The sequence below is a fragment of the Azolla caroliniana genome, unplaced genomic scaffold (genome assembly GCF_043228905.1).
Source record: "Azolla caroliniana isolate FFs.n. ecotype wild unplaced genomic scaffold, voAzoCaro1.0.p SCAF_3, whole genome shotgun sequence".
Classification (NCBI taxonomy): domain Eukaryota; kingdom Viridiplantae; phylum Streptophyta; class Polypodiopsida; order Salviniales; family Salviniaceae; genus Azolla; species Azolla caroliniana.
Genome location: NW_028230438.1, coordinates 10625320 through 10697408, shown reverse-complemented (window position 1 = coordinate 10697408; position 72089 = coordinate 10625320). Strand labels below are relative to the sequence as shown.

The following is a 72089-nucleotide window of genomic DNA, read 5'->3' as shown; positions in this document are numbered from 1 at the left end:
TCATCACAGAGATGGTTTCTACCTTAGCCGGAGACGGTTTCCGGCCGTACGACCCGCATAGGTGTCCGACGACCATGATCTCTGATTGCCCGAAGGCCGATTTTCCCCCGAAGAAGGTGAGCCTCGCGCCCTCCAACCTCTGCAACACCTTCTCGCATTCATCGATGTGCGTCGCCACGAATTTCCGGCACCCGTCCGGTCCGATCGTCTCGTCCATTTCCTCCACCGCGCATCCCTTGATCAGGACGTCGTCCAGAAACGGCATGGTGATGTCCGGGATACAATCCCTCAGCACCTTGTTCATTGCGTTCACCATGTGAGCCACCGAGTTCGTCCCTCCTTGTGGTAGGGTACACATCCGTACTAGGCCGAGAGGAGTTCGCATTGTCGTGATGTCTCTGCTCTCTATGGCTAGCTGGAACTAATCGTACCCCGAGTAGAGATCACCGACTGAGTAAATCGACCTTCCGGCGAAGGCCTCCACGAACTCGTCTATTGTCGGTCCGATTCCTGCGTTTCGAATGGTCACCTTGTTGACCGGCTGCAGGTCTTGAATAAAGCGCAGCGTGCCATCCTTCTTCGGCATGGTAAACCACCAATTCGAGTATGGGGCACTCGACGGTTCGAGGATTCACATCTCGACCTTCTGCTTTAACAGCTCCATCAGCTTCGGGATGTGAGCTCTGGGTACTGGAATCGGTTTGAGACTCCACGGCACATGCGGTACCGTGAATATCACCATCGGTTCCACGACTATCGGGTCTACGCACCCGATCTCCTCCGGTGAGAATGCGAAAGCCTTCTCGTGCCTTTCGAGCATTCCCCGAAAACTGTCCTCTTCCGCCAGCAGTAGGAAGCCGCCCCCACCGATTTTGAGCTCGCACAACGTTATGTCGGTGAACATGTGTCCTATGCGGGCCGGATTTCGTAAACTCGGGTCCGACGCAACCCCCTTTATTCGCAACTCGCTGCCCTCTGGCAAGGGAGCTGCGACTGGCCTCACCTTCCGGTCCACAGTCTTGTACCTCGTGTCCACCCGGGCCGTCCGATCCGACTCGAGCCCTCTACTGAAGTCCGCGATGACTTCATACATCCTTTCCGAACATACCGGAATCGTCCGGTCCTCTTTAAGGACTCCTCTGACTACCTCTCGCAGCTCCCCCAAGGTATCGACGAAAGAGACTGCCTCCACGGCTCCGTTGATTTCCTCTCCAAGGCCGAGGATACCACATGCCCGAAGTTGCTCCTCCGCCCTTTTCTTCTTCCGACCAACAACGTCGACTATCATACACCCTCCGTTGTCGGAGAACCAAAATTTCCTACTTATAGTACAGGTCTTCTTTGCTATCGTACACTTGTGGGGTTTTCCCGGAGTGTTCGGACTATCGTAGCCCCACGCCTTGATAGCCCTCTCTAAAAATCCTCTCGGCTTTCGCCCCTGAGGGTCTCGCGGTTCCGCTCATGGTTCGGTCTCACCGTCAGGAACTGGACCGAGTGACGCCCATCCTGGCTCTTGACCTTTGCATTGGCCGAGCTGTTGTCCAGCACCTTGGTCTCCATCCGTGCTGCCGTGATGTACGGTTCTCCTTGTATAACCGGATGTGAGGACGTCTCCTTCACGAAGAAGTGTTGGTCAATCTCGACATCGCCGATCTTTACTCGTACGTTCGGGCAAGCTCCATGCAGTTCTTCGGTGGCACGCGTCGCTGCCCGTATTTTCCACCCATGCTTGGTGTTGATCGGCCATTTCCCTTTCTTATAGAAGTCCATGGACATCAAATTGATTTCTGAACCGTACTCCACCAACGCCACCACCGGTTCATGAACATCTCCGATCTTCACGGGGGTGTCCGTGGTCACTCTGACCCACTACGGCCGCGAATAGTGGCTCTCTGCCAACTCGTCTTCCAGCGCCATGTCCTCTATGTGCGTCGTCCGCACCTCCACCGGCTTCTCCGGTTCTGTCTCCGTCGACAGCCTCTTCCTCTTCACCAAGTCTACGATGGAGTCGTGGAACTCCTTCTTGGCGATCCCGAGCACTTCCCTCAGCGACAGTTCCACCTTGCTGTCGAGGATTCGTTCTTCCAGGACCTTTCGCAGGTCCGTGGATCTTTCAATTTCTGTGCCCAGCCGGTACCCGCCCCTCTTCGGATTATCCTGGGCGCCGGTTACACCGGCCTCATTTCGTCTTTGCCCGAATCGAGTTTCATATCGTTGTGAGGGCCCGGCCCCTCCGGTTTTCCCTACCCGCTTGTCCTCCACCAGAGCCTCGTAGTTTTGACAAGCAGCTTCGACGAAGCCCGTCTTTTCTTCCACCGGGTCACTCCACCCGGTCACCTCCCGGACCCGTTTTTCCGCACGGCCGGCCTCTTCTTTCCTTAGTCGTGCGCCGGCGAGGCCTTCTAGCATCGTCGGCCAGAACCCGGCTTTGTTCGTCTTCGGGGCCTCGCCACCTCCAACCCAAATACCAGCTGACGACGAGTAGTGGACGGTCTCCACGTGACGAGCCGCCGCCTCCTCCATCAGCCTTTTCATACCCCCTCGCCCGACGTTCAGGTCCAGGGGCCTTCGGGTTTCGCTGGCGTGCACCCGACCATTCCACAGGTACACCACGTTGCTTCTCATCGCCTCGGCAAAGTCCCCATAGTCCTTCCGGATGTGGCCAACCGCGTCACACCACATGCACCTGTTTCCAGCCAGAGGTCGTCGGTCACGGCCCTGTTCACTACCGTCCCTCCGTGCCTGGACGATCTGGAGATCCTTTACCATCCGCGTCAGTTCCTCCAGAGCTGCTCCCCCAGACGAGCCCTTGACCATGCCGATCGAAGCCGATCCGGTCTCGAGCCAATCTCGGGTCTCTTCCCTTCGCGTTGGTGGCGTTGGCTCGAGCTTCCTCGCAGTGACAGAGCCCGCCCCTGTCGATCCTTTGTCAACCCATTCCCGTCTTTTGTCGAAACGGCCACAGACCCTTTTCACCACGGCCCAATCGGCCGTCAGCCCGTCATCAGTCTCCAATAGGAGGCCTACCTGCTCCCGATCCCGCTGATCAAATGACTTAACAAACAATAGGACACGGCTTGTGTCCAGAACGGTCCGGTCAAGCACCGAGAGGCGCATGAAGCGTTCCTCAAACTCCCGGAGGAGCACCGACGCGTTCCTTCCTTTGTCGGGGGTCTCCACCCACTTCATGAAGTCCCGCTTCGAAAGTCGAAGCACATCTTCAAGCCCGTATTTTTCGAGGAGCCGACCTTCGAACTTCTCCCAGGTCCGGCTCTCGGCCCGTACCTCGAGCACCTCTGTATGGATACCCGGCATCGCCACTCGAGGGAATCCGGCTAGACGCCTCTCTTCCGGTATGTCGCGTTGGTACGCGCGTGCGTGGAGAACAAGGCGGGACCACTGGGGTCTTGGACCGAGGAATAGGTGAGAAGAGGGAGAGAGAGAGAGAGCGAGAGAGCGGGAGACACTCACACACGTATAGACAAAGAAGTGCACGGGGAAGCGGCCCAATAACACAGGAGATACGAGTTGAGAACACTAGCGTATGTATATAAATATGTGTATGTATTTGTATGTATGCAGACGACTCGAACGGTTACAGCCGATCAGGTCGGCGAGATGGATGTCGACGCCTGATCACCCACGCACACAGGAGAGCAAGATGGAGATTCTGCTGGAAGCACACGGGCGTTCCACGAAGCAGGATCAACCTCCTGAGAACCTGCGCAAAAGAAAGCTATGGAGAACGACAGAGAAGAAGAGCTCGGTCCCAGTCCGACAGCATTTCGTCCCCTCTAGCGCGCGATACCTTCTCTCCCCCGTCTCCCTCTCTTTTATAGCTCAAGGAGGGAGGCCGTTTCACCCGTTTACATCACATTAATTCTCTGTCCTTTCGGACAGAGATACTCCTCGATTTCCCCTATAGAATATTGCTACCTAGGATTTGACCTTTGTGCCTACCTATCCACTATACAACAAGGGGTGTGCCCACGTGTAAGGGCCGGTTCACACACACTTTACACGGTTTGCGCCTGGGGACGGTTTTCTTCACGACAACGTTCGTAACGAACGTGCTATCAAGAAGTTGTGGTTAAACGAATAGACACGAATGATCTATAAACTTATCGGTGATAATAGACACCGAGATCGTGACTTATGTAATATAGTTTAGATAGAAAGAACTAGATGGCAAGAAGCAATCCGTACACAGAGATTTCCTAACCAAACTTCATATCACTAAATACAACGATAGATTTTTACAATGCCTTCGGTTCATTTTATAGGTAACCCGACGGTCTTTTCTCATCAAGAAATCCTACTACCTATAATTAACAAGAATTACAAAACTTCGTAACTAACTATGTCCTATTCGGCTATCTGTTGAGTCATCGATCCGACTCTCACTCTGACTCCGAACATCTTTCCGATTCCGACGAATCCATACTTGTCCGGGTAACATGAACTTTGACGCCAGTCCCAAGAGACAGACCTGCACCATCTCGCCTTCCTCGACGTTCACATCGATAGAGGCTAGGGAGTCGAATATCTCTTTCATCTTTGAGGTGTAATCAGCCACTGACAAGTCGCGTTGTCGTAAGTTGCTCAACTCCTGTCGGAGTTGAAGCTTCCTAGTTGTGGTGCTTGCGGCGAAAATCTTCTTCAAATTTCCCCAAGCATCCTTTGGCATTTTCGCATCCCGAATATAGCTCAGAAGTTGTTCGCCCACACAAGATGCGAAGCAATACAATACTCTACTCGCTGATTGTTCCCACATCAGGAAATCTCTGTGTGTTGATTTGGGTGTTGTGTCATTTGCTTCGTCGACATAGCTCCAGTAATCGTGCCCGAGCAAGTACTGGTGCATCTTGTAGGACCAAGATGCGTAGTTGTTTCTGTCGAGCTTCTCGGTAGGAAGCGAGCTTGCCATGCCTCTATCCATTTTGTTTTTCTTGTTCTTCTTGGTTGGTTTTCTTTTCAAGCTATGTCAGCTACAGAGGTTCTCAACCCTCGCGCTCTGATACAGTATGCAGAGGTTCTCAACCATGTAAAAGAATTGTGTGCCGAAGCAAGTAGAAAACCGAACACAGAAACACAGGTTTAATGGAAAGCTTTACAGTATGCGGGAGAGACAGAGAAAGAGCAGAACAAGTTAGATCTATCACAAAACAATAGTAGTTCTCTGTACATAAAACGTGCTCAACAGCACTATTTATACAAGTCCTAAGAGGACTAACAGAAGTACTGTGTACTTCAATGCTCATACGAGCGTCTGACACTAACTATGAGACATTAACTACCTAGTAGTCTAGGCTACTACTAGGCTTTCGGTTACTGTTTGATCCAGCTAACCGGCTCCCCAGCTCACCGGCTCTCCGATCTGTCTCACTAATCCGGTTTCATCCTTCCGGATGCCGATCCGGCTCAGGCTTATTCAGCCCATCCGGATCCGGTTGAGCTTGCCGATCAACACGTTGAATGTAGCCATCTGCGTCGGTCCCCATACGTCGGAGTGGACTACGTCGAGTAGACCTTTGCTCACGTTCTACTCTTTCGGGAATGGGTGTCGGTGTTGCTTCCCGAATTGGCACGCTTCGCATACACCTTCAATCTCCTTCTCTTTGAACGTCGGGAGTCCGATGACGACTCCTTTCAATTTCATTGCTTTGAGTTTGTTGAGATTGATGTGGCCGATTCGCTTGTGCTATAGCTCTATGTTGGAGTTGGCTTTCGTGCTTTTTGCGAACATGGCGGATTTCATCGCGTGTGAATCGAGAATGAACATCCGGCCCTCTCTTCTTCCGCACGCGATCATTCGGCCCTCTTTTTTGATGAAGCACCCTTCTTGGTTGAATCGTACTTGCATCCCATGCTCAACCATTTGGCCGACCGAAACCAAATTCTTCATGATGGTGGGAACATGCAAGACATTTTTAATGTATGTTTGCTTACCTCTTTCGTCGAACGGAACATTGCCGATGTGCCGAATCGGGTGCGTAGTGTCATCTCTGGTTTCGACATAACCAGGTCGCTCCGGCTCTCGAAGTTCGAGAAACCATTCTTTATGAGATGTCATATGGTTTGAGGCTCCGGAGTCAACAAACCATACGTCCTCTGGATTGAGGGCACTAGTTGAGGTTGAGGCCGACATAGAGTTTGCTCTATGTTTCATCATGAACATTCCGCCACAGTCGGAGTTGTGTGCATACATTCCGCCACGATCTTCGTAGTCGGAGTTGTGCCCGTACATTCCGCTATAGTCTTCGTAATCGGAGTTGTGCCTGTACATTCCGCTATACTCTTCGTAGTCGGAATTGTGCGCGTAATTCGTGAGTTGTCGGCTTGTGGAAGCCGATTCGCACATCTTCTTTCGGCACTCTTCTTCGTGGTGGCCGAGCTTTCCGCAATATCCGCATTCGGTTGTGCAACAACTGTTTGTATGCATCTTTTAGGTTATATAATGGTAATTCTTTTTAGACCAGAAGGAAACAAACAAGTTTATAGCTGGTGACAGTAATCAATTATTCTATCTATTGGGAATAAGTGGGATAACTAGTATGATTCTATCACTGGTGAGTGTAAAAAAGAATGGAACTATTACAAAAAAGAAGTTATATGCGAATGCGCAAGTCTTACTGTTAGGTGGTCTAACATGGTACCTTATAGGCATGATAGATCTTCCATTAATAAAAGATCAAATAGATGTTATAGGTTTGTTTTAGAATGTTTTATGTCTTCAGCTAGAGAAGATTCTCGAGGTTGGTTCTGCGGTCAGCACGCAACCTTCTTCTTCCTCAGCAACCAACCGAAAATGGTGGGGCTAGTGTGCAGCCTAAGCATGTACCTGAAGAAGGCTCTAAAACTACGGCTGATAGTAGTTCAAGTGCTTGCTTGCTTGCTGCGAGAGAAGATTCTCGGCTGAGCGTGTAGTGGAGGACGACAAAGAGCTAAATTATTATTCTTCGGAATCAGTTAAAATATCAATAGGTTCTGCTAGAGGAGTAGAATCGCATGCAGGTCTCGCTCGGAAAATGTTGCTTGCGTAGGTCTTAGGAGAATTGGGTGACGCTACAAATAAAGAACCAATGTATAAAAATAAGTCTTTTTGGGGAGTGGTACTCACTACTATAAATATATGTGTAATAACCTATATCTTTGGCGGTAGTAGTGGTGGAGGTAGCAGTGACAGTAGCCCGTCTGCTAGTAGCATAATAGGTGAATCCAATCCCTTCTTATATCTATATAATTGGCTGAGACCTCCACATAACAGACTTAATTTACCGCTTTAAACGAAATAAACTCTGCCAACAGGTAGAATAATGGAAAGCGTGTCGTATGCATTAGATTATCTGCTTCATAACAGCAACGAATTCTACATGTCAATTCAGTATCCTTTACAGCAAGCAACCAGAAAGGTTTTCTTTATTGATTTTGTATAAGATTGGTACATGAGCGCATTCAGCGTGGTATGCCTTCAGAAAGCGAAATTAACACTATTGTGGGTGGAAAGATTATTATCTTTTAATAGTAGGGAATCGTCATTATTGGGTATTTTAGACACTCACTGAAATTTATTTACAAATTAATTCCTATCTTACTACATCTGATATACCTCCAATAACTACTATTAGAAACAACAAAATGCATATTGTTCTATATCCTGCCTGAAAGTTATTCAGTTTCAGTCATAAATCGTCCATCGCTATTAACCAATAGTAGTGAGAGTGACAATGATATTATACCTCCCAATAGGTTTACGTGGAAAATACAAATGTTCTTACCACTGACAGTGCTGATGAGGTTCTTGTACCTCCCGTTGATCAAAACAACAATGTTGAAACACAAACTGAAGAAAGGCCAACTGATGCCGAAACACAAATTGATACAGACCTATCTCGTAGGGGAAGTCGTCATTCTTCGACGACAGAAAGAAGCAGCGACAAATGAAAATCTAGCTTCAACTGCCTTCCCCGCCCGGTTACATAGTTATACTGCATATGATAATCCTCTTATGGATGATCCTTTTATAAATGATGAATAAGAATATCACCATCAACCACTTTCTTCGCCACCGAACACTACCACCACCTCAAAAAAAATTTGAGATTAGCTGCTTTCCTTTCGCGCAGGCAGGCAGTAATGGTGAAAGAGAGTCCTCCCTGCTACATCAGCATGCCGAATCTGCTACAACAATGAAGCCCACAGTGCAGAGTTTTTTTCATTTCTATGCTATTCTATAAATTAATATTGAAAGCCGCAGTCTAATCTTTTAGAGGATGGATGGGTAAACGTCTCAGGTTTAATCGTTGATTGCTGCCTAGGAAATGGCATTGGATGAAGAGTTCAATCCTACTTCACTCTGCTGCAGTTCTTCCCACGCACCCTGAACCTGTTCTTCACGTAGTGTCGATGCAGACATTTTTGACTACTGAGTAGCTGCATCATGCAATTTTGTTTTTGTTTTGGCGGGCGGTCTTCGCATTAGACTGATCTTTCGATGCAGCGAGATCCCGCCCACCAACTCTACTTGCTGGGAGAGTAGCACCTGTCTTAACGGTTACACGGCTAGAGGGTCCAATCCTTTTCAATATGTCGTCTACGCAAGCAGACAAGAACAATTATTCTATCAACCTCCCGCAACTAATAAAGTTGTTAAAGAAGAAACAATGCAGCAGCTCTATCTATTATCAAGCATTGCTTTAAAGAGTCTAATCTGTCGGCCGTTAGGATGTATGGGTAAATGCCCAATCGTTGAAAATAAGAAATTCTTGGATTTCCAACACGAATTCGATGCACTGCATTGGATTCCAATTGCAAATCCAAGATTTTTTTTAAATGTTTTGTGGAAAAAGTAAAAACAAATAAGAATTTGTTTTAAAAACTCAGTTTTCCACCAACATCTAATGCATTGCATTGGATTTCAATTGAAAATCCACTTTTTTCAATTTTTATTTATTTATTTATGAAAAAAAATTAAAATTTAAAAAAAATGGATTTTCAACTGAAATTTGATGCACTGCATCGGATTCTAACTCTATAGACTAAAATCCGATGTAGTACATCGGATTTTAGTTGAAAATCTATATTTTTCATTTTTATTTATTTTTTTATGGAAAAAAATTAAAAACATTTAAAAAATATTTTTAAATGGATTTTCAACTGAAATCCGATGCACTACATCAAATTCTAGCTGTATGGACTAAAATCCGATGCAGTGCATCATATTTCAGTTGAAAATCCATTTTTTTCATGGAATACAATGCATTACATCGGATTCTAGTTGTATAGAATAAAATTCGTTGCAATACATTGAATTTCAATTGATAATACATCTTTTCAATTTTTTTATTTTTTATTTTGTTATGGAAAAAATGAATAAATAAATAAATAATGAAAACAAATAAACAAATTGCGGATTTTCAACTGAAATTTGATGCAATGCATCAGATTCTGGATGTATACACTAAAATAAAATGCAATGCATTGGATTTGAGTTAAAAATCCAAGATTGTTTTTAAAAAAACATTTTTTATTTTTTATTTATTTTTTTTTCATTTTTTAATGTGAATTTTTAACTGAAATCCAATGCAATGTATCTTATTTTAGTCTATATAGCTAGAATTCGATGTAATGCATTGGGCCTCAGTTGAAAATCCAAGAGTTTTTTTCAAAAGGAAAATTTTTAAAAATCCAAGACTTACAACAAGAATTCGATGCACTACATCGAATTCTAGATGTATAGAGTAAAATTTGACATAGTGCATCAAATCAAGATGGAATGCATTGGATTTTTGTTTGATATCAAAGGCTTACTATGAGAATCTAAGAAAACAAAAAATCATCTTTACGACATTTTTTAGATTCTAATGCTTTTGGTAGAATAAATGGTAGCTTGCAGGTTTCTCTCACATAATCAAATATCATAAATAGAAAGTACATAATTAAATATCATAAACAAAAAGTGAAAAAGAAAGAATGCATCAAGCACATCTACTCTCAAATTGGATAATGTTTATATAGTGGTGTATGACTTATCTTTGACCAAAACAGGCTATCTACGACAGACGACAATGAAGATACTAAAAGAGGATCCCGAATGTGGCTCCAGACACAACACAAAGACAAACAAGATGCATGACTCATAACCATGATGAGGTTGAATTGCAATTGGATGAAGATAATGCATTAGTTGCCATTGATGATGAGGATTAGACCTCACAAACTCCTACTTGTTCATTTGATGGGTATGAAGATGATGGCATAAACTTGGAAAACGATTGTTCTTATATGTTAACTTTAATTATTGTATTGTACATCAAGATTTGGATTCATGAATTTCTATAAATATTGGTGATAGTCATTTTGGACATTTATTTGTAAGTTTGGCATGTCCATTATTTAAGCATTGTTTTGAACACCTAAATTTTCGTACATGTTAGAAATGAATAGTGGCACCCCTTTTTGTGAATCACCCTAATTTGTGTCATTTTTTTATGGGCAGTTCCCAAAATGCGATAGATTACCTGTTTCAAATGTCCCGGTCTTGTGCCCCTGGCACACCCGCAACACTTACACAATACACGCTTCCTATGTACAAAAACCGGAAAGGAAGAGAAACACATTCGACACCGACAAAGAAAAATATAGACAACCCTTTGTACATATTTATGTATAGAAACAACACAACACACCTCCGGGCTTCAGGCCAGAGAGAGTACACTAGAATACAACGACCTTCTGTTAGCAAGTTTCCATTCGAGGAGCTCTCGAGCTCGCCGCACCGAATGGAGTCATTGCGTAGAAGACAGTGCAGAACCAAAACCCTCAAAGCATGCTAGCTCTAGCTGAAATAACCCTAACAAAAATGGAACCCCGAACTCTATCAAACAACGGTAAGCTAAACAACAGAGAGATAATAAACTACCGAAACCTAAAACGGGGAACTAACAAAACCGAGGAACCCCTTTTACAAGAGACCTCTCTCTCCCTTTATAGCTCAAAAAGGGAGGTACGTTACAAGTCGATCAAATATCCCCCTTTTCAAGGAGATACTTGCCTCGATATCCAGAGTGGTGATGGGAGAAGTACATTTAATGCCCCTCACTTTCACATTCCCTACTACCCTATAATTGTGCATGTCGACCGTTGTACACATCACACTCATTCCTCTCATTAACTCTACCGGTGCCCTTTTGCACCCTTCCTTTTCTCCTTTTCATTTTTATTTGCATTTCGTAATGCATATGTGCACACGGTGCACATCACCGACTTCGCTCATTCCACCTAGTTTTCTCACTATCGCTAGAAATCTTCACGACATCCAACCCCACCAAACTGCACATCCGCCGGAATGTGCCAAGAAAGGGAAGAGAAGATTGGGTTTCCGGCAAAGGTGATCAACCAGTTCTGTTGCTGACCCGACACCCGAATTCTTCATCTATCGTTGTCGGTCCCGAAATGTTGACTCTCAGGCCAACCTAATTCTCAACCATTCTCTAGTTAGTAGGACCAGATATCCCGAATGTCGTTACCAACCTGATGCGTCTTCCTTCATTCTCAGTGCATGACCTTCGTCCGGACGCCCAACCACTTCGACCGTCTGTCAGAAACCGTTCCTTATGCACCTCAACCTTGCTCGTTGATCCGGCAACGTCGCATGCAAATCTTCTTCCTGCTTCCCACCAACGTCGATCTCCTCAATGCTCGTCTCTAGCCTTTACATGGCTGCATTGCACGTCTCTCGTTTCTTCCTTCTGTGTGTAATCTTTTGGCAAGGTACACTTCTACATTGACATCCATGTCCACTTCAGTGTCCTTCACAGTCTCTGATATTGACATCTCATCCTGTGCAACACCCGTTTGAACCGATTGGCCCATTGGGCCTCCATCTTCCTCCACAACGCCCCGTATGCTTCTTCTGGTGCCTTCGCTTGCTACGACCTCATACTCCTTGCCGCCACCCTCCGTCTTCTCGGTCTTACATTTATCCGCAACTACCGAGTCTCAAGATCAGGTGTGGAGGATCCCTCTTGGTCCTTCTTCGTATCCATTGGCTGCTCCGACCCCCGACCAGCTTAGTTCGACGTCAGTTCGGCTTGGCCATCCAGATCTCGGCACATTTGATCTTTGTCCAAACCCATCCTCAATCGATCATTCTTGCCTACCTCTTTGCTTTGGTTTGACTGATTAAATGCATGTCAGGCTGGTTCTGCTCGAGCAATCCATGTCCGGATTGCACTCCATTCAAATCGGAATGCTGACCAGATCGTCTCCGGGTCAGGCCGTCCTCCAACTCTTCTCTCTGCGGTGCCACCCCTTTCATCATAAGCTTGTTCTTCTATGTCTTCGTCCTTGGCCTCCTCATAGGACACCACTCTTCCGTGTACTCTAGCATCGTGTCAGGTCTCCTCGCCGCCACCTTCCATCTCTCTCGTCTCACGTTGGCTCTCGGGCCTGATCGCCGAAGTCTTCGGAACAAGTGTGGAGAGCTCTTCTTCTCCTCTATCCTCGCTACCATCATGCCAGGTCTCCTCACCACCACCTTCCATCTCTCTGATGTCAGCACACGGGCTAAACTGTCGAAGTCTCTGGAACAGGTGTGGAGGACACTTCTCGTCCTCAGACTTCCTCTAGGCTCACCGGCCCGCATTGCTTCAACCTCCGACAAGGCCAACTTGTCAACTCCTTGGATTGGTCTCGGTCGATCTCCCCTTTGCACACTTGGTCTTTGCTTAGGCTTGTTACGAAGGCGCTACGGCTCTTCTTAGGATCATTTAGGTTTCAAGAGAGAAAGGAAAGGGAGAAGGGAACTCACCTCTGTAGCAGCCCAAAACACTTCTCTTTCATTTCGCATAAAAAAAACATCTCTCTCTGTTTTGTTACTTCTCTCTACTACTTACTCTTACTTTTTTTACCTAAGTATATAAGTGACTTACATATTCGGCTAATTAGCTATGAGTAGCTAAATAGTTGTTTTATCGATATGTCTAATAGTAGCTAATTTCCCAATAGCTACTACGGAAGATCTCAGCTACTAATAAGGATCACATTGCTTTTCTTGAGCTTGTTTCTTAACACTCCCCCTCAAGCTCAACTTATCCACTCTTGAGATCATCTTCAGTCTTCTTTTCCATCATGCTTTCCAGCTATCATATCAATGCTTATAATTCCCATCATGTCCCTAAATTGTGTATGTTTTTCTATGCTCAGTCCCTTCGTAAGAACGTCAGCAACATGCTGATTTGTACTTACATACAACAGATCTACTTCTCCATTAATCACTTTTTCTCTAACAAAGTGATAATGCACTTCAATGTGCTTTGTTCTTGCATGCAAGACTGGGTTTTTTGCGAGCTAAATACTACTCATATTTGAAAAAGTTAATATGTGGAAGCTTATGACAAACCGGTTCAGCCGGATAGCAATAGAGAGAGTACAGGTTTAATGGAAACCTTACAAGACACAAATAGAGAGTCGGAGAAACAAAGAGAGCATAATAGCATAAACTATATTAAAAAATAATACTTTGTACATAGGATGTGCTCAATGAGCACTCTTTATACAAGTCCACAAGGAACTGACAGAAGTACTATGTACTTCAATGCTCATATGAGCGGCTGACACTAACTACGAGGACCATGACTACCTAGTAGGCTAGAAGCGTAGACCTCTAAATGTCCTACCGGTACACACGTGGGTCCGGCTCCCCAATCCCGATCCGGCTCCTAGTTTCGGATATAGTAAACATTCGGTTAAGTGCGCACTTTGATCTGAAGGAAAAGGTGCGCACTTAATCGAGCCACGCACTTAGGGCTTTTTACACACAAAAAAAAATTCCCCCAATTTTTGTTTTCTCTGCACATTTGAGTAAGCGTAGCCCCAACAGCCACCGATCAGACCCTCTTTGCACCTTAATCAATCCCATGTAGCTGGTCACAAGGTTGCTGCTTCACCACATTGTTGCTCAAGACACTATTGTGCACCTACAGTCTTCTTCGGGTATGTAGAGTTTCTGCGCATTTTCAGGTTTTTTAAGGCCAAATGTTTAGGGAATTAAAAAATAATTTCATTGTGGATGAGTATGTGGATGTATTTGTGCTCTTTTTACTGTTGAGTTCGAGTAAATTTGTTGATTAGGTTCATAAATTAGATTGCGGGTTTAGGGAATTAGAAAAAAAATTGATAGTGGATGGGTATATGAATGTATTTTGTTGTTTTTACTGCTGAATTTGAGTAAATTTGTTGAATAGGTTCATAAATTAGACTGCGGGTTTAGGTAATTAGAAAAAAAATTGATAGTGGATGAGTATGTGAATGTATTTTGTTGTTTTTACTGCTGAATTCGAATAAATTTGTTGATTAGGTTCATAAATTAGATTGTGGGTTTAGGGAATTAGAAAAAAAATTGATAATGGATGAGTATGTGAATGTATTTTGCTGTTTTTACTGCTGAATTCGAGTAAATTTGTTGAATAGGTTCATAAATTAGATTGCGAGTTTAGAGAACTAGAAAAAAAGTTGATAGTGGATGAGTATGTGAATGTATTTTGTTGTTTTTACTGCTGAATTCGAATAAATTTGTTGATTAGGTTCATAAATTAGATTGTGGGTTTAGGGAATTAGAAAAAAAATTGATAATGGATGAATATGTGAATGTATTTTGTTGTTTCTACGGCTGAATTCGAGTAAATTTGTTGAATAGGTTCATAAATTAGATTGCGAGTTTAGGGAATTAGAAAAAAAGTTGATAGTGGATGAGTATGTGAATGTATTTTGTTGTTTTTACTGCTGAATTCGAGTAAATTTGTTGATTAGGTTCATAAATTAGATTGTAGGTTTAGGGAATTAGAAAAAAAATTGATAATGGATGAATATGTGAATGTATTTTGTTGTTTCTACTACTGAATTCGAGTAAATTTGTTGAATAGGTTCATAAATTAGATTGCGAGTTTAGGGAATTAGAAAAAAAGTTGGTAGTGGATGGGTATATGAATGTATTTTGTTGTTTTTACTGCTGAATTCGAGTACATTTGTTGATTAGGTTCATAAATTAGATTGTGGGTTTAGGGAATTAGAAAAAAAATTGATAGTGGATGAGTATGTGAATGTATTTTGTTGTTTTTACTGCTGAATTCGAGTAAATTTGTTGATTAGGTTCATAAATTAAATTGCGAGTTTAGGGAATTAGAAAAAAAGTTGATAGTGGATGAGTATGTGAATGTATTTTGCTGTTTTTATTGCTAAATTCAAGTACATTTGTTGATTAGGTTCATAAATTAGATTGCGGGTTTAGGGAATTAGAAAATAATTTGATTGTGGATGAGTATGTGAATGTATTTGTGTTGTTTTTACTAATGAATTCAAGTACACTTGTTGATTAGATTCATAAATTAGATTGCGGGTTTAGGGAATTAGAAAATAATTTGATTGTGGATGAGTATGTGAATGTATTTTGCTATTTTTACTATTGAATTTGAGTACATTTGTTGATTGGGTTCATAAATTAGATTGACGGTTTAGGGAATTAGAAAATAATAGATATAAGTCAATGTGAAATTAGCTCATTAGCCTTATTACAGAGATGAATTCAACCCATAAGCGAGGTGCTGGACCTCGTTTGAATGATGAACAAAGGCTACAAATTTTGGAGATAGTGGAACAACCATTGGCTCCTTCTCTTCGCAACATAGGTAGAAATTTTGGTGTAAGTGAATCAGCGATTAGAAGTTTGATCGAGAAGAAGGATGAGATACGAATGTGTGTCCAATTAAAAGATCATAATACAAGGAAAACAACTTTTAGGGGATCCAAAGGGAAATATCCAGAATTATAGGAACGCTTGTATGCTTGGATTGATGCATCTCGTCAATTGTCAATTGCATTGCCTCCATCAGTTATTATGGAGAAGGCTCGGCGATTGCCTACACAAATGAATATTTGTGATGATGATTTCAAAGCAACTTGGGGTTGGTTTAGGAAATTTCATCATCGCCAATGTTTGAATACTATTAGTTTGTATGGCGAAGGAGGGGCAGTTAATCGAAATGAATTGTTGGCTTCTTTGGAAAGGCTCTATGCTATAATCAATGAGTATGATGCTAGTTGTGTTTACAATATGGATGAAACAGGCTTATTTTTTCGATTAGTTCCAAGATATACAGTGCTTTTGCCTAGTGAAGATCCTACAACAATTCGAGGTAGGAAAAAATTGCTAGATAGAGTTACCTTAGTTGTTTGTTGTAATGCGACTGGAACTGAAAAAGTTCCCATTACAATGATTGGAAAGGCTAAGGAACCAGCTTGTATTGTTGGAAATTCTTGGCCATTACCCTATTTAGCACAAAAAAATGCTTGGATTGATATCCCTACTTTTAATAAGTGGTTTGATCATGTGTTTGTACCTTTTGTTCGTTCTCGAACTAATCGCAAAGTGCTTCTAATCCTTGATAATGCTCCTGGTCATGCCGAAACATTTGAGCGTGATGCTATCAAAGTGATTTTTTTCCCAGCCAATGTCACATCATGGAAGCAACCAATGGATATGGGAGTTATTGCAGCGTTGAAAAAGAGGTACAAATATCGTTTGATAAGAGAAATTTTGACATATCATGATAGTCCAGAAAATGTTAAGATTCGTTTGGAGGATGTTGCTAAATGAATGAGAAGAGGTTCTATTGGTTTAACTTTTGGAAAGTCGACACATTTGCTAGATGCTGCCAATCTCATTGTTATTGCTTGGAATGAGATCAAGCAAGAAACATTTTTTAATTGCTATAGAAAGGTAGATATTATTCCATCATTCCGCATTAATGATGTTGAAGTTGTTGAAATGGAAGATCAATGCCTTGATGATCTTGTTGCTTTGTTATGTAACTGCAGTTTGCTTGAGAATGCACATAATGTAGAAGAAATTCGAGAGGAAATCATGGAATGTGTCAATGCAGATGCAAATGAATCAGAAAAACTAAATCAAAATCTCCTTGAAGAGATTGATGAAGTTATAGCGCAAGCATCCAACACCAATGAACCACTTGCATATGATGAAAATGATTCAGACTCTGAGTTTGTTGAGATGCAAGATATGCATGGATGCTTAAAGCAAGAAGATGTGATTATTCCTGAAGTATTGCAAAATATTGTTGATACCCTAAAGTATTGCAAAATATTGTTGATACCGAACTCATGCTCAACTCGATAATGACAACAACTTATTTGAGTTCCGAGAAAGCAAATCAAGTAAAATCAGCTTTATCGAGTGCTCGTAGAATTATTCAAGAAGCAAATTCTGTCATTGTTTCTAAGCGTATCGTTAAAAGTAGGCAAATGACCTTACATGATTTTGTTATGAAATAGCAAAAGACATAGAAATCCTATTTTTGTTCAATTTTTGCCATTTTTTGTAAGTTCTCGCTAAAAGTAGGCAAATGACCAAACATGATGTTGGTATGAAATTGTGAAAGAACTTAGAAATCTGATTTTTATTGATGATTTTGTTGTTTTTTGAATTTTTGGAACATAGTTTCCATTTGGTTCAATGTATTTTGTCATAAAACAATGTAATTTTTTTGAACAGGAATTTGACATCTATAAAAAAAAGTGCACTTAATAGAATGGCACACTTAATTGGACACGCACTTAACCGAATGGTTACTGTACTATCCGGAAACCGATCCGGATCCGGTTGAGCTTGCTCGCTCAACAATATTGTCACACCAAATTGTGGTTGCACCATCTATATACTCTCCCATATCACGAAGCAAACTTTTGATCCATACTTCCTCACATGTAGCGATTGTAGCTCCTCTATATTCAGCTTCAGTACTTGATAATGCAACTATAGCTTGTTTCTTGCTACTCCATGAAATAGCTGCACTTCCCAATGTAAACATATATCCACTATTGGATCTTCTATCAGTTTGACTTCCAACCCAATCAACATCTATATATCCTTCTACCTTTATGTCCAGATCAGCCTTGTAAAATAGCCCATAGTTTTGAGTAGCTTTTACATACCTCAAGATTCTTCTAATGCAGTCCAGATGTGGCATTGTGGGCTACTGCATAAACTGATGTGCTTTTATTTTCAACCAGTTCATCAATTTCTCCTTGCATTGCATTCACCCATTTTTTCTCGGTTTTTGCTTCATCAAAACTATTTGGATCAGATATTTGTACCACTTTAGACATATATGCATAATTCATAGCCATGTAGGTATCATAACCATATCTTTCAGTAGTTTTTTTTCTCTCTACCTAATCTTCTCAATTTCTGATTTGCATATTTCAGTGCTTTTTCAATACCAGGGATATTCAAGGCTTGTGTACCCAAGTCATCATCCAATGATACATATGAATCTACATCTTCCATGTTTCTAGACCTTAAGCATTTTATCCTATTTCCGGCTTGATTTTCTACCATGCATTTGAACTTACGAAAACATTCAAATACTTTTCTTTTATTTTTCATGAAGTAAACCCATGTTTTCTTTAAGCAATCATCAATTAATGTTACATAAAACCTACAGCCACCAATTGAGGCATTTTTGTAGGTCCCCACACATCTGTATGTACCAAATTCAACAGGTTTTTATTTATATGTCCTTCATGAGGGAAAAGCAACCCATTTTTCTTTCCATATTGACATGCTTCACATATTTTGCTCATCTCATAGTCTTTCAACTTTGGTAGCCCAGCCACTACATTTTTTTTCAACATATTTTGTAAAGTTTGCATACTTATTTGTCCCATTTGTTTATGCAACATTTCTAGATCTAAGATTACATTCAATCCTCCTGCAACATGGTTGTAGTCATTTTAGGCATATTCAGATCTAAAACAAACATTCTTCCTTGGCATTTTCCTTTTGCAATCAGCTTTTGTTGAGAATCGAACTCAACTTCTCATAGGGAAAGTGTTCACACTAGCCAGTGGACATCATACTAAGCTAGTTTTGTAATTAGTAGAAATGGCACTTGCCCTAGATCAATTGGTATTTAAACCAACCTTTTGTAACTTAGTTACTATTGGATGTAATATTGCTTTATGTGAATATAGCTTCTCTCTCTCTCTCTCTCTCTCTCTCTCTCTCTCTCTCTCTTACCTTACATATACTCACCCACTCACATAGTTCGCCTCCGTTGCATAGCACCACCTACGTCTCACCTTCTTTACATGGTATCAGCGCGCGTGGTATCTTGATCCAAGCCCATCGCCTTTACGTTGTCGTATTGTGCTTTGTACACTATGTAAAATATGTGTAGAATACCTGATTGACTAAGTATAAAGAAATAGGAGAAATTACTAAAATAATTATATTACATGCATAGGGCTAGATTTGAACCCTATACCTCCATGTTAACAATTCCAAGCCCTAACATTGTACTAACACATTATGAGCATTAAAGTTATAGATTTTAGTTATGTAAAACTTTATCTCACGTAAATATTCTAGATAAGCATGATAGAAAGGTCATTCATACATAAACTCGAGTTAAAAGAAAAGGCATGATAGAAAGTGCTTCATCTACATCGAGTGTGCAAGAACACTTGGGTTAAAAAAGAAAAAGTATGATAGAAAAAGCTAGGACATCTACTGTGCATGACCACTCGAGTTAGAGAAAAAGCATCATGCTTGCATGTAGTAGGATATACTTAGTCTCTCCCATCAATATATAAGGATGGAGGGAGTAAATTGTAATGGTTGTTGATTTGTATTTCTAAATATTGATCAAATTGACTATATTCAGGTGATTCCCAATTTTCGATCTATCTTTTCTAATCTAATCAAATTTATTAGAATTCTAAGGGTTGATTAACATAATAAAATACACTCTTGTGATTTGCGAGTTTTTGATAGCTCTTTCTTATAGTATACACATATTCTAATTAGTCTTAAAACTCTCCTCCTCCTAGTCCATAACCTCGTTGATTTCCTTCCGACTCACACAACGATCCGGCGTTGAAAGGCACCACACAATTGGGGAACCCGACATGAAAATGGGTGGTAAGGAGATGGAGAATCAACAAGAGGCTAACAACATGATGACAATGTTCGAGCGGATGCTACAAGAACAACACGCGATGTTGGAGATTGTGGCTGCAGGAGAGCAACTTGTGCAACGGAACGGGCAATTTAACAGGAAGGATGGGTAGGATACAACAACAAAATCCGACGTGGGAAGTGTTTGAAGAAACGTTGAAGACTACATTCTCTATCGAGAACTCTTCGAATGCAACGGGGAGGGGATTCGAAGATTGGGTGGAAACACCGGATAAGGGATTGAAGGTCCTCGATGTGTTTTCGGCGTTCGAAAGTCGATACAGGAGATTGTTCGCGAGATATCAAGCTATCCTCACACCGGACAAAGTGATCATGTTATTACGAGCCGTGGACATCCGGCACTAGAAAGATCTTGGAGTGCTTCTAGAGGATACGACTACCGAGAGTGGCGGCACCAATACATGGGAAAACGTGCAGGACATCGTTCCGTGATACACAAAGAGGGGGCAATGGCTTGGTAATGAAGAAAAGAGGGTCTCGGAACCAATTCCGAGACCAAGAGCCGGATTGGAAGACCATCAACCATGGGCTCAGGAGACTACGACCGATAAGGGAATTGATGCAACCACGGTGGAGCAATTGCTGAAGGAGATGGAGAATCTCAAAATTGTGATGGTGATGATGTCGGAAGACCGTCCCACAAGTTCCAAGTATATGGATCGTCGATGCATATGGTGTTATAGCACCAAACATGATCGGAAAGATTGCGATGAGCAGAAGGAGGCTCTACGACAGGATCTCATCTATTATGAGGGAAATCGGATCCATTCAATGGACCATCGAAAGCCACTTTGGCCAAATTTCTGAAAAGACGGCATGAGGTCCTAGAGGAGGAGATTTCGGCAAAAAGCAATTATGCGACAACCGTGGAAATACGTGCGGGTGAAACATCTAGAGCGAAGTCGTCTTTCTGGCCGAAAATGCTAGAAATCTCCAAGAAAACCGACTTTGATGAGATCTGAAACACTACGGAAGGCATCCAAGAAGCTACGAGATGGGAGTGCCCTATAGACAAGAATAGCATTTACACCATATGCCAATTACATGAGGTGTATATAGATGAGAAACGACGGCACACAGATGATGCGGTCGGACCATCGAAGACACTAGAGCGCTGGAATTCCAAAGGAAAAGGGAAAGGAGAAATGATTCCGGCATTCAAACTCGTGTCGGATATCGAACAACAGATGGATCTAAAGAAGGTGTTTGAAGAGAGAATCCTTGAAAGTCGGATGGAATTTTCTCTCAAGGAATTGCTCAGAATAGCAAAGAAAGAGTTCCACGATCTCCTCATGGATCTCGTGAAGAGAAAGAGGCAAGCTATGGAAGAATCGAATGCTCTGAGGTTGAATGCGAATACCGTTCTAATGAATGACATGGAAGTGGAGGATGAGATTCCTAACTCCCACTACACAAAGCCACACTAGGCACGGCCAACTACGGAGACTCCGGTTCGGATTGGAAACATTAAAGAGCCCGTAGTTGCATTGATTGATCATGGATCAGAGATCAACTTGATGTCCAAGGAGTTCTACCAGATGTCATGAACAAGTAGATGAGGCTCAATACTAAGAGAGTGAGAGAGAGATCATACACAAGATAATAAGAAAGAGAGAGAGAGAAAGTAGTCAAGAGAACAAGAACTGAATTATGATTCTGTAACTGGTGTTGTTCACCTTGACTAAGGCCAAGGTGAACCCGTGTATTTATACATGTTTATGGGCTCTAAATGTAGCTCCATGCAAAGACTCATTTTCATGCACAAGCTTCTAGAATGTTCTAGCTCCTAGAAGCTTCTAAAATCCTACATGTAGAATAGATAATCTACAATAATCTAGTAAGGTAATATGGTTATGTATTGGATGTATTGGTTAAAACATATCAATTAAATACAGTAGGTCAAGAGTTCGAATCATGACATGACTGTTATCATGTCCATGACATTATCCCTCTGTTAAGGCCGCCTCCGAAGATGCCTCCTCGGTTTTTGTGGATATTGGTGATGAAATGCATGAACAACATTCGGTGCATTGAGTTGGTCCCAAGTTGCCTCTAAAATGGGATACCCTTTCCATAGGACTAAGTATTGAAGTTGTCGTTGATGCCAACGAGAGTCCAGAATCTTGTCCACCTCATACTCCTCACCTGTGGAAAGCTCAATTGGAAGTGGAGGTGGAGAGTGTCTTCCAGGAATAGTGGATGGATGATAAGGTTCGAGAAGACAGGCATGGAAGACATTATGAATCTAGAAATGTGGAGGAAGTTCCAGCTAGAAAGTGACGGGATTGACACACTCAATGATGCGGAAAGACCCCAACTTCTTGTAATCCAACTTTCCGCAAGGTCGAGTAGTAACGACAAGGCGACGTAAGAGCCAAACTTGATCACCAAGTGCAAAGGCAGGTGTAGCAGAACGATGTCGATCAGCTTGCGCTTTATACCGGTTCTCTCTCTCTCTCTCTCTCTCACGAGTCATGACAGGAAGCGGTCCGACTTAGCCAAGATGTGGTTTTTTATGAATTGGCATCTTGGTACTTCTCTCCACCCAAGCCTGAGCCGATTGTTGTAGATGATCCAATGGCATCCGGAACAGAGAGCAGTGTCACGGAATCCAAATAGCCGGATAGTCTGACTTCTCTTTGGATGAGTGGTCAACCGGATGACGAGCCGGCGAGTAGTGAAGATTTTGTTGTGCTCTCCCTGCGCAAGGAACCGAGCAGACGGTTCACATGCAAGGGGAAGAAGAAGATGTCGGAGTATGACACTGGCAGAGCTAAGTCGGATCGGAGCGACTCCGGCTCGAACGAAAACGAACCTCTGAGGAAGAGGTTGAAGTCGGTTGAGAAGGCCGCAAAATCGGCGAATCAGGAATTGCGTTGATCCACACGCCAGAAGAACCCCATGACGAGGTACGGGTACAATGAGTATATGGTGCATCATTATGTGTACATGGCGAAGGTGGTAGCCATGTGTGAGCCGGAGAGCTACACAGAAGCGGCTAAGGATCCTAACTTACAAACAGCCATGGAGGAAGAGATGGACACACTCACAGAGAATAATGAGACATGGGATTTAGTAGACGTACCAAGAGGAGTGAAGTCGATCAGTTGTCGATGGGTATACAAACTGACGGCTCTGTCAACCTGTACAAGGCCCGGTTAGTGGCCAAAGGCTACACACAGCAACACGGCATTGATTACGATGAAACATTCGCGCCGGTCGCGAATATGACGACAATCTATGTCTTGCTTGCGCTGGCAGCAGCAAAGGGGTGGCATCTACATCAGATGGATGTAAAGAATGTGTTCCTACAAGGTGATCTTGAGAAACAGGTGTATATGATTCAGGCCCCCGAATTTCAGTTCGGCATGAATACATCGGCAGTGTGTTGATTGAAGAAGTTCCTCTACGAACTAAAGCAAGCCTCGTGTGCCTGGAACGCGAAAATCATGTAGCGACTGCATTGGATGGGCTTTGTCGCGTCGAAGTCGAACTCTTCACTCTTCATCCGGCAAGGTTGTAACGACTCGTTAAGTATTTTGCTTTATGTTGATAATTTAGTCATCATCGGCCCCGACTTGGATGAAATCGACTGTGTCAAGTCCGAACTCACAGCATCATTTGACATGAGGGATCTTGGGGACCTTCATTACTTCCTCGGGATCGAAGTGATCCGCACCCAAGAAGGCATACTGATTAGTCAACGCCACTATGTGTTGAGTATGCTCTTCAAATTCGGTATGAGGTAATGCAAGTCCATCTCGACTCCTCTGGATAGGAATGTGAAGCTCCGCCCCAACTCTGGAACGGCATGTGACCCGAAAAGGTTCTAACAAATAGTCGAAAGTCTCATATATCTGACCATCACTCGATCGGACCTCAGTTATCCGGTCAGACTAATTAGTCAATTTATGGCGCATCCAACCGTGGAGCACCTTCAATGCGCACACCGAATACTGAGGTACGTTAGCAGCACTAAGGATAGGGAATTGCTATATCGAACCAGTGTAGCCAGATAGTTTTTCGGCTACACGGATGCCGATTGGGCTGGATATGCGTTCTCACTTGGGAGCGCCGCAGTTTCCTAGAGCAATAAGAAGCAGCCGACAGTGGCATTGTCGAGCACCGAGGCTGATTACCGAGGAGCAGTTGCCGCAACGTGCAAAGCCATATGGCTCAAAAAACTACTCAAAGGATCTGCGTGTGGAGGTGTCTGGTTCTGTTGTGATCTACTGTGACAACCTCAGCAGCATCCAGTTGGCGAAGAACCCCGTCTTTCACGCCCGGACAAAGCACATTGAGTTGCACAACCATTTTTTCTATGAGTGTGTTCTCTCCGGTGAAGTGGAATTGCTGCATGTTCCGACGGATCGGCAAGTGGCCGATATCTTCACCAAACCCCTCGGCTTAGACAAGTTGTGGCAATTTTTCGGTGCACTAGGTATGCAGTACCTCGATATGCCGAACTTGAGGGGGAGAAATGAGAGGAATGACAGAGACCAGAGGGATGACAGAGATGGTCGAACCAAAAAGCCGGATATCGATTTCGATTTCGGCCCGACTGAAGAAGTCGAAGTGCACGGATTGGCTGAAGAAACTGAGATCGGACGTAGGGGGAGCCACCGGAACGAAGAGCCTAAGCCAGAGCCAACAGAAAAAGGGGGAGTCAAAGCTGGAAAGACTGAGACACGGACATGGGCCAATGTCGTGAAAATTTTGGAAATCGAAGAAAAGTTGGAGACAACCAACTCGGCCAAGAGCGGGAACGAATCGGAGTCAGTTGATTCGGTCAAGAGCAAAAGCTCGATTCAATCGAAATGTTTGATTCAGAGGAGCCGAATCTACGATGGGCCAAGTAGACAAAAAGGCATCTGAAACCGACGCTGAGACGAAGGAGCCAACGGGTTGAGGGGCGCCAGCAACGTGACTACAAGGGAGCTAATAAGGGCCAAAGGAGCAGAGAAGCTGGCCGAGAAGGTCGAGATGCACGGAACCGGACGCGTTGCGGGAAGCCGAAGCGGACCGAACAAGGAGTGCGAGCTAGGCGGGAGGACGCTAGGGGGAGCCGGAGGAGAGGACCGGCTACTACAAACACTAACACCACGATCCTACCTCAAGTTGAGCTTGAGGGGGAGTGTTGAGCGGACAAGCTCAACCGGATCCGGACCAGCTGAATAAGCCAAAGTCGGATCGGTATCCAGATGGTATCTGGAACCCCGAGCTGGATCGGATTGTAACCGGTAGGCCGTTAGAGGCCTACGAATCTAGCCTAGTGCGTAGGCATACTTTTAGGAGTTAGTGTCAGTCGGTCGTATGAGCATTGAAGTACTTGTCAGTACTTCTGTTAGTCCGTGTAAGGACTTGTATAAAAGGGCTCTCTGAGCACATTCTATGTACAGAGAGTTATTATTTTGAATTGAGATTATTCTCTTCTACTTTAACTCTGTCTCTCCCGTGTAAGGTTTCCATTAAACCTGTGTCTGTATTCTTTTGCTATCCGAACGCGCCGGTTTTGTCTTAGCTTCCGCAATTGTATTCATTTACAACGTGTCACCAATGTGTTGAGAAAAGTATTTTTTGAGGACCCACAATTAATTTCTCTAGTGTTACATGTGTTCTCAAACGCATGATATGCCCTCTTTCACACCTCTAACACAATTGAGCTTTCATAAATTTGCTTAAATGATTACAAGATTGGATTAAATACAATGATTAGGGATTGAGATTATGAAAGTTATTAAGAAGATAGAGATTAGGGATTGAGATTATGAAAGTTATTAAGAAGATAGAGAAAGACTAATCTTTAACTTTGGAGATTAGAATGGAAGAGGCATCAGAAGGGTTTATAATTCCATGCATGTAGTTCTTCCTTATTTAACATTATTACAATTATGCCCATTTTGTACTTAGAAGGGTATAAAGGTTTCTGGATGTTATCTTTATACCCTTTCACAATGTTAAAATTTGCTCAAGTCTCTCTATTTTCCTACATCTCCAAGGGGTTAATTCAAATCCTTCTTGGATCCAGCCCCCTATCTTGTAAAGCAAAAGAATAAAAAAAGGTATCGTCCAATCAATATTATGGCGCCAAGAATCTTTAGTGTTCTATGGGAACAAGACCGCTTGTGCGGGCCCCCGTCAATTCCTTTTAGTGTCAGACTTGCATGTGTTAGGCATGCCGCTAGAGAACGAGTCACACATACACGCTAGTACATCTCCCCGCCGTTGGGGGCAACCCGAAGGGTTAGGGATTTTGTTCCAACGCCCAGTCGTTGCTAGCTTTTCTAACAAGTTGTTGATTTGTTGGCACGTTCATGCCTAATGTATCCTTGAACCGTAGCATAGGAGGAGAGGTTGGGCATATACTTAATATCATTTTTAATGACTAGAAGTAGATTTATGATTCTTATTAATCAAAATTCTAGTCTTGTTTTGTCAAATATTGAACGATTTTTTTTGTTCAATGTCTAATCTCTTGTTTTCTTAATTCATTACTTAAGATTGATCGGTCATTTGCAAAACATAATTTGGCATTGCCAAAATCAAAGCAACTGACAACAAAATAATCCATAGACATGAGTAGATGATGGAGAGGCTTATGCAAGAATGACAAAATTCAAAGTCCATCACATGGTAGCAATATGTGTTGGAAATGGGTTGACATTCCCATCTTCTAATTCGAACTATTATGACATGTTAAGTCACATGTAACCTTTTGAAACTTTCAACCTCCCAGGCCACTTTGTATAAATTGATCAACTACATTATCAATTTCAAAGCAATAAGTAAGGAACTACGTAATTAACTTGCAGGTGTAACGGAATTGAGTGTGCGTGGCTTATAGAAATAATTTCAAGTAACTTGAAGAATTAACATGTAACGCGTATAGCGCAGCTGGTGTAGTGGTATCATAGTACCCTCCCACGGTACTGACCGGGGTTCGATTCCCCGGCTGCGCATCACACCTTGTCTCCCCTGCTATTAAGTTATATTTCGTCTTTTTAATCTCCTTGCAAGAACTCCCCCTCACCCTTGACGATCTTTCGGCCTCGTCATGGATACATATATTGTTTTTCTGATTGGAGCCCAATGTCACACTTCTACTTCCCTTCGTTTCTTCTAATTATTAATGAAGTAATACAAATATCCATCACTCCATTTCCTACAATTCCCATCAAATAAACTAATTGTGTGCAATGAGCATAATCAATCCACCCATCCCTCCAGCTATTTATATCAACAATTTGAGCAATTTTTCAATGCTTTGTTGTCCAAAATGTCTAGGGAAATACCAAAAAGTCAAGAGCATTCTCCAAATATGAAACTCAAAATGTAACTCAAAGTTTCATCTGCCTCATTGTTGTTGATTTAATGCTATATGCTAATGTTTGAAGACACTTGTTGCTCGCACTAGTCTAGTTGTCTACTTAGGCATGACTAAAAATACATGTTAAAATGTTCAATAAGTGCAAGTGTTGAGTAAGGGTGTATTTATGAGTTCATGGAATGATTCACACTCATGTCAAAGAATTGGGGAAGCTATGCGTACCAATTGAATGAAATGATTCACACTCTTACATTAATGATTCACACACTCTTATCTTAGAGTTGTGGACGCTATGTCCAATGTTGTAACTGTTCAAGGAATGAGATAGCACTCTAGTTAAAATGTTAGTCCAATCAATAGTTTTACTAGTTCTAGGCCATGACTACCACTATAATACTACATTGAAGAGGATAAGCTGAATGCAAGGGAATGTCAGAATGTTGGCTTCATATCAGTACTAGGAATCGGCAACAATTCAGTACCACATTATTATCCTCACATCACCACCAATGTGGGTTAGGTTAGGTGCTATAACTTGTCAAGGTGGAGAATTGTCATGGGCATAAAGAGAAACAGAAAGCCTCATCATGTCATCTTCATAGCATACTTCACTATGTACAATTATGGCTCATTCAAAATTTCATATTGTTCTAGTCTATTGTTGATCAACAGTGAAAGAATGAATAATTTGATGCGAGTTTTCAATTTTACATAACTTCAGAAAGCTAATGCAGTCTCTTATAAATATTGCTGAAGCTCAAGAGAAGTAAAAACTGCCTTGCATTTGTATTCGTGTAATTTCAAATAATCTATGTACTCTTGATCCTTGCCTATAAATTTATTATTAAAGGTTAGAAAACAAGTTGGAAATTGGATGAGGACAGGTCTACTCTTCACTACAAATACATCTGCTACGAATCATTTTTCTTCCATTTAAACAAAATGAAGAGCGGATGGTAAAACAACAATTCCAATAAATATAATACTTCCAACAGCATCAAACTACACTGGAAGGAAATTTCAACTGATTAGAGGAAGATTCAAATAACCCTCGCAAAGAAACAAATGATATTACGTACCAAATCAAGAACTTTAAGCAATTTTTTATTTTTTTTACTTTCATTTGAAGTCAATTATTCTACAGCCACCAATTACAGTTCTAAACATCACTTTGTGCAGAATCCTCAACGCCAAGAAGATGATCATTAAGCAGGAAAATCTTGGAATGTACTCATACTATAAGAGATAATATGGCATGAACTCAGGAAGAGTGGACACAAGTTCACATTATCCTTACAATGGTAAAACACCAGAATAATACAGAGATACCTCAAGTTCTCTTTCTAATATTCTTTTCCTTGGTGATTAGGGCTGCTTGATGCTTAGATCTCGCCTCTCGTACAAGACGAATCATTGCTTCCTTCTTTCGCTGAGAACTATTGTTTTGTCTCCTGCATAAATTTTCATAAAATACATGTTCAATGATATTAGATTTTGGTAGGCCAACTATGCAAACTTTCAAAAAGAACATTCACAAAAACATTGTTGTATGCATGTTTTAAAAGCTAGAAATTTAATCTGATAACAATATTGTGATTGATCAATTATCAGCTCGCATGTACTAACGCTTGGCCTTGCCATTTAAACCATCACATATACATATGCATTGAGAAGGAAGAAACAGCCTATTTATGCATTGCCAAGGAATAGCCAATGGGTTTTTATTTAGTAGTGCTGCATTAATCTGAGAGCACCAGAAGTCTACAGGACCTTTAATAACATACAGAATGTATGTACTTCAATGACAATAATTCAGAGTATTGCGCACAAAACACCAATTATTCTTCATTTAGAATGTAAAGAGAAACATTTTTACAAAGACAAATTCATGCCACAGTAACTTTGAATAGGAAGGAAAATCATTAAGTCTGTGACTGTATCTCTACCCATTAACATGTCCAATGAATCCAAAACTGTGATTGCAGCTCAGTGAGCTTTGGCTTCGGTAGAATCATCGACACTCCTTGGTATACTATCTATTCTAGGGCATGGTTGTAGGCATACAATCTATATGTATGTTGAGTGGGGCAGGACTCATCTCTAGTAACTCCTGCCAAACCTGTCCCCATACATATCAGCTAGGTTATGTACAGTGCTAGTATAGGCGATGGTTGATGTTGACTTGGGAAGACCCTGATAACTGTGTGTGATGTGCTCTGATCGTGAGTGAGGGGACAATGAATGATGTCAAGATGACAAGATGGTGCTGTGCTCAAGGTTGAGTGAGTGTTACCTGTATCCACTCCCATCATTTCCTATTCCTGTATAACTCCTCACATAAAAGACCGCCCTTAGGCCCTCTTACCTCTTAATCCATGATGTGTTCAGACACACTTGCATTTGACAGGTCTCAAGTTCTTATCCTCCTGAAAGCCCCCAGGTTCAACCCTGAGATCCTCACAAACCTTCCATATGGCAACCCATAATCTGAGCCATTTGCAACAAAGTACCTTTATGCAATGAACACCACTCTGTTTGAGATAATTGGAGTCTAATCTACATATGTGTAGCCTCTGGATATCCAGCTATAATCTTAATAGGAAGATCTAGGCCTTGTTAAGAAAACAATTGCTACTCCTGACAGAGAGAGAGAGAGAGAGAGAGAGAGAGAGAGAGAGAGATGCAGATTATGTAGTTGTGGGACAATTAAACTTCAGTACAAAAGTTTGTCTCAACCCTTCATTTTTTGCAAATTGAAAATTAATGGAAAATCCCAAAATTTTCAACCGAATCTAGCAAAGTTGTGTCTAACATAAGTTCGTGAAAAGTGGAAGACTTCAGAAGTTTTCCAGCTAAGCATTGAGCAAGCTTGAGATAGTTGAATATCAATGGGCTTTAGCACTTGGAATTTAATACACCTCCCATTGCTCTTCTATCTCTAGTTTTCGTCATATCTGTTGGAAGTGTATCATCCAGATTCACAGATTCGCCAATAATTATGTGATACTGTTGTTCTCATGAGATCTTTCAGGAAATTATCTTTGGTTGTAATAGTATAAGTATGCCACATCAAAAGACTAGTGTTTTGTGAAACCAGTCGCTGCAAAGAAACTGTTTCTGCTATTGTAGCATTTCTGACTTCACTGGTCAGTTAATCCACTTGGTAGTATTAAATATGATATGAATTCTCTCATAGAAATACAGCTAAGAGATACAAGGCCAGTAAGGTGGTTTATCAGGCATGCCATAGAGATGCACTCCCTTCAAAATGATAACAACAATTAACGTTCTGTGGTGCTAACAATAAAATCAAATTCATTGGGAAAGTGATTATTTATACATCAAGGGAATTAAAATATATTTTATGTGCATGTACTATTAGGATTTCCCATTTAGTAGTGATTGAACAATATTGGCATGAGCCTACCTAAGATGTATAAAGAAAACGCATTATTGACATATACATATGCCCCTGGTTTAAATCTGCAATATATATGCAGGAATATGATAAACTCAGGGTTTTTTAAATTCTCTTCTGCTTTTAATTTGCACCATCAAGGTTTCATCAAAACACTGTTTGAAATGAGTCAAATGTTAGGTCCATTTGGAAGAGTTTCAAATATATCCATCTTCGTCAACTACCCAGACAAACCTATTTATATGTATTAAAACAATCCAAAAACCCTACATTTCCTACATTGAAAAATAGAATAACTGATCACTATATAATACCACAGTCCATGAGTTGTGAGGTCTAATCATTTTTACAAAACTCCATTTCCTATCTTTATAAACCTCATTAAATACATTCAGAAACATGTTGCAGTTAATATACTTCACTTATGAACTGAGAAGTGATCCTCCGTAACTATGGGCTTTCCGTTAACATTTTCATCATTAAAATTTTGACAAGCCTTATTTAGAGTCAAGAATATAAGGATGTCTTCATGAACCAGATAAAATCTCGCCACCAAATGGTCAGAAGACAAGTCATTATCTATATCATGTAGTTCTATCATCATTTGAGAGATGATTCTTGCAACTGTGCAAGTGGGTATCCGGGAAAAGCAAACCTTCAAAGTCCTTTGGGAAATATAGTCTTCTCTCAAGTCAAGCAAGACAGAGGCCTGGTTTATACAAGCTTACTTTCTGAAGGAAACATTTTCTAAGAGCTGAAGACATCACTAAATCTTCCTGGTTATCTCATGAAAGTAACATGAAAATTCTCATAAGAGAACAATATTTGAAATGATATCATTCCGTCTAGGCTATCAAGAATAATCAGTGTACTAACATATGGATGAAGTTTTAAGGTCATCCCACCCCTCATGGTTTTTCATCTTAACTCGGATGCATTAAAAGAGACAATAAATTAACATAAGACATCACACATACAAACACACCAATGAGCATAAAAATGCATTTCGTTCATTGTGTACACCATGAAGAACAAATTCATCGCTCACCTCATTAATAGTATTCCAGCTGTCAAAACAAGTCCACCAACAGCCCAAACTACCAGATCGCCTTTGCTCAATTGTGTCGTAAGGTGTCGTAATAAATGTAGTACTGATTGTTTTTTCTTATAAGTGTTCTTCTCAGATTTCTTACTTGTTGGAAAATCTGTGTCCAAACTTGGTTTTCCATCAAAACAACCTGCTTCAATAATGTTCTTTGTACTCGGTACAACGTATCCAGCAAGCTCACAGAACTGAGAACCATTGGTTGCCCACTTGCTTGCTTGGGCACAAATAACATCCTTAGAGCCACATGGTAATAGAACCTAAATGATATTTTTGTTGATTAGAATAACATAATTTAACAACCCATTCTAAATTTTGAAGGAATATAATGAATATCCCATGTTTATAATGCCTATATTTCAGAACAAAACATGACAAGATGACGGGTGAGCCGGCATCCAAAGAATTACTGGATATTTCACTATGATATTTTTGTTAAGAATTACTGGATATTTTACTATGATATTTTTACTTTCACAAAATAAACATCTAAAGACAATATTTCAGGATTACAAAAAAAGTGATCCTCATTAAAAATAGCGTGACGTTTTCACCGTCATATTTTACCACTATGACCACAGATTTCACTATTCCTACACAGATGGTAGTTGCCTATGAAATTTCATCATTAATGGGTTTGCTACTAGGTCTTCGGTTTTCCACTCTTTATCTTATACAGATAATCTTCATCACGAATAAGCGCCAGTGCACAATATCGTACTATGCATGTAATTCATCAATTCATTCACAAATAGGAAGAAGTGCATGACACCGTGCTACAAATACACATCATCAATACATTCACAAACAAGAGGCTGTATATCACAACTGCGCTATACACGTAGTTCACCAATACATTTGCAATAAGAGGCAGTACATAACATTGTGCTATACATGTAAATTTCTTATTTTCTTCTTACCTGATTCATCGCATCAAAGGAAAAAAAAGCATCTTTGCAAGCATTGAGAGCTGATTCGCAAAAAGACTTGCATAATTTTGGTGGGCCTTGCATGACTCCTACTAGAGGGTCACAAAGAGCACATTCCATAGCTTCCCAGAATAGCAAACATTCATTGCTTCCTTCTCCGCTAGTTGCCAACTTCCGGATTGATAGCAGAGCTGGGTGTGTCTGAGCTGCTGTGCAACACGTCCATTTGCGATATATTCGGCATAGTGTCAAATCATCAGGTCCTTTAATTGATCTTCTTGGGGGTTTCCCTTCTAACGAGAATGGAGGGAAACGGCCACCTTGAGAAATACAGACATGGCCTTCTTCTCTTCCTGCCAAATAGAAGAGCGGCAAAGTAATTTACTTCATAGGCAATCCACAATGAGTCCACAAAAAGCCAGAAATACAGACACAAACATGCATGCATTCATGCATACATACAGAAACATATATTCTATTTAGATAGACATATAGATATGGTGGCCTTCATACAGAACAGTTTTTGGGAATATGATGGCCTAACTTACTAAAACCTCAGGTAAAACGTTTTCTTCCACCTCTTCCATTCGGAATATTTATAAATAAAAAAGAAAAACCAACAGAAATATATAATTTGTCTACTAAATTCAAAACTTTCGACTGAATACCTGCAAAGTTTTCTACAATATTCACACAAATTTCTACATAAGAACTATCTTTAATTATTATTATTGTGTATCTTTAATTATTATCCTTTTTCAACTAAGATACACAATTCCTAGAATTTGATGACACAATTCCTATAAATGTGTGGTACACTCTAGAAAATTCCTAGCCGATTAGTAAAGAAAATTTTCCCAAACAAATGGATACACGCACTCAAGAGTTTGGATTCAAATTTGAAAACATCCATTTTTGAATGCTCCTTAAAATGTTTGGGCTGTTTCATGCATAAAAGAGAAACTCGGTAAAGAAATAATTGCTGCGCTGAAAACTGACCAAAGAAGACTAACTCAGAAAAAAAATACACATGGAAGAATAACAGTGCAAATGATAAAAACTAAAAACCAATACTTCAAAATGTATGGAAATGATTATCAGCGCCAAATCATCCAGCTTGATAATGCAAATCCTCGACGGATCTGTATTTCATGGAGCAGAAGAAATTTGTTGGATATTTACCTGATGCGAAGGAAGATCTGCAGGAGACGGTGAAGAGAAGGATGAGAAAGGGAAGGCGAACTTGACGCGCCATAGATTCTTGCTCAGGAGGAGGAGGAGGGCATGGTTGAAACTTGAACACAGAAGAAAGAATGAATTTAGGTGTAGGTGTGTGTGTGTAGGAAGAAGAAAAAGAAAACGAAGATTGAGTTTATTTGAAACGAGGTGTGGATTTTTCAAAAGATGATGTTATATCAATATGTATGTATGTATGTATGTATGTATGTATGTTATGTTTGCATATATGTACATACATATATATGTATAGAGTCTAGACATTTTGGGGGGCGGGGAGCGAGTGTCTTTAACTGCTACCAAAGAATAACGAGGGCAAGCGAGGGAATCGCGGCCACAAACAGAGACGACGGTGCAAGTCACTCGCTCAACTGAGGTGGTGTTTGTGATTTGCGCCATCGTTCGCCCAGTTAGACACCCTGCTCTATTTTCATACACCTTGCTCAAATTAAACGCCCAACAGACATGAAACCGTTGAAAAAAATCCAAGTGTAAAAACATGTTGAGTATATGCAGCAATCACATGAATCGGATTTGAGCATGTATTTCAATACAATATATGATAACATCAATTGGCCAATACATGAAACAAGAAGAAATCCATAAGTAGCATGTATTTTAATACCATATGATATAGACATGAAGTAAAAACTTGGTCAATCATATGATTAGTTTCTTCATTAGGTAAAAGTTGGTCATCCATTCATATACACTACGAAACTTTATGATATACAAAAGTGCCACAGAGTATATTCATATAGAAAATGGGCGAATTACAAAATGGTTGATTCATATAAAAAATGTGCAAAAGAGTATATCCATATATATACATGATCAAGATTATACAAAATGAGGCCTTCCTTTATACTGTGGTGTGCCTTCCTTTTTTATCATGCATGTAGCTAAGCCAACCCACCCTTTAAGCACGCATGTAGTTAAGCCAACCCAAATGGATACCTTTGTATCGACTATAAATTGAGCAAGAAGTAAGAAGCTACGTAGGCTAGTTTTGATCTCTTTATGTGCATTTCACATATTGGTAGCTAAAAGGGTGGCACCACAATACAATACAAGCACAAAAAAGAATAAAAAATATACATGGGATCGACTACGATGAGATCTTCTCACCGGTAGTTGAAATGCCCACCCTTTGGCTCCTTCTCGAAGTCATGTTCACGAAAGACCTAGAGCTCGAGCAACTAGACGTCAAAACAACCTTCCTTCATGGAGATCTAGATGAAGACATCTATATGTCTCAACCGGCAGGCTTCACGGTGACGAGGGAGCAAGGTCACCTCGTTTGCAAGTTGAAGAAAAGCTTATATAGCTTAAACCAAGTGTCGTGAATGTCATATCAAAAATTTCATACCTACATCCGGCAGTGTGGCTATAGGTGGTTAGATTTCGACCCATGCATGAACGTTCGGCAATTGGTCGACGAGTCCTGGATCTACCTGATATTGTACATTGACGATATGTTGATTGCAGGGAGCAATCAAGCAAAAATCGGAAGACTAAAGTGGAGTCTTCATGATAAATTTTCGATGAAGGAACGTGGACAAGCCTGACATATCTTGGGCATGAGGATAGAGCAAAATCGGATGATGAAGACTCTCCGGTTCTCCCAGTCCGATTATATCTTAAAGGTGCTTAGCAGGTTCAACATGGAGAATGTTAAATCGGCCCTGGCTCCGCTTCGACATCAGTAGAACTAATGGACAAGGACTCTCCTTCGACCGACAAGGAGAGAGAGTTAAATGGAAAGATACCCTACGTATCGGTTGTAGGAAGTATCATGTACGCAATGGTGGCGACCCGACCTAACCTTGCATATGCAATAGGCGTCGTCAACTCGTACATGTCAAACCCAGGACAGGAGCATTGGGAGGTTGTCAAGAACATCTTCGGTTATCTACAAGGAACCAAAGATGTACAGTTGACTTTCAGATAGGCTAATCTAATCGAAGTCGAAGGCTATATGGACTCCGATTACGCTGGTAATCTGGACAATCGTAAGTCGACATCAAGATATATATATTCACCTATGGTGGCGGCATCATATAATGGAGGTCGAAATTGCAAGAGTGCACGACCCTGTCAACCACAAAGGCCGAATACATAGTCGCATCGGAAGCAGCTAAGGAAGTAATCTAGCTACACCGACTGTCGGTCGATTTTTCGGCGACAAATTGAATCATAAAGCACAATATACCTCATTTGGAACCCATTCTATCATGCGAAGAAGAAACATATTGAGGTGTGGTTTCGTCATATCCAGGAGCTCGTAATGGAAAAGAAACTCAAAGTCTAGAAGATAGATACCAAGGTGAACATCGCCAATTTCCTGACGAAACCACTCCTGGAACAACGCTTCGAAGCACCGAGGACAAAGATGGGACTACGACAAGCGACAGAGCATAAGGGAGCCTAACGAACAATCACAATAGGTAAGTCGAAGATTGTCTCAATAGGACGAGCCAAAAAGGCAAAGTCAAAGCAGACGGACAACCGAAAGGTTGAAGATGCAACACTAAGCAAGGATGCCAACTGGAGAGGAGACGATCGACAAGCGAGCAAAGCCAAAGACAAATTGGGGATCTAGAGAGGAGCACAAGTGCTAGCATGAGCAGGAAGTAGATGATGGACCAGAGGCCAAGAGTCGGAATTGGACACGAGCCAATGCGAATGAACGAACCAACTCAGATGCAAGTTAATTTGAACCACTCGATATGACTGATCTAGACAAACCTACCCGAACTATATATGATTCGGATGACTAGCCAGATTAGGCTAGATCCCAACTTTACCTCTACACATTCAGCCAAGTGTCAAGTGTCGTATAAGTATACAATTGTAACTATAGATTAAAATTGTAATCTAGGTTTACAAGGGAGATAACCCCAAGTATTTGTATACATAAGAAGAGTAGCCCTTTTACGAGGGAGTTTGTTGGCATAAAAGGCTGACTCCTTCCAAATTGTGTCCTTAAGTGTGAACACATCCTCAAGTTAGGGCTTTGAGTATATATATGACTGGAATGTTGTAAAAGTGAGTGAGAGTTTTACAGAAGAGAAATATAGTTTCCATTAGAGCTTAACTTGCTTCTTGCTTCTTGCTTTTTGTTCATCTTGCTCGAATCCGATAATTAGTTTATCTATGTTGTTTGCTATACACTCTAACCTACATGTTCTCAACATCATCTTCCGTTGCACCAACATCTCCATATTCACAACATGTAAGGCTCCTTCGATTCTTTTACCAGATCCATCAAAACCTTTTCAGGTTGAAACTGATCCAAGTGACTATGTTATAGGTGTTGTTGTATGAAGATGGAAAACCAATAGCATTTGTGAGTAAGAAACATGATCCTACTAACTGTCGATATACCATTCAAGAATGTTGTAAATGATGTTGGCCACAAATGGTTCACCAGTACAAATGAGAGAAGACAATAACCAAACAATAGAAAAAACAAACAAGGCACAAACAATGAGACATTGTCAAGATATTATCGTGGAAAACCCAGAAAGGGAAAAACCATGAGAGCCCACAGACTCCAAACAGAATCACTATATGAAGAATGTACAAGAAAACTCTAAGGCAACAATCTTGAGTTTGACTTCGTCTTACAAACGGCTACAACACTCACTCACACTCTACACACTTAATCAACTCTGTACATACATATGATTACCCACTGATAATCTTCAACTCTCCTTGTATAACTACTTTTGCCCTAGCTATATTTATACCCATATACATATATGACTATTTACAAATGAAGCCCACAATAGGCACATTGGAGCTATTTACAAATATAGTCCTGAGTCGGCTTCAACCGATTCGGCTATTAGCCAAGTCAGTTATCGGTCAATTATCGGCCTCTGCCTATTGGCCTCAACCGAATAGGTAATCAATCAATTTTCAGCCTCAATCGAGTTTGTTGATTATCTCACTACTTGGAGCTTAATCAGTTCCTAATGATCCGACTCCTTGTGTAATATCCGAATTCTGAATCAGACAAGCTGACTATCATCCAGCTCTTCAGTCAATCGGCTTTAGGCCGATCCGGTTGGCTCCCCATCCCATTCGGAGGAACTAGATTCTCAACCAAGAAAAGGAATTATTCGCGGTTATCCATGCACTAAATTCATGGCTTCATTATCTTTATGGAAATCGTTTTGTGGTAATTATGGTTCACGAATCCTTGAAATATTTTTGTGACCAACAAAACCTTAAGGGTCGTAAGGCATGATGGGTAGATCTCATCCATGAATTTGATTGTTTCCATACAATACCATAAAGGTTCCATGAACATTGTCGTTGATGCACTCAATCTTATTTGTGAAGTTAACATGTTTAGCTTCACCGATATAACATCAGATCTTTATGATCACCTTCGAGGAAAGTAACTTGATGAAAGTTTTTTTGCGAAATATTGGGCAAGAGCTGAGTTTGGAACAAACATCACCACACCCTTGAAGGGATCCTTCCACATTGCTAACGGTTTGCTCTACCATGATGGGAAGGTTTGTGTTCTAGATTTTCTTAAGGTCAAAAAGAGAATTCTTTTTTAATGACACGATGCACCCTCAGCAGGGCACCCGGGTATACATCACACACTCGTTTCACCTCCAATCAATTCTATTGGCCTAAGATGTGTCCTAACATGCATAAGTATGTGACTAAATGTTACTAATGTCAAGTTAACAAAGCCGAGCAACTTAAAGCCATTGGACTTTTACATCCATTGAACATTCCCAACAATAAATGGGATAGTAGTTGATAGACTTACTAAAATGGTTAGGTTTATAGCTATTAAAACCATGATAACAACTCTTGAATTAGCTTACTAATACGTTGATGGATATTGTGCGTGATCGAGATTCAAAGTTTACCATCGACTTTTGAACGCAAGTCTTTAAGAAGTTGGAAATTACCTTGACCCTGAGCTCCACGGATCATCCTCAATCCGATGAAGAGACAAGACGCATAAATCAAATTATATGCTTCAAGAATATGTTGCTAAGCCAACAAAATGGGAATGTTATCTTCAAAATTTGGAGTTTGCTTATAACATCTCCAAGCAGCCATTGATGGGATATAATCCTTTTATGTTGATGTATGACTTTCAACAACTAGTCCCGATTGATGTTAATATACATCATGATGAGTTGAGAGGTACACAATTTAACTTTCTAATGGATATGCAAGATGTTATTCCTTAGGGTTGGACAATGGCCTAACACAGGGTGTCTACGAAAGACACTTCACCAAAGGGGTGTTACGGCGAGATAACTTAAGACACAACGATTAATTAGACTTAATTGGTTACTTAGCAATGTGGCATTAGACTTGATACACGCGTATGATAGAACAATTAGTACAGAACGGTAATCAATACTTAAAGATAAAACAAGAAGCTCTATTAATTATCCGTCAAGTTTTACATTGTAACCGGGCCTTTATATAGGTCACCGGTGCTGAGTACAAAACGGTGCCAACCGGCACCTGTTCGGAACCGGTCCGTCCGTTCACTACTTAATTATAATCTATTCTGAATAACCCATCCCTTTCACATTTTGGTCTTTAACTCCTTTGCCAGCCGGGTAACACAAGATATGTTGAATATTGTAGGAGATAATATAAAAATAACTCAAGATAGAGTGCATTTTTATGCCAACCATAATAAGCAACCTCATGTATTCAAACCTGGACAGAAGGTATTTCTACGTGTACCTCACAATTTCAAGACATTGTATACATGTAAGTGTCATGGACAAGTATAATAGAGTGGAGGGCAGACAAGACTAAGAACTAGGAGAGAGGAAAAAAAACAAGAACTCAAACTTATGATTTCCTAACTAGTGTTTTTCACCTTGATTAGAATCAAGGTGCACCTGAGTATTTATACAAGAAGGTAGGGCTATGTACAACTAGAAATAGAGTATGCATGAGGATGCATGCACGCTAGGAATAGAGGATGCACGAGGATGTATGCAAGCTAGGAATAGAGGATGCATGAAGATGCATGCAAGCTAGGAATAGAGGATGCATGAGGATGTATGCAGGCAAGGAAACTTTCAAGTTTCAATCTACAATACGTGAAGTTGGGTTTTATACAAGAATGCATATGTAGCTTAGTGTGTAGGATTGCCCAGGTTCAATCCCTACCTTCTACCGTCACATATGTCTATGACATTATCCTCCCTCTAAAGGCGCCTGCTAAGACCCGTGGTTGGCTTCTGAGGGTACCTAATGAAAAGCTCAGGGTACCGTTGATGAAAAGCTCAAATATGGCCTCTAAAGCATTTTGTAAATGTGAAGTTGGTTCCCACGTGGAGTCCGAAATGAGGTAACCTTTCCATAAGAACAAATATTGAAGTTGTCATGGACACAAGCGGTAGTCAATGATCCGGTCAACCTCGTACTCCTCCCATGTTGATAATTCCACGAGTGGCGGTGGAGGAGGTTGTCGTCCTGGAATCCGAGAAGGATGGTAGACTTCGAGGATAGAGACAGAGAAAACATTATGAATGATGAATGTTGGGGGAAGCACTAACCGGAAGGCGACCCAGTTGATTCGCTCGATGATACAGAAGGGCTCGAGTTTTTTGTAGTATAGCTTCGTGCAGGGACGGGTGGTGGCGATGTGGCGATGTAGCAACCAAACCATGTCACCAAGTGTGAAGGGCGGCACGGCCAAGCGATGACGGTTAGCGTGATCCTTATACGGTTTGTCAATGACACGACCCTCAAGGGAGAGGTCGCGATGGACATCTTGTAAAGTGCGGGCACGCATCTCGGCTGACGAATTGACGGAAATCGCAGGAATGGAAATGTTGAAACGAGGGTGACGGATTGACTCTAATGTTTTCGGGACCCCAAAGTGGCTGACAAGAGGATCATCGTGGCAATGTTGTAGTACTCAGGTGCGACATGCCCCAGCTGGGACGTAAAGGAGGTGATTACGATAGAGTAGTCCATCCCGAATTGTAAAGTGACTGACCTCTAAGCTTTGCATTTCATGGGATGGGTCGTTGATGCGTGCAATGATGTCGGTAGCGAATGGGTTCGACATGGTTTCCTGTGCAATCTCGGTCAGCAAGGAATCATAATACAACATGTAGGTTGCGAACATCTAGAGTTGATCGGGCCGCAATAAACAATGTGATTGTTGAGAATATGCGTCGTCACCTGGACGTAGTGCAAAATCTGGTCGTCAAGATTTCGAAGTCGTAATTGGCGAGGAAAGATGACTAGTAAGCCTACCTCCGATTCAACATACGACTGGTGCTGAAGTAGTTGAGATTCTTGTGGTTGGTCAACATTTGAATACGATATTGGGGCCTAGCCAGATAGGTTCACCATTCGGCGAACGCCGAGATGATAGCTGCAAGCTCCTTGTCGTAGACCGGATAATTTATTTCTAGGGTTGTAAACTTCCAAGAGTAGAAGGCGACCAAATATAGGGTGCCATCGTCGTCGGGCTGGGACAAGACCATGCCAATGGCAAAGTCAGAGGCGTTGGATTCAACCTGGAAGGGCTGGGTGGGGTCAGGGTGGACCAACACTGGGGCAGAGAGAAAAGCTGCTTTGAGGGCATCAAAAACATTTTGTGCCGGGGGGGTCCAGAGAAATGGAGTATCTTTTTGAGTAAGTTGGATAAGAGGTTGCACTAAGGAAGAAAACCTGTCTATAAATCATTGATAGAAATTTGCAAAACCACGAAATGATTGTACCTCTTTCAAGTGAGTCGGGAGAGGCCAATCAGTAATTACCGCTACCTTGCGCTCATCCATTGTGATCCTGGTGGGTGAGATCATGTAACCAAGGAAATCGACAGAGGTTCGATCAAATTTGCATTTCTCACTTTTGGCATAAAGCCCATATTCCCGAAGTTTGGTGAGAACCAGTCGGACGTGGTGTGTGTGCTCCTCTAAGTTAGAAGAAAAAACAAGGATGTCGTCAAGGTAAATTACCCTGAAGTAATCGAGGTACTCTCGAAGTATATCATTCATCAAGTGTTGGAAGATTTCCGGAGCATTGGTAAGACCAAATGGCATCACCTTGTACTTGAAATGTCCATAACTCGTCCAAAAGGCCGTTTTCTAGGCTTGATGCGCGCCAAATTGTAGGCTCCCCCGAAGGTCGATTTTGGAGAAAACACCCAGTTCAGGGTCGATCAAGGAGCACTGGAATTAAGGGAAAGGGGTAACAATTACACACTATAACTTTGTTGAGACCCCAATTATCCACACATAGGCATAAGGAGTCGTCATTCTTATTGAAAAATAAGATTGGTGCCCTGGACGGTGATTTGGAGGGTGGAATGAAGCCCTTCACAAGGTTGTCAGCCAGATATGTGCGGAGAGCCTCAAGTTCAAGTTCAAATAGCCCATAGATAGGACCAAATGGTGGATGCTTGCTAGCTTGAAGTTTGATTGGGCAATCGTAGGGGAATGAACTGGTAACCGATCGACATTTCGTTTCTAGAATATGTCCAAAAAGTCATTATATCATGCAAGCAAATTGTTGACAATAATAGAGACGTCTCGTGACAACATGGCCAGGGTAGCGACCAAGCCAGACTTGGCCGCAATGGAATCAATAGTGTAGTGACCCAGCCGTAATCGTCCGTACTAGAAAAGTCATGGACTGGTTGCACCAATCCACCGTCGAATTGTGTGTCTCCAACCAAGATAGCCCCAAAACAATCGGATTCCGGGGGGTTGTAATGAGGTAGAACGCGAGTACCTCATGGTGGGACCCGACTTGAAGAACCAATGGGATAGTGGCTTCTATAACCACCCCCGAAGAGAGAACCTAACTGTCGATTGCTTCAACGGATATGGGTTGTGATGTGCAGACGGTGAGGATATTATGTGCGTGGACAAATGATATATCGATAAAACAAGTAGATGCTCCGGAATCGAGCAAGGGATGAGAGTGTATTGAAGTCGATCCAAAACCAAGACTTACTTGCAAAGCAAACCATCCTAATGGTAGAAACGACTTGTAGGGACATGGAGAAGGTGGGTGACGGGAAGCGTCCAATTGAGTGGCTCCTACTACAACTAGACTTGGTCGTTTTCCTGTTGTCAAGGAACCTCTACAAGACGAGCATGGTGGAATTGGTGCCAAAGGCCCCTCACCGGGTAGTGACGTATGACATGGTCGAGGTTACCACAATAGAGACAGAGGCCATTGTCACGACGATGTTGGCGTTGGGCATCGATTAGTGGTTGGAACAGAGCGTGGTCGATATCCATCAGAGTACGGGAATCAACTTCCATCGTAGTATGAGTATCACCGGGGAATGGTAAGGTTGGGCGTTTCAGGAGGAAGACTGATCCCGCAAGTCCCATGTTCTTCCTAACAAAGTTCAAAAAAACGATTATCACATTGGATGGCTTAGGAAATTACTTGAGACAATGAGGTTGTTGGGGACAAGGTTGTCAGTGCGGAAGAACAAACAACGTCTGTGATGTTGAAGGACCTATGTATGAGAATGAAATAAGATACACACACACACACACACACAGATAGGCACAAAGAAACGTTTTATTTCTCAATAGCAATAGTTACAAAATGAAAACCAACCAACCTTTACTAAAGGTTACAAAGTCACTATATATAGTGACTATCCTAGGGCAACTGCCCTTTATGCTATTTACAAAAATAGCCCAAACTTGGGTTGTCTAAAAAAGACAGTGTGAATACGGCCATTATACACTCCCCCGTAATGGGCGTATACATGGGTTATACTAAAGTTATAGGTATGTACAAGGTTGTCGGACATATCAGTTTTGTTCGAGTCGGCAGGATCCAAAGACTGAAGCCCGAACCGGCCGGGTCAGAATAGCTGAAGTCGATCCTCAAAGGACCGATGTCTGTTGTCCAAAACCATCCTGTGATGTGTGTCTGACTTTAACCGGACCGATTTTTCGTTACGCCCATCTGGGGGCGAAGGGACTGGAAAAGATATGCCAAAAGACACTTGGTCATTCCATCTGTAACATTATCGGTTGTGGATATTTTCTCGAGACCGATTTTTCTTGAAATGATGCAGTCCCGAACGAAGTGATATTAAACGTTGATATGCTTGGAGGCGTTGTGGTGAACCGGATTCTTTGACAAAGCAACAACACCCTGACTGTCGTTGTAGACAACTGGAGTCGAGTTGAGGTTGACTTGTTGAAATGTGTGCGCCAGCCGACCGAGCCATAAAGTTTCTTTTGCCACGTCAGACGCAGCTACATATTCCGCTTCGGTCGTTGAGGTGGTTGTACACTCCTGAAGTTTTGACTTCCACGAGATTGCTCCATTGCCGAATTTGAAACAATATCCGGTTGTTCGTTTCTCATTGTCCACGCAACCGGCGAAGTCCGAGTCGGTGTAACCGACTACACCTGACGTTGAGTTCGAACCAAAAAGAATGCCGTGGTCTTTTGTGCCAGCTAGATATCTGAACACATGCTTGACTGCGTTCCAGTGCGATCGGCTTGGGTTGTGCATGAATCTGTTGATGACTCCTACGACATGAGAAATATCAGGTCGTGTCGCAACCATCGCGTACATAAGGGAGCCGACTGCCGGTGCATACGATACCGACTTCATATCTTCCCCCTCCGGACCGGATGTTGGGCAGTCTCGCTGAGACAGCCGAAGGTTAATGGGGAGTAGGGTGGAAGCAGACTTGGCTGAGTGTATGTTGAAGCGTTCCAAGACACGTCTGATGTAGTCAGTTTGAGACAAGAAAAGTTGTCGTTTATCGCGATGCCGACTAATCTTCATACCAAGTATGTGTCTTGCCGGACCGAGGTCCTTCATGGAAAATTTCAACCGCAGTTTCTAAACGAGTTCGGTGAGCTCTCCGGCATGTCGGCCGGAGAGTAGCATGTCGTCCACGTAAATGATGAGGAAGACGGGAGACCCGTCTTGAGCTGTTTTGGTGAAGAGACAGTGGTCCTCATCGCTCTTGGAGAAGCCGACCAACTGGATGAAGTTGTCGAACTTTTTGTACCATTGTCGGGGTGCCTGTTTCAAGCCGTATAAACTCTTCCTGAGTTGGCAGACTAGATGTTCATGGCCAGATGCCACAAAGCCTTTCGGCTGCTCCATATAGATTTCCTCTAGTAGGTCACTGTGGAGGAATGTTGTTTTTACATCTAGCTGAATCAACTCCAAGTTGTCGGCGGCCACAACGCTGAGCATGAAACAAAGGGTTGTCATTTTCACCACTAGTGAAAAGATTTCGTCGAAGTCGACAACATGTTCTTGTTGAAATCCCTTCACAACTAGTCTAGCCTTGTACTTTGGGTTGATCGAGTCGGACGTCTCTTTTAGTCGATAGACCCACTTGCACGGAAGAGCACGCCGATTCTCCGGTAATTCGACTAAGTCCCAAGTCTTGTTTGCACGAATGGAGTGCATTTCCGACTCCATCGCCAGATGCCAGGTGGCTGAGTCGGTAGATGCCGATGCTTCTTTGTAAGACGTCAGTTCGTCGGCGTCAGTAAAGAAAATTCTGAGAGAATACCTTTTCAGAGGTTGCAACAGTCTCTCGGATCTTCGAGGTATGACTGGATTGGTTGCACCGGGTATAGATGTCGGATGGTCGGAAGCCGAGTCACTCGGTTGTGCTGAATCGATGGATTCAGTGCGGGAGGTGTTGGTTACCTGTGAAACCGATCTCGTGTTGTGGGTTGGGCCTTCATGAAGGGTTGGCACTTCGGAGAATATTACCCTTCGGACTTCAATAGGCCTTTCGGCCATTTTATGCATAGCTGACTCGTTGAACACGACGTCCGAACTTCGGACGATTTGTCTATGCTCGGGGTCCTAGAGCCGGTATCCGATCTCGTCGTTGGGTCGATATCCAAGGAAAACACATTTCCTTGATCTTGGTTCAAGTTTCCGGCGATCGTCTTTCGGTATGAGGGCATACGCCTTGCAGCCGAAGATCCTCAACTTGTCATAATTCGGCTTACTGCCGTTCCATGTTTCCTGAGGTATTTTAAGTCCTAGAGGTCTACTTGGCGACATATTTATGATGTGTACTGCCGTAAGTAGAGCCTCCGCCCAGAAGCCATCCGATAGTCTGGAGTGTTGGAGCATGGATATTATGCGTTCTTGAATCGTCTGATTCATGCGTTCAACAATTCCGTTCTGCTCCGGACTATAGGGTGTCGTATATTCACGTCGAATGCCGCGTTCCCGACAAAATTTGACGAATTCTTCAGACTTGAATTCTCCTCCGTTGTTGGTTCGGAGACATTTTAGTTTCCGACCGGTCTGATTTTCAACCATTGCAAGCCATTCGGAGAAGATCGAGAACACCCAATCTTTGGTTTTGATGGGATAAGCCCAAACCTTCCGAGTCGAGTCGTCAATAAAACTAACGAAGTACGAAGCACCGCCGAGAGACTAATGTGGCATCGGGCCACAAACATCCGAGTGGACCAAATGAAGGGGAATCGATTCTCTTGGTGCTGATGTCGGGTGTGATGTGGCTACCTGTTTGCCATACTGGCAATGCTCGCAGAATTGGTGATCCGAGACGGAGAGTTTGGGGATGTAATCAACTCTAGATAGGTGCGTTATGCCGGCCTTGTTGAGGTGTCCAAGTCGTCTGTGCCATAACGATGACACGGGGATATCAACCAAAAATATGTCACCCTCTTTGAGTGTGACATATAAAGGGTACAAAGAATGTACCTTTGGTCCTCGAGCAAGCAGGAGGTTCCCTTTGTGGAGTGTCCACCCTCCTGATGAGAATCCAGCACGAATGTCGGCTTCGTCAAGCTGTCCAATTGAGATCAAGGGTCTTGAGAGCTCAGAAACATGTTGGACGTTGTGTAGTACGAGTGTAGAGCCACCCGGAAGGTTGAGCTCTACGGTGCCGATTCCGATTATAGCACAATGCTGCGAGTTTCCGACTCGAACTGACTTGGAGTGCCGATCCGAGTATTGACGGGAACTGGTTGTTCCTTATGCGCAATGCTCGGCCACAACCGAGCTTAGAATGATACACAGAAAACGGGAAATAAAACGCGACACAAAGAAGAGACGAGGTACACAGGAGGTTTACGTGGAAAACCCCAAACTAGGGGAAAAAACCATGGCAACCCACAGGCTACAAACTATCACTATGATGGAATGTACAACAATGAGTTCACTGAGGCACCGACCTCGTGCTCACAGATCTTCGCCACAGGCGGCGGTTACAACAGAGGCAACGACCTCTTTCTCTCTCTCTCTCTCTCTCTGTACAGTTACGCACACTCTCTATTCTTGCACCAACAAGAATGACAACAACAACAACAACAGTTACTAAATGTTTGCCCTAAGTCATATTTATACTAATATGACTTTTTGGCTATTTACAAATGTAGCCGTGATGGACTATCAGAAACATATTTACTAATATGTCTCTTCATCCGGTTCTCACCGGGTCTGTACCATCCGGCTCTCTGTAGCCGGGTACTCCTCATCCGGTTCATACCGGGTTTGCACCATCCGGCTCTCCGTAGCCGGGTACTCTTCATCCGGTTCATACCGGGTCTGCACCATCCGGCTCTCCGTAGCCAGGTACTCCTCTTCCGGTTCACACCGGGTCTGCACCATCCGGCTCTCCGTAGCCGAGATTGTTCGTCGGCACTGTTCTTCTCCCTTCCCATCCGGAGGGACCTGTCTCCCAACAAGTATTGCCGAAACTGAGATCGGTGAGGTGTCACATGATACGATGCGCCCGAGTCCAGGAGCCATGTGCTCGATTCCTCAGTCGTAAGCAAAACTTCTTATTCGACTGGATTCTCTATGGACAATATGTTCGGGTCGGTCGTCAAAATTTCGGTTGAAGAGTCGACGTAGTTGACCTCCTCATGCCGGCTACTCTTCTGATCCGCTCTCTGAGCTTTGTCGGTTTTTGCTTTGAGTGCTCGACAATTGGCTTTGATGTGTCCCGGTTTCTTGTAGTTGTTGCAGATTCGGTTGTCCTGGGACTTGCTTCGGCTTCACTGATTGTTCGATGGTCGGGAAGAACTTCTTCCACGGTTGTTCGATCGGTCGGTCGAACCTTGTACTACGTAAGCTTCATCGCCCGAGTCTTTGGCGAAAGACTTTCTCCAAGCTGCTTCAGTTAGGATCGCGCTCGTGACTTCGGAGTACTTAACAACAGCTGTTGAAGCATTGCACACGGTTGTAACAAAAGTTTCCCATGAAGAGGGGAGACTACTCATGAGTATCATTGCTCTGAGTTCATCCTCGATTGCCGTCCCCTGAGACGAGATTTGGGAGCTTATGCTTTCGTACTCTTTGAGGTGTGCATGAACCGAATCAGATTCTTTCATCCGCAAGTTGTAGAGGCGCCGGATCAGATACATCTTCGTTGCAGCGACCCTCTTTTCATAAGTTTCCGACAGTGTTTTCCATAGTTCAAAAATTGTCGAGCACGATTGCACTGTGAAGTACACTGACTCCAATAAGTGCATTCGAATCGTGGCGCGGATGATTCTGTCCAGCTTTAGCCATTCGTTTGCCTTGTATGCTTCTGGAGGATTTTCATTCTCAATTGGGTCTATCTAACCCTTGACTATGAGATAGTCCTGCATTTGTTCCTTCCAGAAGTTGAAGTTCGAACCATCGAACCTCCTTAGACTCATCTCCGATGAGCCGGATGTTGATGCATCAGCTTCGGTTTCGGTTGATAAGACTCGGTTCGGAGTTGACTACGAACCTTAGTGGGGATCAGCCGGTCGGCTCACCCAATATCGTTCCAGTCGGTTCTGAACCCGAGTCGGTTTGGTTTCGAATACTTGTTGCTGAACTTGTTCAGAGTGACTCCGGTAACTTGAGGGACAAAACCAGCTAGTCTTCCCAAATGTTGCCGAATCGGAGTGAGCCCGGTTAGCTTCCGATTGTATGCCGAATACCGATTACAAGAAACCGATTGTTTGGGCCGATTTTGCTTCGGGTGACTGCAGCAATGAGAGGGACAAATCCAACTGATAATCCCGAATGAAGCATGAATTTTTTGTTGCCAGGAGACCAATCTGCAGCGGGTGGTTACAACAAGCGAGTGAATAACGTCCGGTGACCTATTCGGATGTCGTTTAACCGAATGAAGCACGATTGGGTTGGGTGTTGCACAGGGAGCTTGCCTCAAGTGGTTACAATCACAGGAACAGAGTACAGCCGGCTAGCTTACTCCAATTAGTGATTTAACACAGTGAGATGCAAACTTCTTGCTTGTCTTCTCTCTTCTCTGTTCTTCAAGAAGTTACAAAAAATAGAATGTTGTGGTGTACGATGGCGGTCGGCAACGGGTTGAAGAACCTCCAACACTCTGATACCAAATGTTGGGGACAAGGTCGTTAGTGAGGAAGAACAAACAACATCTGTGATGTTGAAGGACATGTGTATGAGAATGAAACAAGATACAGAGAGAGAGAGAGAGAGAGAGAGAGAGAGAGAGAGAGAGAGAGATAGGCACAAAGAAACGTTTTATTTGTCAATAGCAACAATTACAAAATGACAACCAACCAACCTTTACTAAAGGTTACAAAGTCACTACATATAGTGACTATCCTAGGGCAACTACCCTTTATGCTATTTACAGAAATAGCCCAAACTTGGACTATCCAAAAAGGACAGTGTGAATACGGCCATTATACACTCGTATTCGACAGACGTGGGCTCCGTGAAGTTTAAGAGAAGAGTCTTGACATCATTTCGGAGACAACGAAGAAAATGGTTTCATAAGGCTTGGTCATCCCAACTGACATTGCAAACAATCTGACAGAACTCTGAAGCGTAGACAGAGGTTGGACTTGAGCCTTGTTGGAAGGAATAGATCTTCGTGAGTGTCGTTCATCGCCGGTCTGCCTCGCCGAATGTAGCTTCGAGCTCATCAATGAAAGTGGTGAATTTTTCTAAGAGAGGGGATGAGGTCTCAACCAAGGGTGCAAACCACGCTTGCGCCGATCCAAAGAGAAGAGTGCCAATGAGGCCGATCCAAGAAAAGTCGTTAGCATACCGTTGGGGCTGTAACCGGACGATAAGTCGAATTTGATTGATGAAGCCATGAAAATACGCCCTCGTGCCATTGAATTTGTCTGGTAGGTTGACAATTGGTTCAAGGAAATATGGATGGGAAGAGGACGTGGTCGGGCTAGGTGTTGACGATGGTTGTGATTCGGCGGGTGGTGGATTTCTTGAAGTTCCGGATTGCAGCTCTCGTAATGATTCCCGAAGGATTTCATTCTCTAGCTGAAGTTGTTGCAAGGCTTCCATGACTTGGTTTAGGTGTCGACGAAGTCAAACATTGTAGCACGAAGAGGGAAGGTGAACAAACTGTCATGGACAAGTATAATAGAGCGGAGCGAAGAGAAGACTAAGAACTAGGAGAGACGAAAAAGAACAAGAACGCAAACTTATGATTCCGTAACTAGTGTTGTTCACCATGATTAGAATCAAGGTGCAGTTGAGTATTTATACAAGAAGGTAGGGATGTGTATGCCAGCCAGAAATAGAGTATGCATGAGGATGCGTGCACGCTAGGAATAGAGAATGCATGAGGATGTATGCAACCTAGGAAGCTTCCAAGTTTCAATCTATAATACGTGAAGTTGGGTTAAGAATGCATATGTAGCTTAATGGGTAAGATTGCTCAATGGAGACCAGGAGGTCAAGGTCTTGGGTTCAATCCTTGCCTCCGATGATGGCATATGTCTATGACAATAAGTGTGCTAAGTCAGTCCCATGGTTTCATGCACAATAAGTGTGTTAAGTCAGCCCCATGGTTTCGTGGACCTTTCACTGTCTATGACAATAAGTGTGCTAAGTCAGTCCCATGACGATGGCATATGTCTATGACAATAAGTGTGCTAAGTCAGTCCTATGGTTTCGTGCACAATAAGTGTGCTAAGTCAGCCCCATGGTTTCATGGACCTTTCATTGTCCTCAAACGCATTCGTTCATTAGCGTATTATCTTGCTCTTCCTGATGGTGTTGAAATCCATCCAGGTTTTCATGTAAGTCATCTAAAAGCACTTCTTAGTTCTGGCGGTAATAAAGTTACAATTGAAACTCAGGTTACTTTTGAAGATTTAGCTTCTAAACAACATGTGCCAAAGAAAATTCTCGATGTTAAAACAAAACATTTGAGAATTTAAAATTAAATGGATGGATAAATCTATAAAATATGTTACATGGGAACGAGAAAATACCATTAAAACTAACTTCTCATTGCAAGAGTCCAATGTTTTAAAGAGGGAGGGAGTTGGAACTGATTCCGGCAAGAATTTCCCCAAAATCAGAATTTAGCCTATTAATATTTTTGTAACCGGTTATTTATACATTTTGTTTTTTAAATAATGTTAAAAAAAACAAATTTCCCTCTTTCCCCCTCTTTTGGTGTGTTTTTCCTTGTTTGTTTTCCCCTTTTGGCCCCACTCTCGAATCCCTCTTTCTCCTCTTTTCCCTCTCTTTTCTTGTTTATCTCTATTACCTCTTCTCGATTGCTAGTGCCTTCGACTCGAGAGTCGAGAGTCAAGACTTGACAATCCATACATAGGTAATCTCATATATTATCAATTGTGTACAAATATTGACATCAATCTGAACATTCGTTGGGGACCTGACTAATGCTGACAAATCCTCTATTGGTTATGAAGAAGAAAAAACTGCGAAGGAGGAACAACAATGGTGGAGGTAGGGTATGATGCATTATTTAATTAATTAGTGTTAATTTAGTTAATAACTAATCTCTATATAAAAAAATTTAGAACACACACACACACACAAAACCCTGTCTTACTTGGCTTCCCCTGTTGTTGGATATGGCGAGCTTTTGTGTACATATATACATATGTATAACAACCTAAATATGAAGAAGGAGAAGAAGAAGAAGAAGAAGAAGAAGGTGAAGGTGATGGTGATGATAATGGGGATGGATTCGTGTAAGGGAAATTGTTGAGTTTCTTGATGTGTAGATTCTACCACTCTATATGTAGTATAATGCAGCATTGTCAATACCACTCCTTTCATTAAATGTCCTTTTTGTTATTACCTAAGCTAAGCTACCCATAGACACAACATGGACACACACACATAGCTTCAAGATTCCGTTATCGACGATGTCTCCACCCAAGCTAGACTAGATTTAGAATGAGTTGTAAGAGAACACAAGAAGTATGGGTGGGATTCGGGAATGACCATTGGTCAAGACAAAGATCATTCAAAGTCATCATGCATAAATGTTGTGTTCAAGGTCTAACATCAAGATTTATTGATTGATTTTGTGTGTGTGTGTGTGGAGAATGTATGTGGAAGCCATTTATAGTCGGTTTTTCAAAATCTAGTTAATTGGTGGTTAGTGAATCACCAACTTCCCCACTTCAAATTGTAGCATTGGAAGATATTCAACATTAGCATTCAAAATGTGTCGCACCCGAACACTCTTGAATTGAATGTTGCATCATCATCAATAAGTGGTTTTATGATATTTTGGTGCATCATTAGGCAATTTGGCAAGCACTAAGCATGGGGCATCATTCTTAATTACAACAAGAGTAAATTAGGGAATCAACAAAGTGAGGATTGGAGATACACAATTATGAGGAATGTGATGGTGCGATTGTTACATATCAAGTCATACTATAATGTGGTAAGGTCAAGCCGTTACACCATCAAGATTCAACAAGGACAAGTGGACTTGTCCAATGTAAACCTAGACATCACATCATTCAAAGACATGCTCTAAGAAAGACACGTGCATCCAATGAATGGATTGCAAAAAAAAGGATTCTACAATGTAAAAAGGGGACAGCCGGAGGGAATGAATGTGCTTGTTGTTATTCAATAGAGATGAATGGATTAAGAGGAGAGTGAGTCATGTGTGTGTGTGTGTAGGAAGAGGAGGAGGAGGAGGGAAAATCAAAGAGGGAGGAAGGAAGGGCGTGTTTGTTAATCATATCAGAGCCAAACGACCTAATAGCCTTATAGCCAATGCCTTTCTAAAAATTACAAAACACGTGCCCTATAAATTATATTCATAGTGTTCAAGATCGTCAAATAACGAACGACAATTTTGTGTTTGCCGTGCGCTGATCCGGACAACCCTCTGCAATAATGGCGCAATCTATGTCGTCGTCGCAACTCAACATGCGAAAATTCACGATCGAGAAATTATCGGACACAAATTATCGAATTTGGAAGGCAAGATTAGAATTACTTTTTAAATATAATAAAGTATGGGACATAATTTCAGGATCGTCAACAAAACCTGAAAAAGGCGAAGAACTTGAAGAATATGAAGAAAAAGATTTGTGTGCAAGAATGGAAATTCTAATGCACGTAAGTGATGGCACTGGAGAAACATTGTGAAAAATGGAGACGGCTCATGAAATGTGGAAGCACTTACAAACTATCTACGAGCCGAAAAATGATGCCCAACAAGCGCATACACTTCAAGCACTTGTTAATTACAAAATGAATGACGAACAACCGGTTGGTGAATTTCTATTAATATGGCAAAAGAAATTAGATGATGTGTTAACTTCGGGATTAGAAATCCATGATAAATTACAAAAGATTCTCCTCCTTGGTGCTCTTCCTCACTCGTGGTCCACTTTTAGAACCACCCAAAACTCTATAAATTGTCCAACACTAATCGATCTTCTTGCAAACATTAGATAGGAGGAAACAATGTGTTCACAAAGGTCTTCAAATTCAACTCCAAGTATGGCAATGGTAGCATACAAGAACAAAAGGTTCACCCAAAGAGGAGAAAGCTCGAAGCCGTGGATAAAGAAAGATCAAAACACTAAACAAGGAGAAATGCGGTTCAACAATACCTATTGTAAAATATGCAAACGTACAAATCATGCAACCAAAGATTGTCGCGCAAAGTCAAATTTCAAGAGTTATCAACCATGGAAGCGTGTACAAGCCCATCTTGTTGAAGAAGAGATGGATGATGAAAAAGTCATAGGAGATGGATATCAAAATGGCGACAAGTATGACGACGTCCTTCAAGCATTCATTGCTGAATCACTTTCCCCGACGATTCCAAACCCAAGTAATGTAAATGACATATGGTATCTCGACACTGGTGCTACTAACCACTTAACTAATAGAAAATATTGGTTATGTAACTATAAGGATGTTGAACCTCCTATCATTGTAAGATTTGGAAATAATGGGACTAAACAAGCTATTGGCAAAGGTGATATTACGTTTGAAGTCACAGGAGGAAGACATTTCACAATCAATGAAGTTCTCTATGTCCCGGGCATTACCAAACACTTGCTATCGGTTAGTCAAGCAACGACAAATGGTACTATCATTGAATTTCATCCTAACCATGCTATTATCAAACATAAAGCCTCAAATGGAGAACTTATTAGAACATGTTGTAAACGAGAAGGAGGCTTATATCCCATAAAATGTATTCCTACATCTCTTATTTTAGAAGCACATCATACTACCCCAATACAATCCTCCATATCTTTAACCAATCTTCATTCTCCTTCTTCTCTTTGGCACTTTCATCTAGGTCATATGCATTTCAATGCTCTTAAAACACTACAATGTAATAATCTAGTCCATGGTTTGCCAAAAGAACCTTTCAAGCCCATCTCTTTGTGTGAAAGTTGTATCCTTGGGAAAATGCCCCAACAACCATTCCCAAAGCATAGATCTAGAGCCACTACCCCTCTTGCATTAGTACATAGTGATCTATGTGGACCTTTTCCAACCCCTTCTCTTAGTGGAGCCAAATATTTCATTAGCTTTATAGATGACTTTAGTCGATTTACAATCTTGCATTTTCTCAAGTACAAAAGTCAAGCTTATCAAGCATTCAAAGAATACAAGGCTCGAGTCGAAGTGCAAACATCATCAAAGATTAAAAGTCTTCAAACCGATGGTGGTGGTGAGTATATGTCTCATGAATTTCAAAGTTTATATCTAAATGAAGGCATACATCATAGAATATCAACACCACACACACCACAACAAAATGGTGTATCCGAAAGGAAGAATAGATCACTTCTCAATATGGCTCGAAGTATGTTACAATTTGCTCACTTATCACCTCAATTTTGGGAGGAAGCGGTTGGCACCGCTTGCTATATTCAAAATCGAGGATTTCATAGATCCTTGGGGCTCCAAACCCCTTATGAACTATGGCATGGTCACAAACCTAACTTAAGTAACCTTCGTATTTTTGGTTGTGATGCTTATGCTTTTGTGCCAAATGTTCAAAGAAATAAGCTAGATCCAAGGGCTACAAAATCAACTTTCATCGGATATGGAGAAGCTTCAGGATACAAGGCGTACAAGCTCTACGATCCACAAAAACGAAGAATATTCTTTAGTCGTAATGTGATATTCCAAGAAAATGGGCCTTCTACAAAGGTTTCTTCTTCACTCTCTTCTAATCTACCTCCCTTATTACCTACCCCTAACTACTTACAACCATCTTCCTCAACCATCTCTAATATTAATAGCTCTCATATTGAAGGAGCCAACATTGGCTCATCCTCTACTTCCACAATTTGTGTTGCTCTTCCATCTATTCATAAGGCAAAGATCAATCCTACTCAACCAACTAATTCTTCTTCTCATCTTCCCTCATTCCAATCTCTAGATGATTCTCTTCCTCATACTCCTTTAAATATACATTGTTTAACTCCCTCTAATAATACAAATAATGTTATCTTCTCCACTCCCTCTCCTAATCCTTCATTCCAAGTGCCATCACCAACTTCTCCACCAAACTCTCCACCTCCAAAGTTTAGATCTCTAAGTAATATTTATGAACAACTTGATCAAATGGAAGCATATTTCGTGGACTTGGACCATGAAGCTTATATTCAAGAAGAAGACATTCCAACCCTTAGTGATGACACAAATCTATCGGCCAAAGATGCACTTTCCGGATCGGATTCTATCAAATGGAGAAAAGCTATGGAAGAAGAAATGAAGGCTTTACTTAAAAATGGTACGTGGACCCTCGTTGAGCCTCCAAAAGATCGACAAATAATTGGTTCTAAATGGGTCTTACGCATAAAGCGAGATAGTAATGGCAATCCAATTCGCTTCAAGGCTCGTGTAGTTGCTCGAGGATTTTCGCAAGTACCAGGTATTGATTTTCAAGATACATTTAGTCCAACGCTAAAAATATGTGGTTTTCGAATGCTCGTTGCTCTTGCCGCACAACATGATCTAGAATTGCATCACTTGGATGTACAAACGGCTTTTCTTCATGGAGATTTAGATGAAGAACTTTATCTACAACAACCACAATTTTTTGAAGATCCAAGTCATCCGACACATGTTTGTCGACTTCGTAAATCTATTTACGGCCTTAAGCAATCTCCACGCATATGGTATCACAAACTACACTCTTTTCTTATAAAAGTTGGATATCATTGTCTAAACAATGAGCCAAATATCTATGTTAGAAAAGCCAAATCCAATTTTGTTATCATAGGTGTCTCTTTCTCTCTTTCCCAACACCTTATACAGCAAGAAACAAAAAAAGAAGCTAAACAATGTCTTGCAACTACAACTACTCCTATGTGTATTCTATACAAGAAGTATTGGCTTCTTTTGTATTCTGTGTATACATACATACGTACTATATAATACTTCTATAAAGAGTTGTGCAATGTTGTATTTAATCTGTGTCTACCTATGTATCTACTACTCATTATACACTCACACTAATCTGGATACGCTACCTATTATTTATGTCTCTTCCTTCTTCTTCTTCTGCTTCTCTTGGGGAGGGGGAAAGGGGATGAATAAAATTGTGTCTCATTCGGCAGCTCGTTTGTTATAGGTGATAAGCAATCATATATGCACTTACATCCATGATATTTTATGATTTGTTATTTAGAAGCCTACATTATGATTTCCATTGTTTATGTATATTCCATAGTATTTGGCTTCATAGCCCTTGTCTAAGTTCCAAAGACTTATTGGAGGCATTTGACAGGATCTAGAGTCTCTGTTCAATGGACCACATTACTTGCAAGCTGAGGAGCAATTCCTGTGGCATGCTAGCATCCTTTGGCTCTTGCAGGTTCAGAGAGGTTGCTTGGTTCTCACTCACTCTCTTGTAAAGATATAAGAAGCACAAATTATCAGTTGATTGATCATGCAAATCTATTTGGCAGACAAAAGAGCTCTTGGGCAAACAGTGATCGGACTGAGAGAGGCTACAAGCATTAATAAATCTCTTTCCACACTTGGGTAAGGAAATCTCTTATTCTACGATGTTATATTAAATGTGCACTTTGTTTCATAAAGTTATCAAATATAATTGTCATTCCAGTTTAGTGATCGTGGTGTTGGTGGACATTGCACATGGAGAACAACATCATGTACCTTACTGAGATTCCAAACTCACATTCTTACTTCAAGTACGTTACTATATAAGTTTACCTAGATTATCAGGACATGAAATTTTGTAGTTGATGATGATTCAAGGAGAGATGTTTAATACAGGATTCCTTGGGTGGTAAGTCGAAAATAACCATTATTGCTACAGTGAACCCTTCTATCTTAGTCTAGCAAGAAACCTTGTTTAACAATTTTGTTCAACCTTACAAACTGACACAGAAACATGTTGATGGTTATTACCAACCTCAAACCTCAAAACTATTGATCTGTTGTAAGTGGGCTAACATTGGTAACCTCTCTTTATTACAGGTGTGCCGATGAGACATGAGCACATTGAAATTTGCACAGCGGGCTAAGTTCATCCAAAAAAATGTATGGTTGTAATACTTCTGGTTTTATAGATACAAAACATATGATAATTGGCAATGTTGGTGGTTGCTCAAAGCTATATAAAAGTATGGTTTGTTCCTTTTTCCCATTGCAGAGCTCAATGAATTCACAAAGCCAGAATGATTGATAAACAAACCAGATAAGGCCATGAAACAATTGATAGGCCTTAAACAACCATGATTGGATAAACAAAAGTTTTTCAAACATTTTGATTTTGAGTATGGATAACCAAAGTACCAAATGCCATGATTTTTTGCTTGCATAAGAGAGACTAATTGCCTAGAAATGTATCTGTACATTGTAAACAACTTAGATATAGACGAGATATGAGTAGTATTGAAGCTTGAAATATTTGTGCGTTGCCAAATGACATTCGATATCGAGCCTCAAAGTCAAGTCTTTGGCCATCACGACGGTAAATGGTTCATTAAGAAAACATAAGGTTATAAAAGCTTGTGAATTTGATTAAGATGTTTCATTAGTTTGATATAATTGGATGTGGCAAAAACAAATCCCTATGTGCCGAAAAACGTTTTTTGAACATGTTCCGGTTGACATTATGACTCATAGGAAAGTGGCCGGTTAAAAATTTTAATTTTCGGTTAGGATCATAAGCAATAGAAAATTTTCCAGTAGGGACTAGAAACTTTGCCCAACACTGATTACGAGCATGACAAAAAATTATCCCGTGATAAGTTGTATCATAGTATTCTACGCACAAGGATAAAGTGTGAGGATTAATCAGGAGTGTAAAGAAAGGAGGATTACTTGTAATCCTAGGAATTGAGACAACCCATAAGGGCCAAGTGTGAACTTGCATGAGGGCCTTAGGTTTGGCTATAAATATGAGGCGTAGCTGTTACGGGCATGACCGTATAATATCTCGGGGTAAGTTTTGTCGTAGTATTCTATACACGTGGATAAAGTGTGAGTGTTAAACGAAAGTGTAAAGAAGGGAAGGATTACTTTTAATATGTTACGGGCATGACCATATAATATCCCGTGGTAAGTTTTACCGTAGTATTCTTTACGCTCTCGTTTAACCCTCACACTTTATCCATGTGTATAGAATATTAGGGCTAAAACTTACCACAAGATATTATATGGTCATGCCCATAACACTAGCTACCCTCATTAGGGACATCGTTCGACTACATCGAGACTATGATCTTGTAGTGAATAGACTCTTGTAGCGAACGTGTCAGTACCAAGTACGACTCGATGCCATGGTGGTGGTATGGGACACCGATCAAGGCTTGAATCTGTCTTGATCCCTCTGTTTGGGGATGGTCGGGTGGATCGACACCCTTCTCTCTCTCTTTTCTCTTGTCTATCTAGCATTTTTTTCCTTATTGCATGCTTACATTAGGAATAATCTCTAAAAAATCCACCCATCAACAAGGCCTAGATTTCCTTCTCAAAATGTCGATCCCTAGCAATGAGCTCTCCTCCTTTTTGTATATGTTTAAAGAACCTGCTTACCAAAATAGTAACTTCTTTTTGTAGCACTTGTCCACGATACTTGACTTATGCAAAATGTACTTTTTCCTTCTTGATTTTATCATATACCTCATCAATATATCCTTGTGTGCTACTCATCACATTTCTCCCATCGGTAACCCTAACGTTATTTGAGCCCTACACCTTATCATTCAAATGGTTAACTCTTTCCACTTTAGCTATGTTCATCTACTAGATCCTTCTATTTACTCATATCATATGCATTTTTCTCCGTTGCACATCCTACATCATGACATCAATATCAATTAGCATCATGCTTGTATCTGCTTTTGCTCGTGTTTCGCATTAAAATTTATGTTGCTTCTTCCTTCATATCTCTTCATTTAAGATAAGACATTTAGTTCATAAAACATCAGGTTGGAATTACTAGACACTAAGACTATCAATGTCTCCTTGTTGGTAAGAAAATTCATTAGATCAAATATGGCTTTTTGCAGCTTTCACACTTGAATAATTGATTTTTCGTCCACCGTTGAAATGGTCTACTCATCAAGACTGTTCTTAGAGGTGAGGGCAAGGGGTTGTGTGTTGATTTGCACTCTTCGGCTAGTTTTCTCATCAAATGCACTTGATTTACAAGGGTAGTGTTTTTGTTGTTAGTTACTCTTAGCTTTTCCTAAACTTCATAAGAAGTGTTGCAATTGTTGAGCTTCACAAGGATTTCATCTCTCACAACATATAAGCATATGCACTACCTTTCTTATTCGACTTAAACTAAGAGCGATTTATCAAAGTGGTTAACTTATTACTTTTCAAAGCATGGTCATATTCCATAAGAAATAGGATGCCATGCATCCTAATCTTCAACAAATCAAAGCTTGTGCCATCAAATGTTTTGATCTCATACAATGATTTAAGATCACTTATGTTGTTGCCCATATTCCATGCAAAATAAACTCCAAACTTAAGGCAACCAAAATTTTAAGTTAAACTGCACAATATTGGAATTTAATGTGACATTAAGGCAGTTGGACAAAAGATCACTGGCCAAGTGACCTGAATATGTCCTCAAACCTCTTAAGATATTGCAGGATGAAATGGCATTTAAAAATGGTACAAACAAAGTATTCTTAAATCTTTATACCCAACACCTCAAGGCCAAGGAGTTTTAAGGAAGTTCATAGACCAAGACAAAGAGATTTACGATCATCCTAACAAGTCAAAGGTGGAAAATTTCCACATAGGGGTGGAGTTTATCGGTGACACTCTGATATTCAATATTTCTACTAATTAGCATCACATTGTCACTAGGAGAGGAATGTGTTCGAGCTTATCAGGTTTAAAAAAGCTTGGAACATGAATGTTATCGAAGGTAGAGAAGAGAGCATTAAAGCAAAGTGATACATACATGCATGCACAGACAAAACAACATGCTCTAGGAAGAGCATGCATAATTGACATGTCTCCCTGCTGATACCCCATCTCACACCAAAAAGAATGTAAGCAGTAATATAAATAGGAAACAGAAACAGACATAAAAAACATTAACTGAGAGAGAGAGAGAGAGAGAGAGAGAGAGATTCAATCATTTTAAGTTCTTGAACTCATGTAGATTAATGGGAATTAATTTACTTAGTTCTCCTTAGGCCATTAGACTCCTGGAGAAAAAACGGCTCAATTTCTTGTTGACTTCGAATTTATTCGATTTCAGAGACTGGTCCAATCAACCTCAGGTGGATACATGATGGAGGAAACAAGTATGCTATTTGATTCTAAGCAAATGTTCTACATCATGGACAACACAACTAAACGGTTATTACATCATTTCTGCTGAGAAGCATGGCTAGTGAACAATCATCAATGAAACGATAGCAAGAAAGAAAAAGGTGAGTGATTCCACTTCTGTGTTTTCATAAACCTGAGGAAACTGATATAGTAAAATGAACGGAGATACCCAAATCTTCTCACAACCTGATTTGATGAAATCCCAGCACTATCATTATACCTGTAGCATTGAATATGTGTTTGCCCAGCACATCCACATCATATTATATGAGAAAAAATTCACATATATTTATCTAATCAATCTGTGTCGGTCGTAGATAGATGTTTTGTATCCTCGAGAAATGGGGCCAAAACCACAAAGATGATTATCTACAGTTTAAGACTCCCCCTAAATCTTCTCTCAAAAATTAATTAAAGCAACTGCATTGAGACAAGGGGATCATCAATATTATAGAGACTGACATGGAATATCTAATAAGAACGATGGTGTTAGAAACAGGTTGCCTCTCAAAGATCATAATCCATCCTTTAATCGCTTATATCGAGTCACTAAACCTGACAACCTGAATGGAAACATTACTGGGCCAAGTTTGATAAAGCAGGCATGTAAAGAGTATTTCAGAAAAGTGCATAATGTTCTGATATTACTCTATGTGCAATGGTGCAACGGGACACCCATTCAATCATTCTTGAGTAATGGGTAGCTGGGTATAAAACATTCATCTCAGAATTCTCATGAGAAGTTACATTTCTTTTAGACATCCGTCCAGTTAAGGGATTTCAAAGATGTCTAAAAACGGCTTGCCATTGACCACAAAAACCAACTCTCTGCCACTCAACTTGTCACTACTCTGATAGACTTTCCAACCGACGTACAAATGGGTTCTGAGTTTCATAGGTGAGCAGGCCATCATATCTTAGCGACCTTGTATTCTTTCTGAATGCATTGTTCAAAGAGTGTCTTAACCTTGTGTCTACAATAGAATCCATAAAACTACTAGGCTCAACGTGTGTAATCTGATCAAGGCACGCTACTGGAAGAGAGTTCTGATGTTCATTGGTAGACAATTTGACCACTCTGAAGTTTCGTAAGTAATCAGCACGTGCACAATTCGATGCATTTCCCCTCATCCTTGTCATATCATATAGATTCTCTTTATTCTCCTCCAAAGCTTGCTCACCGGAGTTTACTCTAACTGATGTTTCAGAAATCAATTGTTGTGCATTGACCTTTGGATGAGAAATGCATCTCACTGTTGTATTTTCAGGAACACAAATATCTGTAGAAACCATTTTAACATCTAAATTTACAATATTTTCCTGGTGTTGAATAGCTTCTTCATCGACGACAGGCTCGCGTCTCAAGTCTGTTGTAGAAAATAATGTTTTATCAATCCACTCCTTGAGCGACAGGGTCAGTTTAATGCCATCCGTCGAATCTTCAGTTTTTGCTTTATGTTCATTTATATCGTGTGATTTTGAGATTTTGCATGCCTTCTCTAGAGCTTCGGTATATCTCTTCTTCCACGATGAAAATGTTACTAAATCATGGATCCCATATCTCACAGGCTGTGTTTTGAAATCCAGATTTACATGAATAGAGTCAAGAGGGATAAACCCATAAAGTTCATGATCTTCCATTTGAGCCTCATCAAAACCTCTAAAGAGATCATTGTCCCTCAGTTCATCATCCACTGTAAATTTATTAAGTAAAGAAGCATCAAGAGAAATCATTCCCTCACAAAACTCAGAGAAACTCGATGCTGCAATTTTGTCTCTTTGGATTACCAAAAGAGAATCAGGCTGGTTTGCAAACCATTCTACAAGAATAACTGCTACTGGAAAGGCTGACTCTGCTTCTTCAACCACCATATTTAGCATAGAACTGAACTTGATAGCAAATATCAAAGTTCTGGTTAGAAGATGACTCTGGTTCAACATTTCAGGTTTTCCACCAATTTGATGCATGCAAAAAATCAGAACTGTGATCACTTGCAAAACAAGTGGCGCATTACATGCAAGTTTATCCGATGGCGTAGCCCTATTATCTGAATAAAATTCACCATGAAATATCTGCTCAAATTCTCTCTCTGCAGCATCAAATGCTACATCAATCTCATCCGCACTGCCACGATAGCATGTAAATCCATTATTTCTATATCACGAACATTAAACTTATGGTAGAATGCAATTAGAACACAAATCATCTGGAATAACTTATATCTGCTATGAAAGTCATAAGAAATCGGTTTAATATTCCCACCTTGGTCGACGCAAAAGAACACAAACAAGGTCGATGAAGTACATGATAAACATGGTCCGAGACCCTACATCACGTAAGTTGATAGGATAGATGAATCATAAAACTTTCCGATTTGTGCCAAATACTCTGAATAAACTAACCTTCCTTCTCACCACAGTCTTGTGGAGGATGAGCTTGCTGAAGAAGTTGTTTATTCTGCAGGGAGGAAACCAAATTCGATGCATCACTATATTCAATCTAAAGATACTACATTCATAATGGCAAGAAAAAGAATCTCCACAACAAAATAAAGTGGCTTCTCACCATATCCCAATATCTCAAGGTTTGAAAAACCTAGACATAGTTAAAACACTGGATCTTTTCTTGATATCTCACCTTCTCAAAGAGCATGTCTAAATTATCCCAAGCTGTTTGGAAAGGTGCCCTGGCAGCCAGAGATCGGCAATACAAATATAATGCTGACATGCAATTTCCACAATAAGTACAAAGCACAGCCAGCTGCCACAAGGTAGATGTGTAATCAGTTTACATAAGACATGGCACTTGAAAATGATCAAAATTTGCCACAGTATAGAAGACAACACGATAGACAGATACTTATATGATCACGCATATCAACATTGTCATATGTTCAACAATGACAAGAAGTTAACGTTGTGCCTAACACTTGAATGACCTTTTTCTTTATTTCCCCAAATTCAACTAATGTTTTGTTATTCCCATAAATGATCTTGGTTGACCCTGAAAAAAATATAGTGAAAACTTCTCGGTAGCTCTTGAGTTTTTTGCTATTTCCCCAAATGCCTCTAATGTTTTGTTATTTCCACAAATACTCTTGGTAACCCAAAAGAGCAATTATATGTGCTATTTCAGAAACTAAACAAACGATAAAATAATCTAATTTGCCTCAATTACATGCGTTATTTGAGCAATTACATGGTTCCCATACTATCATTCATTTTCAGGTTCTATTTGAAAGCTCACAGTAATTTGGCGAAAGAAAGAAAGAAAGAAAGAAAGTCGATGGTATTCAGAATAAGTTGGTCCTGTATATATAGAATGGAAAAGAAAAACTTGATGGCATGCCATGCCATGCCATGCCATGAGTGAGTGCATGTCATTTAGGTAGATATTGAAGTAAAAAAGATGAAGTAATTTCATATCCTGACCTGATGGTAGGGATTTCCACTGCAAGGCCATATAACAGTAGCTTGCTTATAGTACGCAGCTGCGACTCTCCAATCCCGTGTTGTGATATCCATCACTCCATTAACCTCCTTGTATCTTGCAAGATCGCCGAGATATATCAGAATTCTATGACATATAGCCATACACCTCCTAAACTCATCGCTCGGATTACTTTCGCTCAGAAACCTTTCTGAGGTTACGCCATTCTGGAGTCTAATCTTGATATACAAGTCATGGAAGAAACCAGTTGCTTCAGCTAAGAAGCTCTTGAAGGACATAAGAGCGCGTAGCAGAGGCTCTTCCTTGTTGTTACCTTTCTTTCTCTTCCTGGTGTTATTCGCTTCTCCTTCCTGTTTTTCCATACCAAGAGGGACTTTGGAGGCAGTACTAAGTTTTCGGATTCTGAGTCGGAAACCTTCAATCTCTCGGTAATGGAGGCGCCAGAGGGATTGCTCGACATCAAAAACGTCATTGAAGGCAGGATTATGCAAGATGAGCGCTTCATAGCGATCACGAATGTCAGTCCTCAAGCGCCTGACTGCAGGATCAAAGGGCCCTTTTGCTGTTGTGGCAGCAAGAAGATTGCGTTCAAGCCGAAAGAGCTTTTTTTCCATAGGATAAAGAGAAGAGAAAGGAATTATTGATGAGATTCAAGAAAACATGGCTAGGAAAAGCAGTGAGAAAGAAGGGCAAAAGGAAAATATTATCAACGTTCATCAAGTCTGACAGGATAAGAAGACAAATTTTCAATTGAATCTGCTATTTGACACCTAAGTGATCCCAGGGGGGAAGAGGAAGACTAGACTAGGGCAAGTGGAAGGAAAGGAAAGATTCATTACTACGGACATTCAGGATTAAAAGAAGAGAAGAGAAGAGAAGAGGGTTTAGGGCTTTTACCTGATCGTAAGCCTCAGAGGGAGAGAAGTGGGAAGAGCTTTCAATTTCCATGGATGACCACCGATTGATTGATTGATTGATTGATTGATCGATTGATTGATCGATTGATTTCCAAAAAGAAAAGAAGAATCAGACGCAGAAGCATGAGAATTAATAAACCGACTGACCTTCCGGAATTTGAGCGCTTAATCATTTGAATGGTACATATATGCCAACCATATGAATGGTATTCATATGAAGCTCATGGAAGAAGTTGAAAGGAGAAAGGTGTGTAGCAGCCAAAATTCTCGAACCTCTTTTTTAACTTTCACTACAGTAGTTGGAAAGAAAGAATGGAAAGCCTTTTTATATTCTATCTACCAAATCTAAAATTTGGCCCAACATTATGAGAGATTTTGAGAAAAGGAAGCGCTTCCAAGACACACGAAGTAGAGGAGGAGGATCAAGGAACAAAATAAAAATCCAAATAGCATTTGGATGGGAGCTGGAATATGTTAGAATAAATAAAAAAAATGGGCCTAAGTTGTTGAAGTCCATTGCCAAAAACTATGAGGTCTTCTTGGCTATACAATTCATTCTTCTTACCAATGTATTATTGGGCCTTTTCATCTTTCAAGAGTCTCAACTACAAATTTATTATTTTTTATACTAAAACCTAATTAATAACATATATATATATATATATATATATCCTTTTAGACGAGAAAATATAAGGTTCCATTTAGAGGTCATGCAACATCGGATGAAGATGAACTAGTTAATGATGGAAATTGTGTACATTGTCGCTAAGTTGGTTGGTGCAATGACTATGTATGTATAGAGGAACTAATTGGGAGAACATGGAGAAATTTAAGTTGGACATGTTTGATGGTGCACAAGAAAAGGACCACTCCAAAAACCAAAATCCTAACATGTCTCTCTCAAGGATTTTGATTAGCCATCAACCCAAAGTTCATTGGAGAGGACATGCCATAAGATCTAGGGAGGAGTAACTGAGACACACAAAACATCTATCTAGAAAGGGATTGTAAAAGTGGGTAAAGCATCAAACGGTGAGAGCTCAGAGAAGTGGATGGAGCATTGGCTAAGAGAAGTGGATGAAACATCATCCTAGATAAGGTTCGTGGATGCAAGCTGAGAGAGAGCTCAGAGGAGTTGGGGCTAGCAACACAACTGTCAAAAGTTGATGTAACAAGCTTGTGAATGCATGATTGATTTGCGAGATTTGAGTTGAAGCAAATACAATAGCATTAGAGCATGTAGAATGGTAGCGAGGTTGAATAAAATTTCACAAGTAGCTTTCTTGAAATGAACCCACAAAGGTTAATTACATTATGAGATTGCACTTGAGAAGATCGCATGCCCACCAATAGCTTCAACAATTGTTTGATGCTAGAGCTTCTTTGCAAGGATTGTGTGCTTTAAAGCAAAATTTGCAAGATCCAACAAACAAGCAATTTCTCATAATTAAGCTCATTCATGGCACATATAGACGGTCCTAGTTTCTTACTTTAACACCATTTGATTCAAAAAAACATGTATTGATCTTGTTGCAAGAAATTGAGCATATACTAGATGATGTATGAGTTCCATGAACTTTGGCTAATAAAATACCCCTACTACCCGAATTGCCTCTAAGGTTTCCATACTAACTCAATCGTCCCACTCTGGACCACAAGTCACATCTTCAACAAAGTCTACTTCACACATGTAACAAGAGTATATGCCTGGTTGTGTGAAAGGCAATAATCCCACACATTGGTTTACAAGCCGTAGTCTTTGACAAGTGAATCTATTGGGAATCAACCTAGATCTTCTATGTGGAAGGAAATTATCCAAATTGTTGATTACAAATGCGATATGGTGAACCAAATGGAAATAAATTCAAAGTCGGGTCTATCATGTGATTAGAGAGATAAAGAGGAGTTTGCCACAAAATCAATAAAGCTTTTACTATATGTAATTATTATCTCCTTATTAGAAAATGTAGAATTGCACGTCTAACACGTGATATATATGCCAATACATAGCCACATTTGTTCCCTAGAACTAGATCATGTAATCCCTTATTAGGATTGTGCATCTAACAAGTATATATGTATGGCAAAATACAAAAGTCACCTACACTAACCATAACTAAACCATCCAAATCATTGATGTTCAACAAGAGCATTTATCAAGAGTCAAACCTAGGTTTATAGCTTGGAAGGAAACTATCCTAATTAATTATCAAACTACAAATACAATATAATGAGCAACATGATAATCAATACAAATTCATATCCATAGCCATATACCCATGTCTAATCTGCCATTTGCATGCACATGACAAGTCTGTATACGAAGAGATAAAGGTTTTACTTCAATACATATTGATAATGGTTTGTCTATTTTGCCATTGTTCTTTTCTTCATAAAATCGTCAAACAAGTTATAATAGATGAAACAAAGTATTTTGTGAATATTTCAAAGTATTTTGAAACTGTGAGATGTTTGCTTGAAAACATGTGTGTGTATATAATGATAGTGTCCCCTAAACAAGAGATATGGTATTGTATGTATGTATGTATGTATGTATGTATGTATGTTCTCTCTGCACATAATCGTATGTCTGTATGTATACATATACGGTTTTGATCTAAACTAACTTCTATGCTCAATTCATCCATATATGGAGATCTCCTTTGTTCTCATCTCTTCAGATGCTGAGTTCAATTCCCATAAGAAACAAAGCATTGCTTAGCTACCCACTGCCACACCTGTCCATTGAAGACATCGCCAACGCATTGCAAAGCTGTGGAAAGGAGAATACTGGTGTGCTTTCTGCTTCATCCCTGCACGTGTTTCTGTGCAAACATGGGCTTGAAACTCATCCATTTCTTGGTAACTATCTTGTCCCTATGTGGGTTCAAGTGGGTAACATGGACATAGCCCAACAAAGCTTTGATAAGTTAATCTATCAAAATGAATGGTCGTGGAATTCACTCATTAATGGCTATGTCAAATATGGCAACAACCCAAAGAAAGCTCTCAACTTATACCATAGAATGCAAACCAATAATAATGGTGATGATGACATTAGTCATATACAACCTAGTAGTCACACTTTTGTGGCAATCTTGAAAGCTTGTGCAAAACTCAAGAATTCCACAATAGGAATCCAAATCCATCACCAAGTTCAACGGAAAAAAGTATTCAAAGATAATCTCTTCATTGGTAATGCATTGATTGACATGTATTGTAAATGTGGCTTACTGACTGATGCATACCAAATCTTTGGCCAACTTCAGGCTCGGTCAATCATCTCATGGACATCACTCATCTACGGTTGTACACATCATGGACATGATGATATGGCATTGTCATGTCTCGAACGACTGCAAATTGAAGGTCTTCTCATCGATCATGTCACTATTATTTGTAGTTTAAAAGCTTGCAGTAATTTAAAATCCAGAAAAAAGGGCCAAGAATTGCATGTGAAAATCAAAAGTCAAAGAGTGTTCTACGCAAACCTTGTTGTCGGAAATGCATTGATTGATATGTATATTAAATGTGATTCACTTGAGAGAGCAAAGCATGTGTTCGATGAAATTCCAAATCGAGATACTGTCTCGTGGACGACAATGATTGCCGGTTATGTTGAACATGGGCATAGTAAAGAGGCATTGAAATGCTTTTGCTGGATGCAAGTTAAGGGTATCATACCTGATGCTGCCACATTTGTATGTACTTTAAAGGCTTGTAGTGATGTAAGAGACTTGGAAATGGGTGGACATATACATGCTGAAATTGAGCGCCTAGGGTTGATGGAGACCAATCTTGCAATTGGGAATACACTTGTGGATATGTATGCCAAGTGTGGGTTTCTTGCAAAAGCAAATGAAATATTTATCAAGCTTCCTGTTCAGGACGTGGTATCATGGACCGCAATAATTGCCGGATATGTTGAACACTGTCGGAATGATGAAGCATTAAATTGTTTTGAACAAATGCGGATCGATGGAGTAAATCCAAATGATGTCACATTTATCTGTGGCTTGAAGGCATGTGCCCTTACTGGGGCTACAGAAAAGGGTAGCCAAATACATGTTGAGATTGAAAGACAAGGGTTGTTAGATAAAAACATTGTTGTCGGAACTGCTCTGCTCGATATGTATTGCAAATGGGGTGTGCTTACTAAAGCACTACAAGTCTTTGACAAACTTCCAGTTAGAGACGGGGTCTCATGGACGGTGCTAATGACCGGATATGCCCAACTTGGAGAAAGTGAGAATGTAGTTAGTATATTTGAAAGGATGGTATCTGAAGGTGTGAATCCGAACTCTGTAACCTTTCTTGTTCTTCTGAGTGCATGTTGTCATTGTACAAGCATATTTAGTAAAAGCAAAACATACTTCGAAGCTATGAGTCAAGAGTTTGGCATTGAGCCAACCTTAGAGCATCACACTTGTATGGTGAATTTTCTTAGCCGAGCTGGAAATTTTGACAAGGCAATATCAATGATAAAAAAGATGCCATTTTCTCCTGATCTTGTGATGTGGCATGCTTTAATTGGTACATGTCAACATTGGGGAAACATCGAGTTTGGGAGAATGGTATTCAAGGAAGTTTTACAGTTCGATAGACATGATACTCTATAGTATTCAATCAACCTAGTCTCAATAAAGTTCATGCTCTTTACGTTTTTGTCAATTACACTCTCTATGCAATGATTGTCTAGGCCTATATGATCTTCCGCTAGACAACTCTCAAGATATTCTTTAAGTGCTCCCAAACACTCTATTTGTTAATGACACCATGTACATTTAACATTTTTTTGCTGGATTTACGCTCATATTTGGGATATCCCACAACTACTACTAACATAGATTTTTATAAAAACGAAATACGACTTGAAATGCATGCACATGTGATTGGCAGAAAAGAATTAGTAATGCTTGGATTATGTAGAATGGAGTCACAATTGCAGAGGTTGAAGAAGTCTTGGTTCAATGCAAATACTATCATTTATTTGTACAATTAGACTAGGAAAATTATTGAAGGAGATTTGCAACTATGGTTCTACGCAATTACTGTCATTTTATTGTACAAAACAGGCTCAGAAAACTATTTAAGGAGATTTGCAACCATGATATCACAAAAGGGATTACTTATGGTCCTTACCCTCTGTTCTCCAATTCATATGCAATATTTTTAATGCATTCTATTAATGCTTGGAAACCTCAACAGTGAGGTAAAACTCCACAAAGAGTATATGTATGTCAGAGTAGAAACATTAAAAATGAAGCCTGCATAAATATGCCCCCACCAATGTTATGAGAGAAGTGATCAACCTAAAGGGGGCGCTAGTAGGGATGATCTAAATAACCAATATGGAGCAGAAGCTCATTGCCTTTAGTTCAGTGTCCATATAGCTCAGTATAGGATGCCAAAGGAATGTAGCTGAAAATGTGAGCGCTTCAAGAGTGCAAGTAATGTAGGCAACTAATACCAAGTATTCATGAACTTACTTTTCGTAAGCCTAGATACGAGGCTCCCCAAGTTTTATGTGACTGTAGTATTACTGAAACCTGTATTGCATAAGTACTTGATGATGACAAACACTTCGAATTATCATTGGTGTACATAGGTTCTGAATGTTCAATTCGGTAGAATACAACTTGGGGGGTTGATAAGTAATTGGCAAGTTGAACTGTTTTTGCTTCTGCTTAAAAGTCTATGGGATAATCACGCTCCAATTAATTATGGAGAAGTTTCAATCCAATGTCTGTCATTGTTTGTCTTTAATGTAATAAACAATATGTGATAAATCTTCTTGTTCCATATGCATACACTTTTTACGTACGTACCCAGTAAGACTTGGAGGGGACATCTATTTCTTGAATTTTTATGTAAGACATGCTATACAACTTCACTTTTGTTTAGTTTTTAAAGGTTTGTAGATGAAAACAAATCCTTTTCAATTTTCCCCCTAAGGAAATTATACCTTAGGCTTCAGATATTTGGTCTAACCGTTTCTACTAGAATATTTAGTTTCCAATGTTGCACACTCAAAGGCATGTTGTCCACACCTAACATTTCCCCACTTCTTGCAAGCATTTAACACACTATGCCACATCACAAGATTAGGGCAATATGGTGATTTTTGAATCATTGCTATAGCAGTGTCTAATTCACCGACTCGTCCAAAGAGATCCACCATGCAACTATGGTGTTGACGGGCAGGAAAAATACCATATTCCTCATTCATCGCCTCGAAATATGATTGACTTTTCGTGAACAAACCTCTACGACTACAGGCACATAAAAGTACAATAAAAGTAACTGGATTTGGTTTGACACCACCTCTTAACATTTGTTCGAACATATGGATTACATACTCACACTCTCCTATTTGTGCATGTCCAGCCATCAGTGCCGTCCAAGAGATCACATCTCTAACTGGAAGAAGGTCAAATACTCCTCGAGCTTTTGCAAGCAAACCACATTTCGAGTACATATCAATCAATGTGTTACTGATAACTAGATTTGTTTCAATCAACCCTTGTCTTTCAATCTCACTATGAATTTCTCCACCTTTTTCCATAGCGCCAGTGCTTCCACATGCTTTCAAACTACAA

The 72089-nt window shown here is 40.9% G+C and overlaps 4 protein-coding genes and 1 non-coding gene across 6 annotated transcripts in view; 2 read left to right on the top strand and 3 right to left on the bottom strand.

The window, feature by feature from the left end:
• The first annotated feature begins 26944 nt into the window (after positions 1-26944).
• TRNAG-CCC (transfer RNA glycine (anticodon CCC)) lies at positions 26945-27015 on the top strand. The gene has a single exon. It is a non-coding gene; the product is annotated as a tRNA-Gly (tRNA).
• A 1538-nt stretch (positions 27016-28553) lies between these two features.
• LOC147866230 (folate-binding protein 1-like) lies at positions 28554-34122 on the bottom strand. Its single transcript, XM_087316603.1, has 4 exons — positions 34018-34122; positions 32827-33188; positions 31850-32166; positions 28554-28834 (listed from the first exon to the last, which is right to left on the bottom strand). Exons 1-4 carry the CDS (start codon positions 34088-34090, stop codon positions 28714-28716), a joined length of 873 nt encoding a protein of 290 aa, XP_087172729.1. The 5' UTR covers positions 34091-34122; the 3' UTR covers positions 28554-28713.
• A 27437-nt stretch (positions 34123-61559) lies between these two features.
• LOC147866229 (nonsense-mediated mRNA decay factor SMG7-like) lies at positions 61560-65564 on the bottom strand. 2 transcript variants are annotated; one of them, XM_087316600.1, is made up of 6 exons: positions 65471-65564; positions 64555-65175; positions 63761-63883; positions 63526-63580; positions 63386-63449; positions 61560-63247 (listed from the first exon to the last, which is right to left on the bottom strand). In XM_087316600.1, the coding sequence occupies exons 1-6, from the start codon at positions 65519-65521 to the stop codon at positions 61969-61971; spliced, it is 2193 nt and encodes a 730-aa protein (XP_087172726.1). In that variant the 5' UTR covers positions 65522-65564; the 3' UTR covers positions 61560-61968. The 2 variants fall into 2 exon arrangements, with proteins under 2 accessions (XP_087172726.1, XP_087172727.1); XM_087316601.1 differs by having other exon boundaries at positions 61560-63007.
• Positions 65565-68057: 2493 nt separating this feature from the next.
• Positions 68058-70138, top strand: LOC147866228 (pentatricopeptide repeat-containing protein At2g33680-like). The gene has a single exon (XM_087316599.1). It carries the CDS (start codon positions 68172-68174, stop codon positions 70107-70109), a length of 1938 nt encoding a protein of 645 aa, XP_087172725.1. The 5' UTR covers positions 68058-68171; the 3' UTR covers positions 70110-70138.
• A 462-nt stretch (positions 70139-70600) lies between these two features.
• The window catches only part of LOC147866227 (putative pentatricopeptide repeat-containing protein At3g47840), a 3645-nt gene continuing 2156 nt past the window's right edge, over positions 70601-72089 (bottom strand). Inside the window, exon 2 of the mRNA XM_087316598.1 lies at positions 70601-72089. This exon is cut by the window's right edge and continues 1984 nt beyond it. Within this exon, the coding sequence (XP_087172724.1) occupies positions 71477-72089 (613 nt within the window). The 3' untranslated portion in view covers positions 70601-71476.

What these genes read in the sequence shown, in the direction of transcription:
- LOC147866230 (XM_087316603.1), bottom strand. Translation starts at nt 34,090, where the DNA reads ATGGCGCGTCAAGTTCGCCTTCCCTTTCTCATCCTTCTCTTCACCGTC. An exon ending in CCTTTGATGCGATGAATCAG is followed by an intron (nt 32,167 to 32,826) that starts GTAAGAAGAAAA and finishes AATATCATTTAG; the next exon opens with GTTCTATTACCATGTGGCTC. An exon ending in GCTGGAATACTATTAATGAG is followed by an intron (nt 28,835 to 31,849) that starts GTGAGCGATGAA and finishes AAATTTATGCAG; the next exon opens with GAGACAAAACAATAGTTCTC.
- LOC147866228 (XM_087316599.1), top strand. Translation starts at nt 68,172, where the DNA reads ATGCTGAGTTCAATTCCCATAAGAAACAAAGCATTGCTTAGCTACCCA.
- LOC147866229 (XM_087316600.1), bottom strand. Translation starts at nt 65,521, where the DNA reads ATGGAAATTGAAAGCTCTTCCCACTTCTCTCCCTCTGAGGCTTACGAT. An exon ending in CCTCTGAGGCTTACGATCAG is followed by an intron (nt 65,176 to 65,470) that starts GTAAAAGCCCTA and finishes ATGGAAAAAAAG; the next exon opens with CTCTTTCGGCTTGAACGCAA. An exon ending in TAGACATGCTCTTTGAGAAG is followed by an intron (nt 63,581 to 63,760) that starts GTGAGATATCAA and finishes TCCTCCCTGCAG; the next exon opens with AATAAACAACTTCTTCAGCA.